We start from the raw sequence: 68,960 nt of genomic DNA on the forward strand, positions 1-68,960 counted from the left end.
AAATAAGAGTCAAATTGACAAAAAATTATAAACATAAAAGTTAAAATTATCATTGTGCCCTTAAAAATATAAAAATCCAAAATAACATACCTTTTTATTTCAAATTAAAAAATATTCGCCATTTTCAATACTAGCTTTAAAATTTTAAAATCAATACGATCCCACAAACCACCAAAATTTTATCGTTTGGAAAAAATATGTATCAAAATCTTTAACGCTTTAATTATAAATATAGAAATTTTCATAAGCGTTAGAAAAATTAGTATTACATATTGTTAGAGATTTTGATATAATTTTAAAATTATATTATTATTTTTTTTCTGAATGGTAGGAGATTTTAGTGTAATTATAATATAAGTTTTTTTTTGGTGAGACTGCAAAACATCTCCGCCTACCAACAAGTTTTAAATTGTGAAACCTGGTTTACCAAAGAAACAGAAGATGGATAAAAAGAGTCGAACAGGAGGAGAAATCTTTGCGTAAATATTTACCCCGGTGTACGCCTGTGATTGTCCCAAAAGAGAAAAGCTTTTTCATCCAAAGCCATTAGAGCATTGGTCCACAGGCCTTTTATTCTCTTCTTTTAATCTGCAAGTTATATTTTTATCTCACCTTTTTTTTAAAAATAAATTCAACTATCTATAAATAGAAAAATAATAATTTTCAAAGTTTAAATCCACGTATTTAAATATTAACAATAACATATATATATGTATTTTTAAATATATGAAAATCTTATTAATTTCCAATTAAATATAGAATAAGCTGAATTGGTATTTATGACACTTTAATTCAAAATTACTCTATGGAATAAACATAGATTATAAATTACATATAATATCTTACTTTTCTTTAACACACTCTATCTCTATATTTCATGATTTCTTAACCTTTTATTTTATGTTTTTTTTTTCTTATTCTAACTAAATATTGCACAACATAAGTTATATTTTATTCATGAAAAAGGTACAAATTTAAAGAAGAATGACTAAAATATTTTTTGCCAATAGGCATGTGATAATGCTGATCTTTTACCTTCGGTCAAGGATCAATTTCTTGTAACATTAAGAAAAAGAATTAAAACGTTTTTTTAATTATGTAATTTATTTTAATTAAAGAGTTTTTTAGATAATTTTTTATATAATTATATCTAAACCTTCAAATGATGAAATGATTTTTTTTCTAATTTCATGGACGGTCAATTTAGTAGTTGTATGTTTTAAAATTTCGAACATTTTAAGTAGGATAAAAAAGTGAATAGATTACTTTAGGCTTGTTTGGATTAAAATTTCAAACATTTTTGGTAGATTTTATTTTATACCTTCAAATAATTAAACTTTTGGTAATGAGATAAACAAGTACAGTTTGATATTTTTGTGTATTATTTTAGTTTCTATTTTTTTTACTTCGATCAATAATTTAAAAAGATGTTTTTTGGGTGACTAAAATAAAAACAAACTAAAATTCAGGTGACCAAAATGAATGTGCAAACATGATGTGGTGTGTACAATTAACCGCGATTAGAGATTTAACGCTTAAGTGACTAAAATAAAATCGTCCTAAAAATTAAATAACCAACTAAGGAGTTTACCCAAACTAAAATGATGAAAGATGAGAATTAAAAAGACTCAAATGTTAGATCAAAATTATATATTTTTTAACTCTATCGAGTAATGAATACAAAACGAATAATTTTATTTCAAATTTTCTATTTTTTTACCAAGCGCAAAGTATTTTTAATATTTTTGTTACATTTTTAAGTTTTTATCTTTTCAAATCTCTTTTCACTCTAATTATCCCTTTTACTTTTCATAATATATTTAAATATAAAAAAAAATAATAACATTTCCCTTTTTAAACTAGATCATAGTGTTTGGAAAAAAAAAAAAACTAGATTCATAGGGCAAACTTTTTTCCATAACCAGTACTTTTGTTTTATGTATTAGTTTTCAACGCATTTTTTTATCATACAAAGTTGGAAAAGAGGAAAAAGGACTAAGAAATCTAATTCATGTCATTTAGGTATCAATAGCAAATTTTAATCCCTACCCTAATTTTCAGAATTTTTTAATACATTCACATATAAAATATTTATGTTTTAGGGAAAATTATTTATTTAATTAATTGTCAGTGTTATTAAAAATAATAAACCCATTAAACCAAGACCCGGCTTTGCGGCCATTTTTAATTCTATTGGTCCATTAATTAAAAAATCTAAATTAAAAAATATATTTTCATATATTTTTTATGGATATTTAGAAAAGTAGGCACTAATAAAAAAAATTCACTCGCCTAATTTAAAATAACTTCCTGCACTGTATAAAATGAAAATACAAAATTCGGTTATTTGGAAATCACGCCCGATAGATATTTATTTAATTTATTTCTCATCTAAATAATTATTACAGAAAACAAAACCGACAGGCGCGTATATAGAAGTACACGAGAAAATTCAATGCGGAAGATTTTTAAAAGCAAAGAAATGAGTCTCTCTATTGTCTCTTCTCTTTCATTGATTCTCATCCAGTCCAGCCATGGCCTACATAACTTGAATCCTTCAATCTTTTAACTTTTCATTGTTCTTTCCTGTCCCAACGCCCTCATCCAATTTGTTTGATAGAGGCGTTTTTTATATTTGAACCAAAAAAAAAAACGATCACTGTTTTTTCTCCTACGCAGAGGAGATATTAAATCACTGTTTCCGAATAATTTGGAGTAAGCTTTTCAAAGAAGAGAAGAAGAATCCAAGTTTTCTCAACGTAAATTCTTTTTCCTCTCTCTTGTTCGATCCCCAATTTTCATTTTGACTTAGTTTCCTTTCCTTCGCTCTACGGTCACTACTTTATTTGTACATCTTGGAGTTCTTTTTATTTGTTTCCTGAAGATATTTCTGTTGGATTCCAGGAAAATGGGGCTTATTTCGGGGATTTTTCTGGGGATAATCTTCGGGATTTCATTGATGGCTGGCTGGCGTCATATGATGAGGTACCGAAGCACCAAGAGAATCGCCAAGGTATGCTACTTTGCCTATCTCTGTTTCTTATTCCTTCAATTTAATGGATCGCAGTTCGTCAAACTTCTTGTTAATTTTGCTAGTTCCGTTAATTGTTCAAATGAGTTTCTAAAAAAAAGAAATCTAAAAAGTTGTTGAAAACTGGTTTGAGTAAATTCATTTTAATTTCCCTTGTATTACAAATCAGCTGTGGCCATGTTTTCAACTGTTCGCTTTGATTCTTTTGTTTTCTAACTGTAGTTTTAATAGTGCACTTAAATTTTGTAGTGTAGGAGGAGGTTGGAATTTAAGAGTCGGCTGAATTGAAAATTGTGCAGAGCATTAAAGCAGTTGCTATATTATCATTTAAGGCCGGTGGAAAGTAGTGAACATCAAATTGAGTCATGCCTAAACCAACATGGCCAGAATAGTGCTGTATTTTGAACTAAAGTTAGGCAATAGCTTTATAGTTGCTTTGCAACTTTTATAAATAGATTAAGTTAGTTGTTGAAGTTTAATTTCGGATGTTCATGAAGGAACCGTGTGTTGGCTGAAGCATCTTCTAGGAGGAGGATTTAAAAATAAAAATAAAAAATACTAATACGCCATTCTCATTTAAAATCTCACTATACCGAGGGGGCACTGGGCAGTAACAAGAAATTTATCATTTTCTGGTGGTTTTACAGTATCTTCTTCAATGCATATTACTGTACAATGTTCTCATGGCTTGTGTTTTAATTTATCATTTGTTTGAATGTTTGATGTGAAAATGTGGGATAAACATATTTCTCTTGCCTTGTCAGTTAGGTAATGGATCTACATTTTAGTTGGCCTTTATGGATGCTGAACTGTTCACCAGGGTTATTTAGTTCTTGTGACTACTTCATCTTTTAACTTTCAGATATTTCAACCTTTTGGATGCCCATTAATCACTATATTTGTCTTCTTTGGCAGGCCGCTGATATAAAAGTTCTTGGAGCTCTCAACAGGGATGATCTTAAGAAAATTTGCGGCGATAATTTTCCTGAATGGATATCTTTTCCTGTCTATGAACAGGTTAGTGTAGTGGTGTCAGATTAATTAGTATTCCTGTTAACATTCTCATAGGCTATTATGTTTTTTAGCGTATATAACGTGAATCTTGTATACACTTGATTCAACCTGAAGAAAACCAAATATCTCTCATTTCACTTGTTAAGTGCAAATTTTTTTCTTCTCACAAAATTTGAAATATTATTTGTTTCTGTTGTATACCTCGAACTTAATAATAACTAATGATTTTATTTTTCTTGAAGAGCAATTATACTTGAAGAAATACCTTAACATTGACTTTTACTGTGGCCGTCTGAAATATGCATCTTTACAGGCTAGATACAAATTTTTAGGGGACAAAAAAAGACTAGATACCTCATTTGTTAGGCATAGAGAAAAAGCACTTATGTTTTTGTTATTAATACATGTGTAATAGTTGCTTACCATCATATGGTATGGTTGGTCCTTTCAGGTGAAGTGGCTGAACAAGCAATTGAGCAAATTATGGCCTTCTGTAGCAGAGGTAAGCTACTTGTTTTTGGCAATTAGAATTATAGGAGCTGTTATTCAAGAAGGCTGAAGAGAGACTAATGGCTGTGCTAGGAAAGCCAAAGAAGCATAGCACTGTAGCTTTTGTGTAACTGAGGGTTTTAACTTGAAGTCTAGAATAAAATTAGATTTAGGCTGCTTATTCAGTTCTTTTGATGTTTTGCGAAGTGAAATAGTTTCACTTGTTTTATATGCAATTATAATTAAACATTTTTGGTAGTAAATAAATATGAACTTACGTTAGGGCATTTCAGATATTCTCAAAAAACCAAATTGAGTTTTCCTGTTTGCAGAATTCTTTGGAAAGGGAGATTCATGAGGCGTGAAGTATCTGCTATAAGTTTAAAATGGCTTCTGTAATGAGTATTCTAGTTATATAAAGTATTGAGCTAACAGGTTTATTGATGTTCAATTTTCAGGCAGCATCAGCAGTCATCAAAGAATCTGTTGAACCACTCTTGGAAGAATATCGACCTCCAGGAATTACTTCACTGAAGTTTAGCAAATTGTCTCTTGGCACTGTTGCTCCCAAGATTGAAGGTATGGCTCAATGAAGAATGTGACTTCATTTTCTTGCTTTTACTTGGTAAAACTGCTTTATCTTGCAGCAAGATTTAATTACAGTTGTCATGGACTTCCTTCAGATAGTGGTGGTTTCCATGTTCACAAGTACTAAGGAGTCCTTACACAAGCTAGATAGACATAATATCTATATGCGTGTCTTCCTAGTTATATTAATCATATACTTAAAGAAACTTTTTAGAGTTTATTGCTCGAGTTGATTTTTTTAGAATTTTATGAACTATTTTGAGATCCTCCTTTTAAGCATTTTCTTCCTCCATGGTTGCTTATTGAATGTAGGTATTCGTGTTCAGAGCCTTAAGAAAGGTCAAATCACAATGGATATTGATTTCCGGTGGGGCGGTGATCCAAGTATAATTTTAGGTGTTGAAGCAGCACTTGTTGCTTCAATACCAATTCAGGTTGGTGCATCAACAACCTTCCACAATTTTCATGTATTTAATTTAAATGTAATTATGTTTGAAACCATACTATACCATATTTCTTTTGCCATCTGTGGACTTGGAATTTTATGAGACGAGATTTGTTTACTATCAGTCTGTTGTTCTGTGATGCAGTTAAAGGATCTTCAAGTTTTTACTGTTATTCGTGTCATCTTCCAGCTCGCTGAAGAGATACCTTGTATTTCTGCTGTAGTCGTTGCTCTCCTTTCTGAGGTATACCATTAGAGTAATTTATGAATTGCAAGTGTACGAGTGTTTATACAGATGTTTTGGTTAATAGAACTGTCCACATGTTTCTAGAAAGAACTGGTTAATTTGCAATGAATGATCCTGTAGCTTGCAATGTTGTAAGATCAGTTAGGGTTTTACAAGTATAGATGATTACAATGCAGTTCACACCATTTAGCACTCTTCTTTTAGATCGTTTAGGGTTTTAACGAGTGTAGATGATTGCATCGCAGCTCGCATCATTTAGCACTCTTCTCTTTTTATATGTGTATTCATTCAGCTTTTGCTATGAAATGATATGTACAAGTGACCGATCAAAACTGCAAAGAATGTTAAGTAGGAAGTTATTTATGGTCATGATGAATCATACCTTCTTACATGGAAATTATTCACTTTTTTTTCCAACAGCCCAAGCCTAGAATTGATTACACTCTGAAGGCTGTTGGTGGAAGCTTAACAGCAATTCCAGGAATTTCAGATATGATTGATGTAAGTTTTTGGTTTTTACTTGAACATGTTCATACACTTTTGATTGTTTTGATATTCTTAGATACACTCGTTAATATTGTAGATTGTTCCACTTTTATCGTATTTTGTAGGATACTGTGAACACAATTGTCACAGACATGCTTCGGTGGCCACATAGAATTGTTGTTCCAATTGGTGGTATACCAGTTGATACAAGGTAAATTTGATACTTTTGTCTCTGTGCTGTTTCACCATTGTGGGAGGTGATACTGCAAATTTATGGGGAGAAGAACGCCCTAGTTTTATTTTGGTTCACTTTGAATGTCGAGATTTTCTCGATAAGCTTATCATTTCTCCTTTTGTTACACAGTGAATTAGAGCTGAAACCGGAGGGAAAGCTGACAGTTACAGTAGTCAAAGCTAATGATTTGAAGAACATGGAAATGATTGGAAAGTCTGATCCTTATGTGGTTGTATACATTCGACCTTTGTTCAAGGTTAAAACAAAAGTCATCGACAACAACCTGAATCCTGTTTGGAATCAAACTTTTGAGTTGATTGCAGAAGATAGAGAGACACAGGCACTAACTGTAGAGGTTTTGAACCACGTTCCCTGTTCATCTTTGCATATGCTGTCATAAACTCATAATCTTGTTTCTACTGAATACCATGCTAAGTTTGAAATTTGAGAAGTTTTTAGTTTTCTGGACAGAATGACATTTTGCCTTGGATTCATGTACATCTTCTATAGTGTGGCCGTGTTCAGAGTCCCCTCTTCCTCCCTTGTTTTGAAAAAAAAATTGTTTGTTTTCTTCATTTTATATTCTAATTTTATGATATATGTACTCGTTATGGTTAGTTTATGCGATGTTTATTTATGGCTTCAAACAGGTTTTTGACCAGGACATTGGGCAAGACAAGAGATTAGGAATTGCAAAATTCCGTTTGATTGAATTGGAACCTGAGACACCAAAGGAGATTATTCTGAATCTTCTATCCTCGCTCGATACACTTAAAGTAAAAGATAGGAAGGACAGAGGAAACTGCACCATTAAGGTACACCTTTTTGTTCTTTTAGGTGCTAGATCTTAATATTATGATAGTTGCTTCTGATGTCATTAAGTCCATGTATATTGCCCTTTGTTTCCATCTTTGTATATTTGATGTCTTATGTGATACCATGGTGAATAGGGATTTAGTTCTTTATCTTTTCTGATTGATATAGTATCCATTTTGTATATGCAGCTTTTGTACCATCAGTTCAACAAGGAGGAACAACTGATTGCTTTAGAGGAAGAAAAGAGGATCCTCGAAGAAAGAAAGAAATTGAAAGAAGCTGGAGTTATAGGAAGCACAATGGATGCACTTGATGGAGCAGCCTCGTTGGTTGGATCTGGAGTTGGAATGGTTGGTACCGGTATCGGTGCTGGAGTTGGACTCGTGGGAAGTGGTGTTGGTGCTGGAGTTGGGATTGTTGGGAGCGGCCTTGGAGCTGTTGGGAGTGGACTGAGCAAAGCTGGAAAATTCATGGGCAGGACCTTTACGGGGCATTCCAGCAAGAGAAGTGGAAGCTCAACTCCGGTGAATAGCATCCATGAAAATGGTGGTGCAAAGCCACTTTAACTTTCCAATGGCGATGCACGTGAATTTGGCCCTTTCAGTGCTTGCAACATGCAATGATTAATTACAAAACCGGTTATACTTGTTCATTACTCTTTGCTTGTGTTCTTTCTAGCAGTATGGAATTCAATTTCATAAATATTAGTTCATTCTCCAACATAGCGTTAGTTGCTTAGCCACTGTACCCGAATCTTTCTTTGTAACTAAATATGTAATAATCGTTTCAATAACTAGATTATTTATCACAAGTAACTTGTGTGTCGCCTCCACTGCAGTTGTGGTCAGATTGCAGTCTGAAATGTTTTACTATTTCCTTGTTTAGTTTGGGTCATGCTTGTTTGAACCAAAACTGGCCAGTTTGATGGAGAACTGGTTGATATACCAGTCTGGACAAAGGAGTTTAATCAATTTTTGAGTGAATTGCTCTGAATTGGTTGAATCACAGATTCATTCTAAAATTCATGATTTGGGTCTAATATAAAAAGTGGTAGAAAAATGTTACCACAATTGTTAATCATGCCGCTGAACTAAAACTTGAAAATTTAGTTATCATGGTATAATTTGATCCTTATTTTAATTAATTTTTATAAATTAATGCAGTGGTACAAGTTTTATACAATTAACACAGATGACTGGCACCACTAAAATCTACTGTTAGTCCACTGACGTCGCGAAGCAGAAAAATAAAAGTTGATTAATGTTGGTGCAGAAGATGAAACAAGGAATGAAGTTATTGTCGAGACGTGATCTTTTTGAGTTTGGATCTGTTGGATAAATTAAAGCGGTTTCAGTTTTAGTTGCTTTGAGACACAAATCAGAATCATTCATACTCTTCCCCAACTCATAAATAGGAGGACAATGCATTTCAATACATGTGAATTTACGTCCTCCTACATTGACAACAATACCCATACTCAATCAAGTTAAGACTTAATTGGTTTTTAATTTGAATTTCTCTTGTTTAAATATGGTATCTAAGGTACGAAAGCAAACTTATCACCCAATCCTATTAATGGACCCAAGAAATCCAAAAATAGTTATTATAGTGGGCTTTGGTTAGACCCATTTTCACTAAGCAGAAAGGATTTCATTAATACACCAGCTGGTGCAATGGCTGTATAAAAAATACAGGGTTGCATGCCCGTGTCTTAAAGCACATTTCTGGTTCTAATTATTGTTTGAAAGAAAGACCCGTCCAAATCTAACCAAATCCGTGAAGAAAAACCACCCTCCTTTTGGTGTCTACAAAGATCTGATTCAACACCCCCTTTCAATCCTTAATGAAAAAGCTTCCGTATCCTACCCAAATCCCTCAGGGAATACTATCACGTTCCAACACATATTTAATTACTTCTAATTGCCAATAAAGTAACTGTTGTTTTGGGTAAACAACAAAGATTTATTAATAATTATTGAACTCGTCGTTTGGAGATCATCATCACATTCACATTTAACATAGCGGCCTGGGAAATATCGCTGACCATCACGGGGGGGTTAGCAGCACAGCACAGCACAGCACAGCACTGCACTGCACCCAGCCAGCCAGCCAGTTAGCCAAAGCGACCCCGACAAGAGTGGGCTCGAACACTTTGTTTGTTAACAAATATAATATAGAGAAAAAGTTGGAGTGGAAGTGGAACTCAACTGGCATGAATGATCTCACTCTCTTCTCCTCTCTTTACTTCAACTATTTTTATTTTTACTTTGTTTTATTCTCTGACCTCATACTTTTCAAACTCTACATTGCAAGCTGTAAACATCTTCTTTTGTTTTACTTTTTATTTACTTTTATCCTTTTTGTACGGTATGAATCCTTTTACCGAGGTGAATTAAAAAAAAGTCAATTACTACTCGCCAAATTTACTAGGATACCCTTTGCCCTTTTTGCTCAACTCTTCCATAAGGATTTTGAAATAAAAATATTGTAATTCAAAATAATGGAATAAGTTAAGAGATATTATTATTATTTTTAAAATTTTTGAATTAAAAATTAAATGGATGTTGATTTGAAGAGAAAAATTAAATCAATTGACACATAAATTACTCAAAATCGATTGAATAACTTATTTAATTAAACTAAATCAACCAATCAAATGCTACTTGGAAAAAACAATTGGTTATTGGGCATTAGAACAAACAATGTTTAAGTTAATGAAAGTAAATTATTTCATTAAAAAATAAAGTTTACAAAAATAGATGGTACTATAAATTTTTTAAAAAAAAAAAAAAAGGAGAAGGAGAAGAGTAGGCAATAGGTCAAAGCCAGTTAAGCCGTAGCCTGTGGTAACGTATGCTGCACACTGTTTTTTAACTAAAAGAAAAATTCAAAATAATTATTATTAAAGAGTTGAAAATCCGAAGAAAACAAACAAATACAAACAAAACAAAACGAGACACAAGACTCCATTCACGTCACGCGACCCCCGATGCGCGTTGCCCATTACAACTTCCTTAACCCGCCATCAATGGCTTTCACAGAAGACAAAAACAAGTTCTGTTTTTGTAGACCTTGATCCCACGTGACACCCCACACTCGCACCATGTTCATCCCAATGGCGCGTTTCATTCACGCTCAATAAAAAAAATTTTCTACCTCCCATCAGTATCGCATCAGTTACCACTAAATTGACAATTAAACCCCCTCACTCAACGGTCACAATTAGATTCGTGACCCTCCAACTATATTCCGACACGTCAACGTTCACATACTATCCGTCACCCAAACACTCCCTCTTTATCCCGAAGCAATAAAAAAAATTAAAAATTAAAAACAAAATTAGAAACATTTTTTTTTTTCTAGTATTCAGTCAGTGGCAGAAAATTCTCCTTCTAAAGTCTAAACGGAGAAGAAAGAGAAAGCTAAATGCAATCTTAACTTCGCTTTGGTTCCTTTCTTATTTACAATCATGCCATCACGGTTTTCGCCTCCAGAATTTGCGGCGCAGACGCCACCGCAGCACCACCGCCACCTACATAGAAACATACACCTGCTCCCCCCACTACTTGCTGCAGCCGTAACCATAACTATAATACTTTTAACGGTCTTAACCATCTTCATCTACCGGAAGCTCTCCCGCAACCGCACAGCTCCATCGGAATCTTCAAGCCATCGTCACTGCCGCCGCTTCTCATACTCCCTCCTCCGCCGCGCCACCTCCTCCTTCTCCCCTTCAAACCGGTTAGGGCACGGCGGATTCGGCTCAGTTTACAAAGGAACTCTCCCCTCGTCCCCCCAGCCGCTCGCAGTCAAAGTTATGAACTCAACAGATTCATTGCAAGGAGAGCGTGAGTTCCACAACGAACTCTCTCTCTCACGCGCCTTGGATTCTCCCTACATTGTTCCTCTCATTGGGTTCTCTTCAGATTCCAGAAGAAGAAGGTTCGTTCTGGTTTACGAATTAATGGAAAATCGGAGCGTGCAAGACGCGCTGCTGGATAGAAAATGCGAAGAGCTAATGGGGTGGAGTAGAAGATTTTGTGTTATAAGCGATGTGGCTAAAGGGCTAGAGTATCTCCATCATTTCTGTGATCCGCCGGTTATTCACGGCGATATTAAGCCAAGTAATATTCTTTTGGATGGAGATTTCAACGCCAAGATTGGTGATTTCGGTCTTGCTAGATTGAAAACGGAGGATCTAATCGAAGGGCTTGAAGAAGGTGAAGTTTTGAGGAAAAAAGATGTTGTAGAAGATAACGGATCGATTTTAGAAGAAACAGAGAGCGTTTTGACGGGTTTCGAAGAAGGGGCGAGTTTGACTCTTGCTGATAGCCATAGATCACCGGAAAGCTGTGTGCTTAGAGTTTTGGACTCTGAGGCGTCGCCGGCTTTGTCACCGGAGGTGGGACTGGAAAAAGGGAGTGTTTTATCTGAAGGACTCTTTGACAAGGTCAGTGTGGAAAGTGGGAGAGATTTAGCTGGTCACAAAAAGGGTGGTTCGAGAAGAGATTGGTGGTGGAAGCAGGATCCTGGGGTTGGGTCTGAATCGGGGAGAGTTAAAGACTATGTAATGGAATGGATTGGGAATGAGATTAAAAAGGAAAGACCCAAAAATGAATGGCTTACTTCTCCAAGCTCAGTCGATAACATTAATGATAGTAAGGTTTCCAGTTCCAGCGTTGAGCATAAAAAGGAAAAGATTCGGAAGAAGGAGAGGAACAGAAAGCCCAGAGAGTGGTGGAAAGAAGAATTTTGTGAAGAACTAACTAAGAAGAAGAAGAAAAAGAAGAAAAGGGGTCTTAGTTCCAGTAACAATGGAGAACTCTGGTGGCAAAGAGATGAAGAAATGGTAGTAAGGAAAAAGAAAAAGAACAGCAGAGGCAGCATTGATTGGTGGTTAGATGGATTTAGTGGTGAATTCAAAATCGGTAGAAGAAATAGCCAAGATTGGGCTAGTGGGGATATACCGAAGAGCGGTGGGATCAGTAGCACGCCGAGTATGAGGGGAACCGTTTGTTATATTGCGCCTGAATACGGTGGTGGTGGTTTACTTTCAGAGAAATGCGATGTTTACAGCTTTGGGGTTCTGGTTTTGGTCATAATATCTGGTCGTAGACCTCTCCAAGTCACGGCCTCGCCGATGTCAGAATTTGAGAGAGCAAATTTGATATCTTGGGCAAGGCAACTGGCCCACAACGGGAGGCTTTTGGAACTTGTTGATCCCTCTATTCATTCATTGGATAAAGATCAAGCATTGCTTTGTATTACCATTGCATTGCTTTGTCTACAAAGATCACCAAGCAAGCGGCCTACCATGAAAGAGATTGTGGATATGCTTTCTGGTGAGGCAGAGCCACCGCATTTGCCTTTCGAGTTTTCGCCTTCGCCGCCATCAAATTTCCTGTTTAAATCCAGGAAGAAAGCGCGGTGAGTGTTGTATTTCTTTGATACTAGCAAGCCTTTTGATTTAACTGTAGAGTTTGTACCTAGCTGTAGGTCATTTTTATTACTTCTTGCTTATGTAGAACAAATAGTTGCCAAAATGGAGAAGAAGAAAAGAAAGCTGCTTACATTATCTCATAAGTGGGTCTCTTTCTTGCTTGGCTTGTTCTTAGAAATGTATTTTTTTTCTCCTTTTCTAAGGTGTTTACTTGAGTCTAAAAGTCTCCTTTTTAACGAATGCTTATCAACATGTATGACTTAGGATTTTAGGATCAACCCCACTCCATTTGACCCTTGCTACCAATAATGCCGAGTTTTAGGAATCCCAGGATTAACGGTAAATGTAAAGCTACAAAGACGTTGTGTTTTAGGATTGAAGGATCAACCCCACTTCATTTGACCCTTGATTAAATTTGCTCTGTTCTTGTGGGCTTAATACACTTTAATCCATACCTAAGGCTTAATTAACTGTTCTTTTTGCCCCTATAGGCCCCAGTGTATATATATGTCCCTTTTCCTTTTGTCATTTACCTTTTAGAAAGTAGCTGATTTTTGTTCCATGGATCATGAAATTCAGTAGCGTGGGACAACTCTTGGACCCGGACTTTATTTTGCATTATGACACATTGATTCAATTTTATAGTAACATTGGTGTCTTAAAATCTTAAAAACATTAGGTCCTGAATTGATAATAATGAAAGATGAAGCTCTATGTGTTAACCAAAAACATTGGTGTCTCTTCTGTTATAAGAAGGTTCTTCATAGTGTTTGTTTATAGTGGTAGAAATTATACCCCCCCGGCCCAAACAAAAAATAAAAATAAATAAAGCATGGAAAAAGTTATCCACATATCAGAATATACGCAGTTTTGTTCCATTGCAAAAAGATTCTCAAACACTCTTAGGTGCCTTTGCTTTGAGTTTTGTAGCATAAATTTGGCTACGAGTTGAGATAGAATCTGAGGTCAGTCAGATTGAGAGAGTTGAACAAAGATTTGATTGCGATAGGAATTGAGATTCTCTGTGTCGTTTTGGATGCCGAGTGACATTTGCTGATATGAAAAGCAATGCCTATTAGGTTTAAGCCTTAAGATGAAAAGTTGAGAGTGATGAGCATTTGAGCTCCTTTGGGCCTTGGGTGTGGGGCGATGAATGTGACTGTGACTGCAATTAACGATTATAATTGCGTTTAATGATCTTGGCATGAAATAAAGTTAGATGTTTCATTCCCAACAAGGGTTCTGTATTATTGGGCTTTTCACAATTTCAAGGTCTCGCTTTGGTTTTTTGCTCAAATGGGCCTTCACCGTTTGAGATGAATCCGGCTTAGTCCTTGGTTCCTCCATGGAATGTGCCTGCAATTCTGTTTGAGAAATAATATTCTTCAACTTTTCACCTCACTCAAATCTAAAATCTGAACCCCTTGTTCTTTTACCATGATTATTTTTCTTTCAACATTGCTTCTTTCATTGACATTTTTGTTATTATTTATGTTTTAAAAATCAGTACTAAGTCAAATTAAGTAAAGGCAAATCCATGGTTAAGGTGGTGAAAAGGAAAAAGCAAATGAACATGCCAGTAAATTGGATCCCTTAGATATTGAAAAAATATCAATCACATGGAGCCACAGCAACCCAAAGCGAACTTTGATCAATTATGTGAATGAGACAGTCGCGAGAAAACCATGAGTTGCAGCATTTATGAAGAGTAAATGCGCTATATTAACTAACCAACAAAACTGGTAGTAGTTGCTCAAATCAATTTATTATTTTTACCTATCTCCACTCCATCTATTCATTACCATCCGGAAAATGAAATGTAGGAATATATGACGACAGCATCTCATTTTTATAATTTCTAGAAATTATAATTTCAAAAGGTTAGAAATCAGATATGTTAAATTGATGGAGTGGGTTTGGAGTTTAATTATACCAACAATCAGAGTATCTATTTTCTAATGCTTTTCCTTGATGAGGAAGTTTTACAATAAAGAATGAAAATGAGACAGGAAGATAATAAGGGGAAGATATTAATCAGGCTTCCTTTTTTTAATTGTATAATGATTTACTAAAAATATTTTTTGTGTTTATATCATAGACAATAACCTGGTCAACAGAAATTTATTAAAAGTAATAAATATTAATATTTTAATAATAAATATTTATTACAATTATAGATATATTAATAATAAATGTTTTGTAGTATAAAGGTTAAAATATACCATAAGTCCATCTACTCTTCACAAATTTAGAATTTAGTCTTTGTATTTTTACTTTTAAGAATAAAGTTAGTCCCTGTACTTTTATTTTCAATAATTTAGTTCCTCTATTTTTCAATTTTGAAAATCAAGTCCAATTGTTAATATTGTTAAATTTCTTTATCAATTTTGTTGATGACGCATTTTCAAATAAAAAAAATACTCACTTAGTAGTCTTGTAACTAAAAGATTATGTTGTATGAATCTGAATTTAACAAAATAATTTTAATATATGTAAAAATAATACAAAATATAAATTTATAGATATAAAATAAACTCAATTAAATAACAAAAAAGATGAGAAAATCTCAAATGTATGTTTGTTTTATTGTAAACAATTTTTATAAAATATTTTTAGGTAATATGTCAAACAATAAAAAATATTTTACACAAGTTCATCCAAACACCAGAAAATATTAATTTTTCCAAAAAAGCAAGTCATTTTCTAAAAATAATTTTCGGGAAGTCATTTTTAATAAAACAAACAGAGCTTGAGAGGAAAGAGATGGTAAGAGAAAGATAACTTCATAGTAAAGGATCATACCTCGTCTTTTTGCTTGGTATGAGTTGTGTTGGTAATGTAAAGTGGATAATCCTATACATTGGTTTAGAAAAGATTATTAAAGGAGTTTAAATATAGCTTTGTCTCTAATTTTTATTGAGTAATTAGGGCTAATGGCTCAACACATGCAAACTATTGCCGTTGTTCGTATCCGTGTTAACACATATCGTGTGTGTTTTTTTAAATAAAATTTTTGTTCCTTTTATCAGAAATATTTTTTAGTTGCAGAAAATATTTTGGTTGTTGCAGAATATTTTAAGTTGAGGAAAATCCTCTACTATTTTTAAAATTTGACATTTCTATTTTACTATTCTGCCCTTCATAGAACAATATCAATAGCAGACTATTTTCTCATTTTACACAACAAGAAGCAAACATCAATTTCTTCTTTGCTTTTCTTAGCTCACTTATTTTCCGTTCAAAAAAAAATTTTCAATCAAATTTCCAACCAAGTTTTCAGCTCTCCAACCTACTTTTTTGAATATTTTTGAGAAAACAATTCCAATTATGTTCCACCTTCTTTATTTAGGTGTATAAATATTGAAATACTTCGTTAATTGAAGGTGATGTCTACTACACAATTACACCGATTACGACAAATTTATTTTTAAGATAATAATCTTTTACAACACATTGATTATTTTATTTATTTATTCTATGAATGGCATCTATTTATTTTTGCAATAGTATATTTCCAATTGGTAGTAGTTGACAATTAACATATTTGTCTTTATATTATGACATAAGATTGTACTATATTATTAGAAATAAAAAGTTTATTTTAAAAATATTAATTATTTATTAGGCACAGTATTAATGATATTTATTCAATTAATAATTGTTGTCATAAGTAGTTATTTAGAGTTTGCTACAACTATTTTTCTTCATAAACCGCATTCTCACTCATCCCATTCGAGCTGTCTGAAAACCATGGAAGATCAATCCTCTACTTCAGCACCATCCATTGATCCCTTCAAGTTACTCAAAATTGTCCAAAATCCAGATGGGTCACTCACTCGACAATCTCTTTTCCCTTCAGTTTCAATTACAGATGAAGAAAGCACCAGTTCCAACACATCTCAACTCGCCTTCTTCAAGGACATCCCTCTGAATCCCCAAAACAAAACCTTCATTCGTCTCTATAGGCCACCAACTCCACCACCAAGCACCAATCATAAGCTCCCTCTCTTAATACACTTTCACGGTGGCGGCTTTATCCTCTTCAGCGCTACTTCTCGTCCTTTCCATGATGCATGCAGTCTCAAGGCAGTTAAACTCCCAGCCGTAGTCCTCTCTCTCGAATACCGTCTGGCACCAGAGCATCGCCTTCCGGCTGCATACGATGATGCCGTTGAAACCATCATGTGGGTCCGGGACCAGGCGATGGACGTCAACGGCTGTGATCCGTGGTTAAAAGAGTATGTAGATTTTTCCAAGTGTTTTCTGATTGGTTCTAGTGCAGGGGGCAACATGGTTTTCCATGCAGCTTTACGTGCGTTGGACATCGATACCTCGCCTGTGAAAATCATAGGGCTGATAATGAATCAGCCCTACTTCAGTGGGGTGGAAAGGACTGAATCGGAAAAGCGATTCGTCAATGACAGGATCTTGCCTTTACCAGCTAATGATCTGATGTGGTCCTTGGCTTTGCCCGAGGGAGCTGACCGGGATCATGAGTTTTGCAACCCGATGGCGGCTGACGGGTTCCTTAAGGAGAAGATGGGACGGCTGACACGGTGCTTAGTGACAGGCCACGGAGGGGATCCACTAATTGACAAGCAGAGGGAGTTGGTGAAAGTGCTGGAGGCGCGTGGGGTGGATGTGGTGGCGGAGTTCGCTGAAGGAGGTTGCCATGGGATTGAAATTTTCGATCCGTTGAAAGCGGAAGCATTGCTTAAGAGCATCAAGGATTTTGTCGACACTTGCTGTCGGTGTGTTAATTCTGAGTCTGCTGCTGCCAAATCAACCCTGTGAGCTAGGCTGCCCGTACTAGCAACAATAACTAATTCTAGTAGAGGGAAATGAAATTTGAGTCAAGTTAAGTTAAATTGGGTGACTGTTAAATTAAAATCTTGTCATAGTATAACTAATTCCCTTGAATCATTAATTAACTTATTTAGTCTCAAAATTATTAATTTTTAAATTTTTTAAAATTTTAACTTTCATTATATATGGTTTAGATTTTTAAAATTTTTAAAATTTTTTTAAAATATAAATTTTAGGGTTTTTATAAATATTTAGAATTTTAAAAATTATTTTGAATTATTTTATAATTTTGTTGTTGAAAGAGAGGTTAATTTGTTTTTTTAAAGATAGGGACTAAAATAATATTTACACTAATCTGTTATTAAAATAGTAAAATTTAACTCGACTCAAACTTAAAACTCAAATTACTTATTCGAGTTGACTCAAATAACTCGATTCGATTAACTAGAAATTTAAATTTTTTTAAATTTTTTTTAATCTAATCAAGTTTTGTTCAGAGGATAATATAATTTAGTACACTCAAATTTATATCATTATATACTAATAATAATACTTATATCAATAAAACTAATACTCAATCCATTACTATAAGCATCATCAACGTCATCCACTTATCCGCCTGTCATCACATTTGTTGTCTAGAGTTGTAGTATATCTCTGGGTTTATCTTTTTTGGTACACTATCTAGATTTATTAAATTGTAACGTTTTTTACTAATAAAAAAACCTGTATAATAATATTTAATTATTTATATGTTTTGGAAAAATTAAAGAATTATAAATGGGGGCTTCTCATTGGTAGGTGAGCTAGAGCCAGTCATGCTGACTCGAGCAAAGGAAAAATACGGCACCAAAATTAACACAATAGTTTTCTTAACCAGATAAGCTGAGAGTTTCCAAGTCTCCTTTTGGCAATTCATCATTCACTCCCTCTTTCCATTATTTGTATCTCAAGTGTAAAACTCCAGAGGAACGGACTTCGATGACCAGCAGTGGAGGGGATGCGTCACCGCCACTGACTGCCAACGGTGGCGAATTTCTCCTTTCTTTACTCCAAAAGCCCCAATCGCATCATCCTCCACAACAATCTCCATTACGCCCTAGAGTGGCTCCCATGACCGTGCCTCAACCGCAAGCTCAATCGCTCGCCATTGATCCTGCCGTTCAAGCAGTGGGGCCCACACTCCCTTTCTCGCCATCTTGGTCACCGAATGGACGCGATCTCCCCAGTTCTTGGCCCCACAATCTCTCTCCGCCCTTCGATCCTAATTTGATAGGGTTTCGCCAAAACCCTTGGTTTTCTCCGGGAAACCAAATTGTCTTTAATCAAGAAGCTTTAGTGGATGACTTGAGAAGGATAGGGCTTTCAAGGATAGACAATAATAACAATCACGTAATCCCGAATCTGACCCAGCTAAAGCATCGAGAACAAAAACTCGTCTTTGGTTCTTTTCCTAGTGATATTCAAACCCTTTCAAAGCCTGATGGCGTGCCTCAAAATTCGAATTTGAAATTTTCAAATCAGCAATCTAACTCGCGGCTTAATTCCAATCCAAATTCGAGCCCATACTTTTTCCAACGTCGAAATTCTGATGAAAGAGGAAAGCAACAGCAGCATGGTGGGAATTGCAGGTCTACCCCTTCTGCTGAAACTCCAAGACAGCCTCCAGGGTTTTCAGGAAAGCCTAGAAGAGGAGGAGGAGGAAGTCGGGATTTCGGAAAAAATGCGAGACATGTTGAGCACAGTGTAAATAAATTAAAAGCGGAATTGGGTCATTTGAGTTATGACAATGAAACGAGACTTCGTGGACAGCTTGATCACCCTGTGCCGCCGGCAGGGAGCAATCCGCCGTCTGTTTCAGTGACTGAGATTGAAGGGCCTCTTTTGGAATTGCATATGGATGGTGGTGCAAATGGGTTTTCAAGGCGTGATAAGCCTAGAAGAGAAGATGGTGGCGAAGTCGATGAAATTGAGGAAAAGTTTGTTGAACCTTTGTTGGTTGAGGATGAATCTGATGATAAGAATGACAAGAAGCGGCATCATCGTGAGAAGGTAGACTTATTTTCTTACTTCTGTTACTTTTTATTGCCTTGAATCAATTGCTATAATCTGTGAAGCTTTGAGAGAACTGAGAGTTAAAAGATTGAGGTGGATGCCTGAATTATAATTGAAATTATATGGTCACAGGTAATTTTGGTAGTGTATGCTTAATACATCTTAAATTTAGTTGGTAATATTGCCCAAAATAATGTTTGGCTGAACACATCATATCAGTGCCCTTGAAGTTTGAGTTTTATCATACACCAAGGACTGTGTCTAGGCAGTCAGAATTTCATACTGAAAATTTTGGACTGTTCATCATTATTACTTAGCGAAAGGCTAGACTATGTTTGAATTCAGGATTACTTGTGGCTTTTTTTTTTTTTTTTTAAATCAGGAATACAGAAAAGATAACAGGGGGCAAAGGCTACTTAGCCAGAGGGAGAGAATGTTAAAAAGGCGGACGGATTGTCGCAGTGATATTCTCAGGTTAAATTCACCTTTACTTGCTATCTATGAGTCACTCATACCTCCTGTGGAAGAAAAAGCTAAGCAGAAACAGTTGTTAGCATTACTTGAGAAACTAGTTTGCAAAGAATGGCCAGAAGCACGGTTATATCTCTATGGATCTTGTGAGAACTCTTTTGGGGTGTCAAAGAGTGACATTGATATTTGCCTTGCATTTAATGAGGACATTCACGACAAGTCTGAAATCTTGCTAAAGTTGGCAGATATTTTGCAGTCAGATAATCTTCAGAATGTGCAGGTTGATACGTGTTACCTTCTCCAAAATTCATTGTAATAAACTACATATGTGGTGTAGCGATAATTGTTTTCCTTTCAAATTGATATATAATGTTTGCTTAGATTTTCAGTTTTGTTTTATTTTAGATGGCAATTTTCTGAATTCGCTTTGTTTCAACTGATTTGTTCTATTTATTGATAGCTGCTTCTTAGGACTTTGGTTTCTTATTTTTTACTTTTAAATAGGCCAATGTTAATGAGCCATGATTACAATTTGTGCACTCTGCAGGTTTGTAATCCTGATTGGTTGATTACAAGTGGCAATTAATGCATTCTTTTTTGTTTGCCTTTGTGGATGAAAATTTAAGATGCGAAAATCTTCTGCCGAAATTTGATTAGTACATGCCCGTTAAGTAGTCTCTATTTTACAACCCCTAAGATTCATCATCTGATTTATATTAGTTTGAGAAGTTGCGGGTTCTGAGCCCCCCCTTCTGTTTCCATTGAACTTTCGTACTTTTTGTTGTCACTTCCAGCTGATATGCTTTCATAATCTGTATAGAGAATTTGCACTTGAATTTCAGACTCATAATGTGTATGGAGAAAATTGCAATTGAAGCTTAGACTGTTTATGGTTAAACTTTACAGTAAAATTGAGTATAACTTGCTGTTGGCCTCATGTACAGGCACTGACTCGTGCCAGGGTCCCCATAGTAAAGCTTATGGATCCAGTGACTGGCATTTCCTGTGACATATGCATAAACAATGTTTTGGCTGTAGTAAATACAAGGCTTCTACGAGATTATGCAAAGATTGATGTAAGATTACGGCAGTTGGCTTTTATTGTGAAACACTGGGCCAAGTCCAGAGGAGTGAATGCAACTTACCAAGGAACTCTATCTAGCTACGCGTGAGTTGTTTGCAACTATAATGCTATTCCCATAGCTAGCAACATCATTCCTGAGCAGCATATTTCAATGGTGTTTGTGGTTAGTCTATTTGGTTTGCTTTGAAATGAATAAAAACATAGATAAAAGTATAAGCTGTGATGATGCCAATTTAGGTAGGATTCATGTATCTAGAGAGAGGGTAGGGCACATTTCAGTTATTGCTTAATTTAACTTGCAGCAATAAAATCACCTGTTCTTCTTATTTATTTATTTATTTTTATCAATTATTATTTTTAGCTAGTATTTTCTTTGCAGGTATGTTTTGATGTGCATTCATTTCTTACAGCAACGTAGACCTGCTATCCTTCCATGCTTGCAGGTGTGTATGCTTTTTGCTTCCTATATCAATTTTTTTTTTAATTAGTATTTGGATTTTGCCCTACCTTTGCTACAACATTGTTGGTAGAAATTTTCTTCTCCTAAATAGTAAAGGTTACATGATAACCTATTTTCTTATATACCATTTTTGGTTTTATTCAGTTATTGTTTATTACTATTTTTTTACATGCCTTGTCTAGTAGACTCTGAAATTTGGCTGTATATTTTAAGGATAAAGGATCAATAAACTGTGTGTTTACCAGTACCTTGTATTGCTTTGGCATGGTAGAAAGAATTGGGTGATATAATGAAAGGGTGGCACACTTAAGAAAGAGAGTTATAAAATGAATGGAAAGATCTGTCCCTGAAAGAAAAGGACATTTTATTATGGGTTTTGATCTTTCACTGGTTAGGAGCTGCAGTCATTTTTTACCTGCCTGGTTTGTGTGTGATTGTTGGTTCTGTTCCCTATAAGCAATTGTATGGTCCGTATTTATATGAAGTTAGTTTCATGTCTCACATATCATGGTCTTTATTCCTTTGCATGAAACATTTCTTGAGAAGATTTTTTTTTTGGCAAAATTACCACGACTAGATGTTTTTGGGTTAGTCAATCAGATTTTTCATTTGCTAATTCTCTTTCAGGGAATGGAGACAACCTTCTCTGTCACTGTGGATGATGTTGAGTGTGCTTACTTTGATAAAGTCGAAAACCTTTGCAATTTTGGATCTTCTAACCAGGAAACTATTGCTCAGCTGGTGTGGGCATTCTTTAACTATTGGGCATATATTCATGATTATGCAAATTCAGTAATATCTGTACGCACAGGAAGCTTGATCAGGTGAGATGCAAACTATTATCTTTCAGGAATGCTAATAAAGTTTGAGGTGAACATATAAAATGTTTTCATAGTTTCTGAACTTATAAGTACAAGTTAAGATGCATGTATCTGGTTTCGTTTTAAATACCTTCTTTGGGTATTAGTTGCATCTTGTGGGGAATGAATTATTTTATTAACAGATCCATTTACTGTAGTAAGTTCTGAGCCAGGGAGAAACATGAGTGCACTCTTTTAGAATGGCTTGCAATTTGCAAATGATCAATAGATGCTATATTTGGTTTTGCATAAACCGAGGACTAAATAGTTGTAGGTGGGGATAAAATAAATGAATTCTACAAAACAAAAACGTTTTTAATTTGATGACTCCATTTGTGCAGTAAGGGAGAAAAAGACTGGACAAGAAGAATTGGCAATGATCGTCATTTAATCTGCATAGAGGATCCGTTTGTGGTATCTCATGACCTTGGTCGAGTGGTGGACAAGTTCAGCATTAAAGTTCTAAGAGAAGAGTTTGAACGAGCGGCTGATGTAATGCAGTATGATCCAAATCCTTGGATAACACTCTTTGAACCTTACGTCCCTGGGTAACAAAACATTGTCCAAGTGTGTTAGAAAATGAATGGTTAAAGCTATTTGGTTGGTTTTCGTAGTCTGTGTGCTTTGCATCCCCCATAATCTTCAATTTTGTCCTTTTGAGTTCACATCCATTTTAAAGAAGTTTAAGCTTATTATATGTAATCAAGAAAAGAAATTTCCAAACATTTTATGGATGGATGTTAAACAAGTTGTAATTAATTGATTGATAGTGTATACAAAATTCCTGTATGATCTAAACATATTCATATCAAATGAGTGTGTTATATCGTATTTGTGTCTTCAAGTGAAATAAACAAAACAGTCTGATTTGACAAGCATTAATAAAACAACTGCTCTGCTTGAAAATAATGCCCTTAAGAAAAGACTACCATAGTTTATACCACCTGCTAGTTAAAAATAACGTCACACATATTCAATTCACCTACCATTAACTTCAATTATTTGACTGTATGTATGTTTCGTAACTGTTCTATCAGCATCTAATAACTCTCTGTTGCTCTCTTTTCTTCTCTCCGAAGCCAAAACAAAAACAATCAAATCACAACTGACATGGTACATTGTATATTAGCCAATGCCTCCACCTGGTGAAAGGTCTAATTTCTTACCTACTTCTGGAACAAAAAACCAACATCAACCTTCAGCTTTAGATGCATCAATCCTTGGATCTGAATCTGATATGCCATCTCAGTTCATATGGCCACACCACGAGAGACCATGCCTGGAATCCCCACAGCTTGTAGTTCCAGCCATTGACTTGGGATTTGTCCTCTCAGGTGCCGATCACCACCATTGTGGATAAGGCACGCAAGAAGCATGGAGATTTTATGTTTGTAAACCATGAGGTGGATCCGGGGCTTGTGGATAGAGCTCATCGGTGCATGGACTTGTTCTTTCGTATGCAACTCTGTGAGAAGCAAAAGGCACAGAGAAAAATAGGAGAAAACTCTGGATATTCGAGTGGCTTCGTTGGCAGGTTTTCCTCCAAGCTGCCATGGAAAGAAACTGTCTTTTCGATATTGCCCTGACAGTCCAAATATCGTGGAACAATATTTCGTCAGTGTAATGGGTCTAAATTTTAGACATTTTGGGTATGTAAAAGCTCACCATTCTATATAGTATCTTAAATAAACCAGACAAATGTAATATAGAATGTCTATGTGTTTCAATGATAGGAAGGTTTACCAGGAATATTGTGAAGCCATGAACAAGCTTTCCATGAAGGTTATGGAGCTGCTGGGAGTAAGTCTGGTACTCGGCCGACCTTACTTGAGAGATTTCTTCCAAGGAATTGACTCAATCTTGAGACTGAATCATTATCCGCCATGCCCAAAACCTGATTTGGCTCTAGGAACCAGTCCTCACGCCGACCCGACTGCCTTGACCATTCTTGATCAGGATCAGGTGGGTGGCCTTCAGGTTTTCGCAGATCATCAATGGCATTCTCTTAACTCCCATCCCAGGAGCATTCGTCGTCAACATTAGCGACACATTCATCTTTAATATTATATCATAAACTCTAAGACTTAGAAAGCAAATTTATTATTACATCGACTTAAAATTTTACAATTTTTACAGAATTCAAAAAATTTACCATTTAAAAGGGGCTAAGGGCTGCCATGACCATAAAACAAGGAAAATTGTACTGTGGGCTCCAAGCTCACACTAAAATTTTTTAGATTGACCAACATTTTAAATATTTTTGTGAAAATTTTGAATATCGATATAAGTTAAAAATTTTGTTAAATTTGAAAATTTTAATAAATCTGAAAAAAAATTATGCACTCGCTATAGAATTTTTACACAATAATCATATATATTGAAGTCTCAATTAAAATTTATATTAAAATCTTAAAAATAATATTTTTGAATGATCGTCATTTCTAAGTCACTCTGGAAACCTTAAAAGTTTTTCAGGCTTTTTTGAAGTTTACCAAGCTGAAAATGATTTTCTAGGTAAAATATTATACAAAACACGGGAAAAAGAGTTTTTTTTAAGGTAATCTACAAAAATAGTCACTTTTATTTGCTGCAGGTTACATTTTAGTTACTTATGTTTGAAATGTTACGTTTTAGTCACTTATGTTATTATTTTATTACGAAGTGATCACTCTACCGTTAAGTTTCGTTATCTCTCTAACGGTAATTTTAGGTGGCAGTCCAACTAGATTTTAGGTGCCAACTTAGATTTCTAAATGAGATGAAAATAGATTTTTAATTAAAAAATTTAATTAATTAAAATTTTTAAACCTAAACCTTAACTAAAAAAACAGTTCATCTCCTCTTTTTTATTTTTCTTTCATCTCTTTTTTCTTTCAATGGTTTTTTTTTCATTTGACTGGAAAAATTATTATTAAGTTCAAAATAGTTGAAATCAAATTGACTACTTCGTAAAGATGGATTTAATGGAAGGTTTAGATATGTCTTCTTTGCATTCCTCTATCTCTTTTATTCAATACTGAAAAATAAAAGATTAGATTTTTTATTGTTTAATTTCAAGAATTTTAATTTAGGGATTTCATTAAACAATAAAAAATTCAAATTTTTTGTTTTTCAGTATTGAATAAAAGAGATAGAGGAATGCAAAGAAGACATGTCTGAACCCTCCATTGAATCTATTTTTATGAAACGGTCAATTTAATTTCAACTATTTTGATCTTAATAATAATTTTTTCAGTCAAATGAAAAAAAAATCATTGAAAAAAGAAGAGATAGAAAAAAATAAAAAAAAAAGAGGAGATGAATAGTTTTTTTAGTTAAGGTTTAGGTTTAAAAATTTTAATTAATTAAAATTTTTAATTAAAAATTTATTTTCATCCCATTTAGAAATCCAAGTTGGCACTTAAAATCTAGTTGGACTGCCATTACCGTTAGAGAAATAACAGGAGTTAACGGTAGAGTGATCACTTCGTAACAAAATAATAATATAAGTAACTAAAACGTAAGATTTCGAACATAAATAACTAAAATGTAACTTGTGCAAACAAAAATAACTATTTTTTATAGATTACCTTCTTTTTAAGAAAATGTCTTACCCTTTTGAATTGGGTAAGACATTTTCCGGAAAATGGCACCTTCTTCTCCCATTTCCCCTTCCCCTTCCCCTTCCCCTTCCGGTTGTTTGGTCAAGGACCTTTTCCGGTTGCTCCTTCATCCATGTAAGGCTCATTCTCCTTCTTCCGTTCTTCATTTCTTTTCCTTCTTCCGTTCTTCATCTTCTCTTCCAGGTAAAAGTCCGTCTCATATCTTCTCTTCTCAACATATTCTGTTTCGTTTCCTCTCTTTCTCTGTTTCTGAGGCAAAACTACCATGAATTCTTCACTGGGTCTTAACTTAAGCCGATGATCGTTCTTTGATTTCTAACATTTTTATTTTAATGAATTATGCTGGTTGTCATCAAATTGAGAGAAAGTGTGTAGCCAATGAAGATTACAGATTATCTATTGGGCTATTCGCCTCCTATTTGGGCAACTTTTGTTGCTGGAGTTTTATCAATCATAACAATTTCCCTTTCATTGTTTCTTATTTTCGAGCACCTTTCTTCATACAAGAATCCTGAGGTAAGTTTTTGTGTTTTTCTTTTTTTTTTCTAATTGAAATTTTCATTTTTTTTCCTTATTTGGTTTTGCATTTTTTTAAAAAATTCTGTGTTCTTGGATTGACAGGAGCAAAAGTTCTTGATCGGAGTTGTTCTTATGGTTCCTTGCTATTCTGTAGAATCGGTGAGTTTGTTTGTATTAGTTGAATGGAAGCATTTGAATCTAATATAGATACATATTTTATGTAATTCAGATCGTGACCCTCCTAGTGTTTTGCATTAATTTCTTCTATATTGTTTGATTAAAATAAGAGTCTCTAATAATGTAAGGCTAAAATCATTATAATTTAAAAATTTTTACAATGCTTGAAATTGTTGTTTATTGTTGCTCCATTTTATGGATCGTTAGGTGATAGTTGGTCCTTTGGCGATATAATAAAATGCACGTCTGAGTGAATTAACTAGCTAAATGTTTTATGATCAATGCTCGAAACTTTTGCTTCTAAAGATGCTTGCAGTGGAAATTTTTGTTGTTAGATGACTCTTCAACAGTCTGATTTGATATTGCTAACATGTTAATTTGAAGCTATAAAGTTAATCTACATTGAAAGGTATGGTTGTTAGTTGGATATGTTTGTTCATAAAAAAAATTGACCTATATTCAACTTAGGTTACTATTTAAGTTTTGAGTATAGTTTTGGCACAACATGCAACATGTTAATTTTGCACCATGCATCTAGTGTAATTATATGTTATTTTCAGTCTTACTAACTTGGATTATTTTAACAGTTTGTATCATTGGTGCATCCATCAGTTAGTGTTGATTGTTCGATACTACATGATTGCTATGAATCATTTGCAGTTGCTTTGGAAGATACCTTGTTGCTTGCTTGAGTATGTTCATTTCAAAGACCTTTAACTTCAAATAAAGATTTTATATCTTATCTCAGGATCAGCCTTGCACGATATTTCATTTAGTTTATAGTTTTTGTGGTGACATTGTCTTTGTTATTTGCTTTGCTTATGCCCTTGGATCTGAATTTTGGACACCCAAATATTATTTTCAAAGTCATTGAATAGTCATTTCAACACTCTGTTTTTTTCATATCTTTACTTTTTAAGAATATATAGGTTCTTCTGATGTATAACATACCATAATCATAATTCCCCTTAATGCACTAAAAGTAATATGCACTACTTTGTTAGTAAGCAAGGTACAGGATGTTGTTGAACTTTGGCCTGCAATGCAACAGGAAACCAGCAGCAAACCAGTATGCAGACCAACATCCAAGCTGAACCAGAGAAGCAGCAACATTTTGTTTATTTTGTTCATTTGTAACTATAGTTGTTGATTTATGTTTGATGTTACAGTTGGTATGTCAGCTACATTTTGTGTGTAATTCTAGCTAAGCTTTAGTCATGTATTAGTGGGAGCAGTTATATATTAGGTAACTGTCATATTTCATTGTAACATAAATGCTTCTCAAGTCAATGAAAAATATCTGATTTTTGGAGATCAAATTCAGTTTTCTTCTTGTTCAAACTTCTTTGCTTTTGTTTTTCTTTTTCTCCTTAGTTTTTTGCTAAAAAAACCAATACATGTAATCCGGACTACTTATGTATATGGCATATTGCTTATTCAAGTAATGAAGTTAATCTTTACATCATCCGGGTTACTTGCTTCTGTTTTCTTCCTCTGCTGTCAAAACCCCAACAGATGTGATTTGCAGCTCTTCCCTTTAGCATTGATGACCAGCTCAAGGCCCAACATTGCACCTTCTACATGGTGGCCATAGGCTGTTTCAGTTACTAGCCAACGGCTGGTTTTAGTTTTAAAGTTATTTGGTGCTAGCAATGCTTGCATTGAGTTACTGATTATAAACATTTGAAATAACATGCATTAAGACGCACAGACATTGAGAAAAATGGTATTGTAAATATTTCATTAAAGAGATTTGAAAGAAGAATGGATAGTTCTGTACTTATGTCAAACTTATTTATACATGCTTTTTTTCTCTTCATGTATTTGGCATTATGGATCTGTTTGTCAGAATTCATAAATTAAAGCTCGTCCAAGATATATGAATTTATAGTTTATGGAATTTTCAAAGCTCTGTCTTACAGGACACGCGTCGAAGTGCAGTATAATTTTTTGTACTTTGACAGCACAGGTTAATTTTAAATATTTCACATTTTGCATTGTTCTTCTCCCTTTTATTTTCTAATGTATATTCTAGCTTAATAATTGAGTATTATTATATATTTAATTTAATTTAATTATTTGTAAATAAATCATTGCAATATATGTAAAAACAATTTAAAATATAAATTTATTAATATATGTAAAAACAACTTTTTCGGAAAATATTTTCAGGAAATCTACCAAACAATAGAAAATATTTTATACAAATTTATCCAAACACCAGAAAAGTAAATAATTTTTCAGAAATTATTTTTCGAAAAATATTTTACTGGCAAACAAACGAGGCTAAATGAAAATTTTGTATCACAATACTTTCTTAAGTAAAGATAATTGATTTTTATGGCCCATCATATGTAAATTATTATATATATATAAATATATATATGATATTTTAATGATTGAATTAAACAACTTTAGTAAAAGAATGTATATTTGTATATGGATTGGTTTGATGTAAATCAAGATGAAAATTAAATTATACAATATATTGAATAATACAACAGGGGCAATTCATATGGTATAGGGTGTAGAAAGCTGCAAAAATGAGGACAATTCACACTATAGTTAGAGCCGAGAATGTTTAAAGTAATAGTTTGAGGAGGCTGGCATTATGTCCTCATAATTACTTCTCTATAGGGTTCAATCTTAGGTCCAACTTAAAATATGACTTAGATATAGTATCCTTAAAAGGCTGGCAAGCTTTAAACCAACTTAAAATATGGGTTAGATGTAGTATTCTTAAAAGGCTGACAAGCTTAAAAAGTTAAAATCATTAAATATAATTGGATTTGATATGACGTATTAGTAAAATTTATTCTAAAACAAGTTTAATGGCTACTAATACAATTCATTGCATATAAATGATGAATTTGAATACTTTTGATGGAGTTTTTGTCTATTGTTTAAATGTTTAAAGCAACGAGGATATTTAAAAAAATACTACCTATATGAACATAAATTGTGTTGCTTCAATAGGCATAATTAGGTTTTTTTTTTGTGAATATTTATTATGAATAAGAAAAGTATCTCATCATAAAAATGTTAAAAGTGAGAAACTTGATACTCAGAGAAATATAAATGAATTATGAGTGGTGTATTTCCAATATAATATTTAGAGTTTTGGTTGAATCTTTGAATGCCAATAATTTCATTAGAATTAATATTGATTGATACCATCTTATATGCATAAATTTGTTTATTGTTTATGTTAAAGACGATGATGAAAGTTATACCAACATTCTAAATCAATGTATATATTTTCAGCTTAATTTTGACATGAGACAAAAATTGTGATATTTCAGGCTCTATCAAACTGCGTTTACAAAAGTTGCTTGCATAGAGCAGTGGTAAATAATGAAAGAGCAAGAAGATCTATTGCTTTATTTGTGTGTACCGAGATGAACGAAACGGTAACACCAGCTACTGCTTTAGCGAATGTCGAAAACCCTAGGATATATCCAGACTTTAAATGGGCAGCTTTTCTTGAATTTACTCAGAAAGATAACAAAGTTAACATGAAAACTCTTGAAGCATTCTCCAATTGGCTTCAAAAATAAGAAAAATATCTTCAACATTAATTCCACGGATGAAGATTGTTAATGTTTATATGGTGATGGATCTGAGTTTAGAGATAGACTATGTAGAGAATTAAATTGAGTTTAGATCCATCACCATATAAACATTAAAAGGTATGGTACAGTACAGGTTCAAGCAGTCATCCAAAAAGAAACAAAGCAAGAAATTTAAGTCTTTATAAAGATATAAATTTAAATCTAGAAAGGGGAGCCGTTGTTCAAAAAATACATTCATATAAGATTCCACCTATTCTGTTGTCTAAATGTAAAAAATCATAGGGTGTCTTCAAAGGTCAACATTGCATACAATTCGTTAACTCGTTCCAACGGGTGAGCACTAAAGGAATGAATTTAATGAAATACAAAGAAGAATAAACAATGTGGGGATAGAGAGAAGAAAAGCAAAAAACCAAAATGCCACACTTAATTCACCTTCATTCACTAAGGTTGCAACTGCGAAGGTAGTGATGATCATACTTGACATACTTGGTCCAATATGGTCTATATTTTGTCATAGCCAAGTCCAGCCATGGTTTCATGTTGCCATTGTAGTGGATAACTGCTGCATGTTCGATTTCTTTCTTGTCTACACTTGGATTGTAGCCCAGACCAAGTACATGCCATGACTTCTCAAGTGGATGTGTTAGACCATAGAATGTGATCAACCCCGGGGGAAGTGTCCCAAGCTTCCACAATGCCCTATCTTCATTCTGATAAACATTGAAAAAAAGGGAACATGCATCAATCAGCACAATTCAGCATCCAAGCAATAATGATAATTAACTATAATACAATCACTTGGCATATATAACTTAGCTACATGTCCACTAGAACTTGTATATGATGATTGATAAACTGAGAATTTGACCCATCAATCAGAAAACAATTTCTGTATGAATGCATGAAGGGGTGTCTGTGTGAAGCAGAAAATAATAATATGATAACAGATAGATAGTCATTCATAGACTCACCATATTTTGCCACTTGTGGTATATGCCAGTGATATCCTTCTTTTTCCACACCTTGAGATCAAACATATTCATTCCATACGCCCATCCACAAGCATTAGGATCAAAGTTTTGTGAAATATGGTGATTTGAGAAGTTAAGATACTTGTCAAAACGATGAAAGCTTTGACCACAAGTTTCTACAGCACCATTCACTTTTCCATGCAGATCCACAGACCATAATCCAGTCAAGTCTTTCTGGACAACAATGTCATCATCAAGAAACAGTATCTTATCTAAGTTGGGGTAGACCTGTGGAAGATAGAACCGCAAGTGATTAAGCATTGAGAGATACTTCGGGTTTCGATACTTCATGTTTGAAGATCCAGATACAGTTGGATGATCCGCCTTGAAATAATACTCCTTCATCGAAGCAGTCTCAAGTTGACGTAGGACAGGGGAATAGGATGAATTAAGCCACTTGAATTCATCAACATTTTCAACATGAATGGTGGCTTTTCCAGGGGGATTCAACAGAAACCACATGTTCATTGCTCCAAAATTAAGTTTATTGGTAACGAGATGAAAAACATGTTTTGAAGGATCCTGCATATACCACCAAGAAAAGAACAGTCCAGAAAGCACCTAAGGCTCAATTCTTAAAAAAGTCTATAGATCACTTTCTACTCTAGACAGTTAAACAAGATAAGGCAGCTTATATCACCTTGGCATTCATGGTGGTTGAGTTGACAACAACTGATGCAGCCAAGACATTATCAGAGAAGAGGGCATAATGGTAGAGATTTGGATTTTCCAAATTCTCACTTCTAGGGAACTTTCTCTTCTCTTGGGGAAGGAGGTAGTATTGTATGGTCAAACGCAATGACAAGCAATGGATTGAATAGGGAATTGTTTTAGCAGCTAATTGACTCAGGAACATGCTCTGTTTTTTCAATCTCCTAACTTGTTCTTCCGATGTCTGAAGCATTGCTCTCAGCTTTCCAGTAACCAACTTGCAATCAAACAATTGTTCTCTTGCTTTGGATAGAACTTTACCCATTTCTTTAATTTTCTCAGATGCACTAAACAAAGTTGCATGAGAACACAAAAAAAGGAACTGCCAGAATCAATAAGAGCAAAAACAGAGGTAACATAGACCACATAGCCAATGAGATTCAGGATTGAGTATCCTTTACCTGTGAGGTAGACCGGAATCAGCCGTTGACTCTCCTAAGGCCTGCTGAATCTCTTTCAGCCTAATTTGCAATTCTTTTTGCAAGTCAAGCTTATTTTTTGACTTAGCTATACTGACATAAACCTTTGCCATTATAATTTGATCCCTCATCAAGCGCACTGTGGAATCAGAGTTAACATTCTCATTTTCTCTCCTCCATAGATTGTATTTGCCCAAAACAGCAGAGTCTACAGCTTTGGATCGTTCAATGGCAGCATTTTCAAGTTTCACGGTAACTTTCTCATCTTGTCTCACCAATTCAGTGGCCCACTTCTCACGTCTATTATCTCTAAGTTGCTGCAAGGTAAATAAAATGCCATTTATTATAAAATTCTATATGACACTAAAGCAAACAGTGCATCAAAAGAAGGTAATTACCCTTCGAAGTATTTTAGCAGGTGTATCATGTGAATGATCATCTGCATGGAACAGGCAGGTTAGCATGAGTGAAATTTTACAAAGAGCATTATGCATACATTTAACAAAGAAATAAATTACCATCTAGAAACTTTCCCTCTTTATCCTGAGATGTTTCTTGTTTCAAATCTGTAGCCTTTTGGTTTGACTTTGAACATGTGAGGATCCAGCAAATATCAGTCAATCAGAAACTAAAATCGGAAAAATAGTTCCAGCAAAGGGATTGAGAAAAATGGGAAGTGCCAATACAAGCGACTGGTCTATTATTCAAACCTTTGAAATAGCATTATCCTGAACCGAAGTCTCTACCCCAACAACTTTCCATGACGCAGACAAATTGCCTTTTCTAAAAGAATCAAGATTTAGTGGCCCCAAATCAGCCGTGCTTGTAGTTACAAAATCAACAACCTAAAATTGATCAAGTGTGGCATCATATAATTGACAGTTAAAATCCAACACTTGTCAGAGCAAGAAACATGATTAGCTTGTACGGAATATTCTACAAGATGCATTTACCTCCTTAGTGAAAAGGTTTTTGATAGATTGCAGAGCCAACCTTTCTCTCCAATCAACATTCTGCAAAAGGCAACCGTTTGAAAATCATAGAGAACAAAGAAGTCATCAAGTTTGTAACCTAAGACAACCAATGTAAACGGAAAAGCTTTAGAGTAGGCAACCTGTTTGCTAAAATCACTTTGAATACTATTTTGATCTGCACAAGAAACAGAAATCGGAACAAAGGTCAAGTACAATCAAGTAGAAAAGACCAAAATGTTTGAAACATTGAAAAGAAAAGAAATCAAAATGGATAAGAACACAATTGACCTGATATCTCAATTTAGGAATCACAAAGCAATTCAACAAACTTTAGTTAGGTGAAGTGGAGAAACAAGTTAAAATTGAAACTTCCAAGGAACACCACAATTACCGACAAATGTAATGTAACTGAAGTCAAGTAATTTGAACTTTTAAAATTTTCTAATCGGATCAGATGCCAAGAATGTTTGTATGGATCACTAACCAAAGCTCATAATCAATTAAAATGTAAGGTACTTTCCAAATTTTATAAGAGAGAAAAGACAAACACATATATATAAATCAAATATCAAAATCAAAGACGACGAGAGATCTGCTAATTGCAACTTAGAAATGTGAGTAAAAATAACAAACCAGAAATATAAAGCCCTCGACCGACAAAGAAAACAAGTGGGGCGAGAACTGAGAAGAAAACAAGAATGGCAATAGGCAATCGAGATCCAGAACTTCTGTTGCTTAGTACACGCACACTTAATAGTCCCCGCTTCAACGCCATTGGCTATCAAAGCCTAAGGAACAACAAGAAAATCACTCAGAAAAGGGGAAAAAGAAAAAAAGATACAGTGGAAATCCCAGAATAAAAAAAAGAAAAAAGAAAAAAGAAAAGTGAACGGATAATTACGAGTTAAAAAGTGAGGAGATCTCGTGAAACAGAGAGCAGCAGATCCGAAGCAAAAGCTAGTAGTAATGGAAATCCATTGAAAGCTAAGTGTTACTCAAATACTATCATTAGTTAAAAGAAAAAAAAAAGGATTAGTGTTACTTGGCGTGTAGAGAAAGGGAAGTGTGAACTGGTAGTGGAGGCTTTAACAAAATTATATATCTCAACAGTGAGGAATTAAAATTTGGATAAGAATGTGTTAATCTGGTTGCCCTAGGCAAGCAACAGAATGAATTTGGGGATAAAATCACCGCCCAGGTTTTCGATTTTCCTTTTTCTTTTATCCTTTTTCACTTCACATATCATCTCTTTCCCTTCCCAAAGATAGAGATGATATTTCATATTTGGGGATAATTGTTGTAAATTTAATAAATTATCTTCCGTTTAATAACTTTTTTCTAGCCAACACGTACGGTGTCGTTTTCCTAAAGAGTCTGGCCGGGGCCGCCTGATTTTAATATAGCCAATATATGTACGACACGTGGCTGGCCTAAACTTATAACTACGCCAACTACGTAATTTGTATTTTCACTTTTAAACATTTGATTGCACCAAGAAGATTAATTGTAAACCAATTAAATTAGTGAATTATGAGCGTAATGGAGTCAACTTACTAGTAAGTAATTTGAGTTTGAGTCCATCACCACTCCACTTTCACTTTCATCTATTTATTTTTTGGTTTTGTTTGATTTTTTTTTTATTCTATAATACTTCACAAGCAAAAATAAAAATTACTAAATGTCGTCTGTGATTTTTTATTTATTTTATTTTCAATGTGAGTGAATTTATTAATAATTATATTTTAGGCTGATGGTATGATTTAGCTTTTAAATTATATTTATTTTTTTATTTTAATAAAAACATTTATCTCATTTTAATACATTTTAAATTATCATTTTCATCTCCGTTGACCTAAAAATAAAAATATACGATATGGCAAATTCTTATTGGATAACAAATAATTTTGGGATAAATTGAGATGAAAATGATAATTCAAATACTGAAATGAGATAATAAAAAAAATTGGATATTGAAATGTAAAAAAAAAAAGTGTATAATTCAAGTGTCAAATTGTGACTTAAACCTTTAATTTAATACATAATTCTACAGCTTCATAAATCCGATTGTAATTTTAAAATATATTTTAACATAATGAATATAATATAAATAAGATTTTATTAATGCTTTTTGATATAATGTTTGGGTGAAGATAAATATCACCCGGTTTAAACTCATGTCAATTAGGTATCTGATAAAAACATTAATTACTATCAATGAAATTGGGTTAAGTTGACAAACTGAAGCCAAATTTTAAACAAATCTCAAAAGGCCACCTTTAAATTGCACTGAAGTTTCCATACGGTTAAAAATGCTACCCAAAAATCTCAAGCTACATTACTAGATCCATCTTACAAAGGATTAACAAGTCAAGGACCATTAAAGGTTCCCTACAAGGATCACTACCTCTCAAACATTTTACAAAGTTCAATCACACAATACTTGCATCTTCTTGATGATTTCCTTAACATAGTAGGATAAACTCGTGGGAAATGCATTGCAGCACCTCCCGATCCAAGTCACTTATCGGACAGAAGAAAGCTCTGCTGACATAATAGCCACATCCAAGTAATCTCCAATCTGCATATGTCAACAAAAAGATCAATGGCACAGCTTGAGCAGATGTAAGAGACTAAACAATGCTGTTTCACGGGAGATCCAGCCTACCTCAAAGCTAAGTTCACCCAAGGTTTTGCTGTCATCTAATCTCCTCACATTACCGTAAGAAAAGGTCTTTCCCACCTGACAAAGCAATAACTTACATCATTAATCGCGCAAACTTTCTCATAGGAACAATTCATGTATCAGCTACACAATACATGCATTAATATACACCATAAAGGTGTCTTATCTATGTGGAAATTCCAGTCATTATCATCATAAGTTCATAAACTTTACTACATAATGCATACATATCATCACTAATGTGTTACCAACGTGACAGAGTTTAGCCTCACAAGGTTCCCCCCCAACCCTCGCGGGGAACTATCAGCCTCACAAGGTTATTAAAGCCATAGTAAAAGTTAATCTCAATAAGTCATCATAGGAACAACAACATACTGAACTCAGCTTTCGAAGTTATATGGATACACAAGGATGAAAAGTTATGCAGGCAAGAGAGAAAAAAAAATCTAACCTCTCTCACCACAAAACGTCCATTCTTGTCAGGATATACAAATGCAAAGGACAGCCTTGCATCTCTTCTCCTTGCTGCTGGAGCTACCTCTTTCACCTGTAAAAGAAGTAGAATGTTATGTACCAGTAAAGTTTAAAACAGTACTGACAATTGAACAAACTACACTAAACTATTAACATACCAGATCAGTCAACTCACGAAGCGTAGCATCCTTCCATGTATAAATCTGAACCTCATCCTTGGGTTCCTTGCCTCTCACTGCAAAATCTTCTTTAGAATGATGACCACCAATCTGTGGCTTTAACAACAAATTGTCAAAAGCTTGAAGAACTTCTCCATGTATAAGAAACAGGAAAAAGACAAATATTCCACTTCCACGAATTATTGTCTTTTCTTGAAAGTATCCCTAACAACAATTAACAGATGCTAACCGTTGGACACTGCAAACTTTCACCATGACAGTACCACTTAAAAGAGTATGGACAAATTGACTGCGAACTAACCTTTTGCTCACAGGGACTTATTCATCTTACCCGAAAGACCAAGGTTCTCTAATGGGTGTATGAACTTAAAGCGTTTAGCCATTGGAAAATATAAAGGGAATAAACTTATGCCTAAATCTATTGATACTACAAGTCTTGCCAATCACCTTTTCCAAGTGTCCTGGACATCAGTTGACTCTGTAAATGTGATTTTGAAGTTCCTAAGTAAAAATTTTAAATATCCCCTAAACCATGGAAAAGGAACTTCACCAACAATGTAGGTTTCTATGGCTCAAGGCACAACTAAAGTGATCGGAGAGTTCAAAATCATCTGCACGGATCAAAAAAAGCATCTCCAGAACAAAGCAGCTGGAACAAGGCAAGCTCATATTAAACTAGGAAAAATGAGGTCAGAGCTCTGAGAAATGAACATTACCTTAGTGAAAACGCGAAGCAATAGAGGACAAGTCTGCATTACAGAAGAAAAAGAAAAAGAAAATCATAACCCAAAGGATAGAGCTTTGAAACCCTAAAAAGATTAAAGCAGATACGAATAAAAACTAAGCATTAAAAGACAACTAAGTTCCTCTAGTAGAAACCCTACGCAACATTACAGATTAGCGATTCTAATTCAAGAATACGTAGATTAAGAGCCTTGAAACCCTAGAATTTCAAATATATAGGGGGTACATGAACAGAAAAAACAGGGAAGGGGGTACCTTTTCGCGATCAACAGGTTCAAAGCGAGGGCGAGGAGGAGGAGGCGGACCTCTCGCCGATGGTGGGAACGGTCTCCCGCTCTGGCGTTTTTGTGGTTCAGCTGCTCCCGCCATGTTTTCCCCCACAGAAGTTTGTAATCGCAGTTTGGGCTTGCTGGTTCTTGCTTCAATTATGGAAAAGCTTAGCACAGCCGCGCTCATAGATCATTTCGCCATCTTTCAGCTGATGATATATACAGCTATCTGAATCTGTAAAGTAAGTAATTTTTGGGCCCTATTGGAATAAACTTTTAAGTCTTAAATCCTTAACTCACGTTACGGTTGCTAGGATTTCGGTCCAACCCTGTATTGGCTTACTAGCCCATTGCCGAATTACAACTGCCCAACAAAGAAGATACCTTGCCACCCATCTAGCTAGCTAGAATTAGGGATGAACAAAAATATGATTCAATTCGAAAATTTTTTATAAAAAATTTAAATTTTGTATTGAGTAGTTTAATTTATTTGAATTAATTAGGTTATTCGAATCAAATTAAATAAAAATTTAAAATCTTCGATTTTAATTTGAATATAAATTACACAATTTAAGTTATCTAAAAATCTGAATAAAAAAGATAAAATTACACCGTTTTGATAAATGTTTATATTTTCTAAAGTTAAAAAGTAAAACCATTGTGTTGTTTATATAGTTAAATAATCTTGTACTTAATCTACTAGTTAAATAATCAGTTCATGTAAACGCAACATTGAGTATAATTAATAAGATTCATTAACTCAACTTAACTTAACTTGAAAATTTTTTACTTGATTCGACTCGAATAAATTAAATAGTCACCCATAACTAGGATTACACCTAAATAAGTCAGCTTTTTGGTTATTTGGTTAGCAGTACAGTGTCTTTTTATTCATAACCCTCCCAATATATTTTAATTAATAAATACTAAAACTCATATTCTGATTACCATATCCCTACCCAATACTCATATCAAACCAACCCAATTAATCTAAGCCCTAACAATACCCAACCCAAATTTTAAAACTGAAAAAAAAAAAGCCTCTAAGAACTAAATAGGCAAATTTTATAAATATTAACATCGAATCAATCCGATGCACATCCTAATATTTTATCTCCAGGTTTCAAGCTTTCTTTCCGTATTATTTATAGATTACAAAACTCTTTCACAAATTATTAGCATGCTTGTCACACAATCACATATTTATTGGAGTTTAATTTCAATCTTAGGCATTTTGATCTTATTTTCTCATAATTTAAAAATATTTATTTGATAAAAGAAAGAAAATCCAAAGTGGAAGATAAGTGTTAACTTTGATTTATGCAAATGCAATTCAGTGGTGTAGAGAGCAAAGGCTTGAGAGAGGCACCCACACCCTGTACTGGATGTAGGCTAGGACAGTGATGTGCAGCAAATTGCAGTCTGTGCTAAGCTTTTGTTTACCACCCATCTATCTTGGGGAACTTATTTGTTAAGCAGTTAAAACTTTAGCCACAAAGGTGTAGAACACCACTTCACAAACAAGACAAGCTCGAAAACAAGTAAGTTTACTAGGGGACAAATTTGAAAAACACAACCCCGACATGCCATGCATCAATAATTCCATCTTGTCCTTGAGAGAGCTCTAATTTAAATCCCATTTGAATTGATTTGACGATATAATTGTTATGCTTACTATGAAATTCGTACTCTATTACCTACGAAAAGCATGAAAAATAAAAAGAACTTTAGATAGAGCGTACCTTAATCATCTTTATTCCATACTCTAGTTACTTTTCACTTAGTACTTTGCTTATACATAATATTTTATTAATTAAAGGACTTGCAAATATGTTCATACATTGAAACTCTTCTGATTTACTTTATTAATAAGTGTTAGATTTTTTGTTTTTGTTTTTGCATGAATCATATGTGGGGTTTTATTTGGTCCATATTAATCACATTGTCACCTATCTATAAGGTTATAATGCTTCTTAAGTAATCAATTATTACAAGATAAGTGTAGATTAAGTGTTTAGACCTAAAGGCAAGAGATGATCATCTTTGCTTATAAATATCTATACTTGGCCTTTGGAGGGATATTATTCCCTAACTCACTGCCTCTCATGCTTTATACATATGTCTTCTTCTCCTTTAACGACTCTTAGCACCTCACCACCGTGTGAACCACCACCTTTCAACTCTTTCCACTTTTGCTCTTTAAGATTTGGTAAGTTGAGTACAATTTGAATACTTAATCATGAAATTGGCCAAAATGATGTTAGTTACTTTCTACATGAAGACCAAGTTCCCAACTCCTATGGGCATGGGTACATGGATTCAAATCTGTAAATTTGTTGGATAATTTCAATATCCCTACAATTGACACAAGCCAAACAAATCGACCTAAGGGGACAAATTTGGGCAAACTAATCCAAAAATGTACTAATAACAAGACTTAGGGTAAAGAGATGACCACCTTCACATATAAATACTTATCTTTGACTTTAAGAGAGATATTTTTCCCCAACTTTCCTCCTCTCATGCTTTATATACTCTTTTCCTTCTCCTCCAATGGCTCCTAACACCTATGAATTGTCATCTTTTATCTCTTTCCACTTTAATTCCTCAACAAAGGGAAATTTTGAAGTTAATATACCATTTGATACTTGACTCCAATAATTAACATGGATCCAAACTTTTTTGTTTTTCTATTTAAGTACCTCAAGATTGGATGACATGAAGCTTATATTGAAAACATGGTTTGATAAATAATAAAAGGGTAAACGAAATCAAGAGACTTTTTGGAACATTTTGGGACAGGGGATCTTTGCCGTGGACGGAAGCTTGCGAATTTTGAGATCGGTACGAGGGTTCTTAGAGAATTTAGCTGCTCCGTTTTCAAACAAAATGATTTTGGTTCGATTTCCGTGATCAAATATCAGCATGTTTACCAGTTTCTAGATCAGTGTTGTAGAATCCACATTGCCTAAGACGGTGACTTTCTTGCTCTTCTGCATCTTATGTTTATTTGGTATACACTTTCAAGATTTGCATCTCACATCCCAATAGATCATGAACGGTTTTAAATTAATGCCATTAAGCCGTTAACGCTAGGATACCATTTTATGTAACTCAAATCAAACTTGAGTACCTAATTGGAAAAACCACACTCACACTATGAAATGATATATTATCCCAAAAAAATTGGGAAAGAATAGTGCTTATTGGACTGTGTGCTAGCTGTTCCATCTAGAGCCCCAAAGGATGATGAGACACAGCATGATTTAGCGTTAAGAGCTGAAAGTTGAGCTGATGGTGAAGGCAGGGCGTAGCAAGAAATGGAAATATGTGCTTTAAAAAAAGCTTGGCCCTTCCATCAAAGCTTTCTTAAAATGGTAAGCTTTTCTAACCACTACCATCACCCTCCTATTCTTGTATTAGTGAACCCATTCAATGGATAATGTCACTGTCTTTGGGGGCAGTTGGACCCACTAAAAGCAAAATTATCCTCAACCTTCACTCTTCAGTGTTCATTCCCTTTTAACCCATTGTTCTTTTTAGTTAAAGTATGCTTTTTAAGTCATTTTAGAATTTAGTTTTTTTTCAAATAATTTAATTTTTTATTTTTTGAATTTAATAATTTAAATTTAATTGTTAATACTGTTAATTTTTTTGTTGAATTTAAATTTATTTTAATGTTACTTTTTTTTATTACATGACTATTAAGTTATTATTATTTTTTATTTTAAAATGTTACACCAATGAATATAGCAAAATAACTTCAAAAGCATTATAAATTGAATTTAGGGATAAATATTAATTTTATACATGAACTTTGTTTTCTTGTATAATTTGATACGTAAAGCTTGGATTGCGGTTTGTATGTATAAATAAAATTTTAATTTTGATTTATTTGTACACATTTAGAAAAAAAATAAAACATATTTTTGTTTTCATATTGGATTAATATAATAGTTTGTTATGCAATATATTAACGTAAAACAATGTTAATTTGATCATATTATTAGTAATTTCTAAAAATTTAATCAAATCAAAATTTAATGTATAAAATCACATAAAATCAAAATCCATGTATAACGTTACACATTAAATCAAAGTTCGTGTATAGTTTTAATATTTATCTCTTAAATTTAAATTTTAAAAGATGAAGAAAAATAAAGGAATTAACATTCAAATGTATAAAAATAAATAAATTTGAATCATATTTTAACATTATTTTATATATATTCTTATTTAATCCCTTTTATGTAAGATGGGCATACCATTTTATTAAAAGTAATTTAGCAATTTTTGGTTGAACCATGTGCTACCCTCATAGAGTACAAAGTTGTAGAAAAGGAATGTTTAACATGCTAATTTTGAATTAATAGAACTTTGGACAACCGAGAGTTCTGGACTAAATTACCAAATCGTTTTGCCTTTAAGCCATTGGTGTGGGTTTAAGCACGTACTCTACAATCCCAAATTATACTAATTTACCTTTCCCTCTCTTTTTTCTGAAAGGAAAAAAATTAAAAATAAAATGGGATGTTTTTTGTAAGAAAAATAAAAAATTGAAAGAAATTAATTATTATTTTATAGACCCAATTTTTTAGAGTAAAGTGAATGAAATTTTTGAAAAGTCAATAAATTTATATCTCTCATTTTCTCTCTTCCTATATTCAAATTTGAAATGATTTTTTTTATACATTATAATGAAAATTAATCCTAATTTCATTTTATCTATTGTTCACTTTTTCACTCCCTGAATCCTCTTTTTCATTCAACTAATCACACTCTAAGAAAACTTAATAAATTTAATATGCAAATTTCAATATTGATACCTTATTCCATTGGTTTTAATATCCAAATTTCAATATTGATTCTATTATACTTTATTCCTTATATATTTTATGCCTATGCGTGACACTAGAATTCGACGAAACTCAACCTCGCGACCTAGCCAAAAGCTTAGTCTCAGACTCACTAAATATTGTGTTATTAAGGTGCGTCAATACAATCCCCATAAGATATATAAAGAAGAGCATCTGTCAGTACCCATCAATCCATCACATCCCAAGCTTGACGTTGTTTTGTCTAGTCATCTAAAACCGACTCCAACAATTTTCGAACTTGACATCTCACCATTGTTGTCTACACTTATAGAATAGAGTGTTTAATAACTTGGATCCACACTAAGCCAACTTCCCTCCAACATCAAATAAGAGAGACAAAAGAATTCAATCACTTATAATAAAAACACTATATATGCAATCACTCTCTATCTCTCTCTTAACTATCAAATATAATTTAAACATCCCTTAATAATAGCTCTTCACAATCCGTATCATATACAGTTTGAAACTTTAAATCACCTTAAACACACAAATTTTGAGTCAAGAGTTAGACTTGAAAATTCAAAGTCAATTTTATTGATAATTTCAAAAGAGTTACAATCTTCAAGTTCATCGTCTTCTTGAGATATTTCTAAAGAGATCTTCTAAGTTTATTGAACTATGTAGCATGGCTTAGGTAATCCCTTTTGATAGTGTCAGTTACTTGAATAAAAGAAAGTTTAGGTGAAATTTAACTGTTTCATTTGATTGTTCTATGAAAATTTAAATTATTTTATTTATTAATTATAATAATCACTTAATATTATCACTTAAATTAATGATAATATAAATTTTATTATTATTTCTTAATTAATTTAAATTAATTAATAAAAATTAATTATGACACAGATTCCATCATTTTCACTCGTGATAAATTTGGCTTAACCAACAATAATTTCAATTTAAGAAGTGTTACTTTGTAATTGACCTGTAAGTTTTCTTCATCTACACACCTCCATAATCCCTCCCTCCCTACGTTCTGTAAAACTTAATTGTCATACTAATTTTGATATTTTTATAAGGGAGATTTCCTTCCAAACACAGTTCACCCTTCGAGACCAATTTGCTAATCCGACGGCAAAGGGTGTTCCGTTATTTTCGAGTGTCATAATCTTCATTAAGGCCAAGCTGCCGTACTAAAATGCACAAATATGATGATGCGATTCGAATGCTAATTAATGGTAGGTTTGGATGAAATAATGTTAGATGAGATACAAATTAGATATTTAAATTCTCGTTATTGCACAACAGGTAACTAAATCTTGCATTTTTAGTCACATCTAACAGAGAGGACAAAGACCCATGTTTAGCTATAAATGACAAAATCAGTAGTTTTAGTATTAATCAATTCATGTAATGATAGGCTTAACCAGCTTTATCTCAAATTTCGTTTAAATTAAGATTTATTGCTTATCAGACAAGATATAGATATTTCAAGACAATCTAGTTTGTTTTGTCACGTGTAAAATCGAATTGCTTCTTTTACATACAACTCACTAAATAATTATCAGATTAAGATTTTAATCATCCCTTTTAGTTTCTTGCACGCTTTCGCCTTCTTTAAGGGTTTTTATAGGAATTTACTTATCATATTTTATATATTTTTTAATTTTTTATACGATTAATATTTTAATAATTTAACTGTTAAATTTATTAAAACATTTTTACTTATTATACATGTAAAATTTAGATTAAATTTGATATCTCTATTATATTAATCTAATATATTGTATATTATGAAATTCGAATGTCGATAATGACAATGAATCACAAAGAAAGAGAGAAAAATAGAACACACAGATTTTACGTGAAAACTCTTTCGGAAAAACCACGAGAAGAAGAAAAATTCACTAACTATTGAATTTGAGTAATACAAAAGGAAAGACAACTATGTCTATTTATAGGTTTAAAAACCTTATTCTGATCAAAGTCTAATAGAAGAAAATACAGTAAGGTTAAAATAGAAAAAGTGTACTTCTATATATATTCCACTTGTGCACTTTATACCAGGTGACCCGATCAATTAAAAAATCTATGGATGAGCTACATGAATAGAATATAATACATGATAATTAAATGATTAAAGTATTAATCGTATAAAAAATTAAATATAAAATCACTTTAATTTTATATCAATGTGTGAATTCTTCCCATATTGCTCCTATAATGTTTCATCTGTCCATTGCATTTTGCTTATTATTATCATCCGCGTGTTTAGGCCCATAATCACGCTCTTGTTGCCAAATAATTATAGTTCTTTTTCGACAAGTAATGTTTGCAAATCCAATCACCGAAACTGATGAAAGAAAAACAAAGAGAAGCTTTTCAAATCCGAACAGCGTTTTGACATGAAACGCAGCAACAACAATATTTATACAACGATATATAAAACGAAGAACCTAAGGTCTTCCTTACATGACACATGTTCAACGTTTTTCCTTATTTCTAGACATGGCAAGATAATGATTATATTTCAGTTTTAATCCCTGTAATTTTTATAGTTAAATTTTAATTTTGATTTATATATTTCACTCAAATTTCTTTTTTTTTTCTTTTATATAAGAAGATAATGCCTAAATTTTAATTCTAATACCCCTAATTTTTATGACTAAATTTCAGTTTTGGTTAGTATATTTCACTCAAATCTGCTCTAACATGCCCAATGTTTTCTCTTTCTATATTTTTTTACATGGCTAGTTAATGGTTAAATTTTAATTCTAATTCCTCTAACTTTTATGGGTAAATTTTAGTTTTGATTCCTATATTTCACTCAAATTTTAGATTTAATCTCTATACTTTAATTTTAGCATAATTTTGTACTTCACCTTTTACAATGTCATTAGTTAGTCTAAATATTTTATTATGATTAAATGCTTATGTAAATTTTAAAAATTGTTAACACTTTTAAATTAAATTCGAGTCAATTACAATGTTATTTTTTTGTTACATGGATATTAAGTGAGTTTTTTTTTCTAATTTTAAAATGTCACATCAATAAATTTAATAGAATAATTTTAATAGGGTTTACAAATGAACCTTAATTTTTAAATTTGAAAAATAGAGGACTAAAATTCCAAAAATAAAGGTATGGATATCAAATTCTAAATATATGAAGAGTACAAGAACTTTGAGCATATTGTAATAATTAAAATTTTACTCTATAATTTAACAAAAATATAAATAATTAACTCAACCCGCAATGTGAGTGAAAATCATACAAATATTTATGGTTTTGCTAATATTTTGTTTTTATCATTGCGAGGAACCATCCCATTTTTTAATTAATCGTTAATATTAAAAGTGAAGAGGTCAGTTCAATGTAAAATATCAAAATTTGTTAAGAAACTTTTAATTTTAATTGATAAATAAAAACGTGTCGAAATAATAATTTGAAAATTCAAAAGGAATTTTTAATATTTATTGTATCATTTTATTTATTTAATTAGATCTAGAGATTTTTTAATTTGTGTTTTCTTAAAAGATAATTCCTTTATTATAATTAAACTAACTAGATGCAAATAAAATTCAACAAAACAAAAAAGGATTCTTTTATCATGTATGATTTTTATGAATAATAATTATTATAATAGAATTAATTTTTTTTACAAGCGAAAAAGGATAAAGTATTTTTAAATTGTATTAAGAATAATTATTAATTACAGAATAATACATTATAGCTTTTTATTCATTTACTAGACTTGGTAATCTAACCTAAATTCAAATTTTTTATTTAATTAATTTAATTTTTCATAACAAAATCAATAACACAAATTTATTTAACCCAAATTAAATCAATTAAAACACATAATAACTTGAATAATAAATACCAAATTTAAAATGATCTAAATTCGAAACGAAACTCAATTAAAACTCATGGTATATAAAATCAACCCAAACCATAATACTAAGAATATAGAGCTGCAAAAATTGAACTTGTTTGAAATAAAAAATAACGTGAAATTGTTATACATGGGAATCCACATGATTTAAATGATATAGCAGCCTTTTAGGACAAAAGTTTGAAACATATCACCAAACCTCGGAATAACGAGCCTTGAATGTGTTCCAGAATCTAGATAGCAAGAGCAGACAAGGGAGTCCAGTTATTTTTCATATTATTACAACATTTACAAGGTATAATTACGATAAAGTAGGGAAATAAATGAGATAAAATTTGAAGGCCAATCTAATTGACTTATATAATAAAATTAAAGTTTAATCTTCAATGTCCTTAATTTTTTATTATAACACCCTTATACTCAGTTCGAATTGAGAAACTTAATATAGAAATATTATATTTAGTGTCAATGTGATTTTGGCTAATCACAAATATATTTAAATAATAAAAATAAATAAATTTATATAACTTATATTTTAGTCCCTACTACTTGGAACACACTTGATCTTCCTAGGTATGTGCTATTCTATTTAAAATTTTGAAACTACCCTCTTGGCACTTGGAGATGTGATGAGATGGATGCTTACAACCTCAATTACAACTCTTCAAAATCATTGTACCTAATCTGCACACGGAAAACAAAACCGCACACTGAATAAAAACTCGGTAGTATTTCTATAATCCGAATATTTAAAGATAAGAAATTACAAATATACAATTGAAATATAAACATATATTAATATTTAATTATTACAACAATCATATCATATTTCATTTGTTTCATAAATGTCTCAATTCTCAATACTTGCTATTTAAATAACTTTTCACAATATATTTCACATTTCATTATACAATTGCATTATCCATTCCATATTCATTTCATGAGTATATAACTCGTATATTCCATATATTTACAACATATTTCACATTCTATTTTCAATTCACTATTTCACTTTCATTCCTCATACCATGCCATTTCAATATCAATTATAAAATTTTATTATTCATTTACCCCTATTAATACGACTCGGACTCGAACGGATACACGGATCACCCAAACACACTAGTTTGGCACCCAGTATCTCATCAGATAATTCAACGTAATAAATTGACACTCAATGTCTCATCGAATAAATTCAAAGTAGTAAATTGACACCAAGTGTCTCATCAGTTAAACCGAAATAAATTGATACCCAATGGCTCATTGACTCGAAGTCGAAGAAATCATTAAACTCTTCCAATCCTGTGACATGCCATTTATATCCGACTCAGCCCGATATAGTTAATAAGGTTTAATTTCAAATTTCAAAAACAATCAATATCCTGTATCAAATTATATATATATAATCACTTATACACATGAATTCAATTCAATTCAAATAATTAATACAATCATAATATATATACCAATTCAATCAATTTCCATCAACTTTAATTCAATTCAATATCAAAATGCCAAATACTTACCTCAACCACTTATCATAAACATTAAATTAAAATACAACAATTAGTAACTAGGTTCTGATTATAGAAATACAAAATAGAAATTCTGAGCTATTCGATGTCAACTTTATTTTTCCCCGTTTTAGTCGAGGATTCCGGTACGACATTAGCTACGAAATTAAAATAATTAAAATTTATCAATACAACACAATTCAATCTCATAATTAATATTTCAATTTTTATTCCATATTTATCTCAATTTCATTTTAGTCCCTAAACCGATACTAATTTTTATTCTTCATAATTAATCTTATATTTTCATACAAATTCCATTTTAAACTAAATTTAACTCTCTATTTTCACTTAAATTCCTAAATTTTGAATTTTTCACAATTTAGTCTCTATTACTTAAAATTTATAATTTATTCTACAATTTAATCCTTTTTCATTTCTAACTTAAAAATCTATCAATTTAACCCCTAATAATAAAATTATTCAACATTGAAAACTTAAAAACTCAATAATTTCTAAAATTTTGATATGATTCGGGTAGTATTTAACATTGAAATTCCAAAATCATAAATATTTAAAAAAAAAAAAAAGAAGACTAAATTAACTAACCAATTGAACTTGGAAACTTGAAACCCCTAGCCTTGTCTTTCTTCTTTCTTTCTTTCTCTTTTTCTTTTCTGTTTCGTTTTTGCTTTGTCTCTTTTTCGATTTCTTTTTCTTTCATTTATTTGTTTTATTATAATATTAATTTATAATATAATGTATATACTTAACACTTAAGGATTATTTTATAATACACATACATAATAAATTCACAAAAAAAATCAACCTTATGCCGCCTCATATTAAGACATTGGCATAATTCTTCTTTAATCCCTTTAACTTTTCTTTAATTTATAATTCAACTTTCATCCATTATGCAATTTAGTTTTTATACCTAATTACTCTTAATTCATATAAATTTACCTAACCAAAACCTAATTAACTACACAACTAGCTTCGTAAATATTTTAATAAATATTCACGAGTCCAATCTATAGTAACGGAGTCTCGGAAATATACTTTCTAACACTCCTGACTATCGGATCGTTACAGTTATTCTAAGTTTGAATTTGAATTTCCTCTTAAATTATTAATTGTATTTATTATATTATACGTCGATAATAGCAATAGGAATGATCGCAAAACAATAAGAAAGAAAAATAAGAACACACAGATTTTACGTGAAAAATCCTTATCGGGAAAAAATCACGAGTAAAAAAAGAGAAATTCACTAAGGTTAAAAAACAACAATACAAGAGTTTTGCAATAATGTGTAGATTTTAGGCTTAGTTTAACATTACTTCTCAAAAGTACTTTTGGGCCAAAAAACACAAAATCACTTGTGAGCAAAAATTAAACTTTTCTACTTTTATTTTATGCTTTTGGCTAAAAAAGTGTTTTTACAAAGCATTTTTTTCGTCCCAAAAAACTTTTGAAAAGCTTAAAAACATTTTATTTAGTAATGTTTTTATCTCAAAAGTGTTTTTTAAAAACAATATTAAACTGACCCTTAAAGCGTTAAACAATCCATCTAATAGAAGAAGTATAGTTCTTGAACTTTTACCTCACAGATCTCTAATTTTATTTCTTCATTTTATTTTTTTAAAAAGTGAGTTACATCTCAAACCTTTCAGATCAAATCAAATAGAATTCAGATCACAAAACTCTAATAACATTATTAAACCAAGCTAGTCCACGAAGACTTTGTGGCAGGCTAAGGGTTGTGTAAGAAAGAAAAACAAGTTAGTTTAAGTGGTATAAAATGGGAAATTTTCAACTGTGTTTATTAATGCGGGTTGAAAATATAGGCCTGCACCATTAAGGAAGAAGAAACTATTGAGTTGATACTATGGTGAATGAAGTTAAGAACAATATTTAATATGAGGTTCCGGCAAAGACCATCAAAGGTCCAAAGGGAAGAAACAAAGTTTGGACCCCTAAAAAAATGTAAGTGGCATTTTATTTAATGGTTGTGCATTGCAGCGAATAATGTAGACTATATTATTATTAACAGCTACAGTGCAACAGAAGAGGAATATGGGTTCTCTCAGTCTGTCATTGTCTCTACTTCCTAAAAAGCATATTTCCGTTTTCAAACTCATACAGAGTGTATGATGCAACAGCAAACTTAGTGGGAAAACAAGCAAAAAAGGGGATAACAAAACTACTCCATTGCCACCCCATATATTTTAACTTTTAAACCTCTTAGCTTCAATTATTTCCCAATCAAAGAAACAGCAATAATGGAATTTACCATATTATGCCAACTGCTAGTGCTATATGGTTTTCCATTTTTAATCACATCATCAACCATATCTTGTGTTTGTTTAATCATCCATCTAATTTTTTTGTATTGAGTGATCAAACTTTTTTCTTTTTTGAAAAACGGTATTGCTTTTTCTTGGAGGGAAAGTGTTTAATCAGTCCCCTAATTAACTCACCTCCTATGGGTAAATTTCAAGGATATGCCAATTTTAAATAATATTTAAGGTTTTAAGCACCTTTTTTTATATTTATTATTTTATTTATATATATAAAAAATTTAAAACAATATGAAATAAAAAAATGTAAATATGTGTAATAAAGAATTTGAACTCGAGATTCAAGAACAAAACTACTAACATTTAACTAAAAAATTGATATGTTAAATTAGTAATGGAAACGCTTTTTCAGACAAGTCAACAAAAAAGGCTTATTGCAAGACGTATTTTCTATTTTTCTCTTCAAAATCGATCTATTTTTTAAAATATTATTTAAAATTGGCATAAACTTCAAATTTACCCCACTTCCTAGCTAGACTTTTTTTTTTCAAAAAATAAATTAATGGGATTGTTGCTGGTAAAAGTACCATGATAGTCCCTGTACAATGAGTTAGATTGTATTTTGTCTCTTTTATTCAAAAAATGTGTAAATTAATCTTTGTGCAATATATCATAGAGCACACTGGTCCTTTGTTAAAAAATTCACCCATTTTTGTTGTTAAAAACTAGGAATACCATTTACCACTACTTTACCAGTTTTTAACAGTATAAATTATCAAATTGCTCTTTGATTTAAACGCATAGAGATTATTTTTTCTTTTTTTTGAGTAGTAAAAGACAAACTGCAATCTGGGTCTTAATAAAAAGGCCTCCATAATACTTTTACCGATTATTGCTAAAAAGTAATTAAAGATAGAAATGGTGTAATATTAACTGTGACTTTGAACTCAAAAACAGGAATTAGGAAGACAAAATGGAATCACTAACAAATCTTCTCTTCTTCATTTTTTCCCAAGAAATACATAAGTCGAAATAGTAGAGTGTCCCATACATTCCTAAATGTCTTGAATATTATTTAATATTTTAGGCTTGTAATCTCATTTTTGTTATGTTGCTTGGTTGTTTTCAATTAATTAAATTTGGTTTTGTATGTTGTTAATTGAATAATGGAATGTGAGGGTTATGTTCTCTGATTTGGGTTTATTCTAAATATGCAATGCAAGGGGACAATATATATAATTACTAGGAAAAGGCAATGTCCAGTACTAATTACAAATTCTTCGTTTTGGGTATGATATTTTCAGCAGTGTGATATATAGCGTACTAATGATTGGGGAGTGAAAATGAGTGGTCTTTCAAGTAACCAAATTTTAAGATTGGACAAAGGAATTTTTAAACCCAAAGGCTAAATGTTAATGTCAACAAATTCATCTCACTCTTAGAATTTTAATTTAATTGACATTGATATACTTCTTTTAGTATAGTTCGAGATTGTTTAAATATGTTTTATTCTCTCAATTAAGGGCTCTCTTAATTTTAGACATTTTATGTATATAAACTATCAGATAAAAGGGCATATATAAAAATATATCATTTCTATTTTTAGTACACTTTGTCTCTTAAATTGATAATTCAATTTCAACATTGTGATGTAGGTCTTGTTTGATAGACCATTGAAAATTATTTAATTCATTTGAAATTAATATTTTTAATGATTTAATTTTTTTACACATAGTAATCTAAAATAAAACAATTAAATTTTTTTATTATAAAAAATATGAAAAATAATAAGTAATGGAGAATATTTTCAATTAATTCAATTTTATTTTATTTATTTTAATATTATATTACCCTATAAAAACTTTACATTTAAATTTTGATTTGAGTTTAGAATAAGGTAAAATGTTTAAAAATTAAAGATAAAATATAGAATATATATATATTTGTAATTTAAAATTTATATTCATTAAAAATTTAATTATATTCAATAATTAATTTTAAGTAATATATCAAATAAATTTATAAGTAGTTAAAATTTTAATACTTAATGTTCTACTTTACTTAATAAATTCTAATGAGAAAATGGGTTTTTGAAATACAGCTTTTAATATGAGTCCCTCAAATTTTTTAAAATTTTATTTAAGTCTCTTAATAAGAAAAAATTTAAAGTATAGAGTTTAGGGTGATAAATTTTTAGTGGAGTAGGACATTAAAATTTTGCTCATAATTATTTCCAGCAAAACTATTTTTGTACAATCATCATGAAATTTATTGATGTAATTTGGGGCAAGGTTCACGTGTACACGCGAAACATCCAATTACTTGAAATGCCGCAACTACTCATTTTTCTCAATTATTCCTATAACATTAATCTTTTTCTTTTTCTCAGCTAAAATAAGAAAAATTATTAAAAACATTAGTGCTTTTTTTTTCTTCATATAAATAAACATTCGATTTGCTAAGTACAGCAGTAAAAGTTGAGGATTTGAGTTGGGAATCCAATTTTCAAGGCATTAGAACTGTATGTTTCCTAACATTCGTCAATTTAATTATATATTCTAATAATTATTTAGATTTATTTATAATTCTAATTTTAGTTATATTTTTTATTTTTTAAATAATTCGATAATTATTAGAAAATAACATTAAATTCATCTTGTTGTCTAACCATACCTATTATTCCAAAAAATATATTTATATTTTTATAATTGAATTTAAATAAAAATCCATATATAAATTGGATTCACTTCACTAGAATAATCCTAATTAAGAGAAAACAAGACACATTTGATAAATTTTAATCTTTATTAATAAATAGAGAGGATTGCTAAAAATTAAAACTGAAAAGAGAATAAAGAGAAAAGAAGAGATACAATGGGATTTCCATTTTATTGCAAAAGAAGATCCAGTAAGCTTCCCGCTGCACATTTCTATATTTGCATAATTTATATAGCCTTTTAAAACTTTCACTTCTCTCTCAGACCAAGCAATTATTTAGTACACTCCTTAGTTTTATCTTCTTCATCACCATTTTTGTATAACACCAAAACCCCACCTCTCAGACACCACAGCCATTGTTCTAAAACCAAAAAAAAATGGGGAGAGGAAGAGTGGAGCTGAAGAGGATAGAAAACAAGATCAACAGACAAGTGACCTTCTCTAAGAGAAGAAATGGTTTGCTTAAGAAAGCTTATGAGCTTTCTGTTCTTTGTGATGCTGAGGTTGCTCTTATCATCTTCTCTAGTCGTGGCAAGCTCTACGAGTTTGGCAGTTCAGGGTAGGGAGTACATATATGTATGTATGTATGTTACTGTATAACCAAATGATGTTTCTTAATTAGCTGATTCTTCTTCTTCTTCTTCCTTCATTTTCTCTGTGGGTTTTTTAATTTTTGCTTTCTTCCATCTTTCTCTATTCTTTAGCTTTATATACTGGCATATTACTAGTGTTTTTCTTTTACCGTTAATTAAGATTAATGGGTCATTTACATACACTTTAGTTATTTGTTATCTCTGACTTAACTGCAAACATGACCAAAATCTGGGCCTTGTCATGAATTTCCTTGGCTTTTACGAGATCATTCATGGGAAAACCTGAATTTACCAGTGACCGGTCGACACGTTTCATCTCATATCCGAAACAATAAAAGAACTTCTTTTTATTTCTAACTCTTAACCGGGTCTTCAGCTGCCTTGTGAAGTGTTTTTAGTTTTTCACTCATTAGTGTTGGAACACTAGTACCAAAACTGACTCTTTCCTTCCACTTGAAAGCTGAAAGAAGGATAAACAGAAAAAGAAAAAGAAAACCCAGTATGAATTATGATGACTTTTCTCAGAATCCAATCAAAAGACTAGGTTTTTGCTTTATGACCTCTTAGGCTCTGTGCAAGATCTAGGGTTTTGCTTCTTTTCCCTTTACATTCTCCAGATAAAACAAACAAACAAACAAAAAAGAAGCAGCAGCATGAACTAGTACTGAGTAGTCGGTGGAGAAATCAGGATGGTTCTTTTGGCTTCACGTCTTTTAATCCTTCGATCTTCTGGTTTAACCATTGCTTCTACTTTCTACTTTTCCAGTATTTTTCACCACCAATAATATCAATGTTGCGGTGGTTGTAGGGGCTTAGAAAATCAAACACCCCCACTTAGATATTCGGCTTTCGCTTGATTCTGGGGGATTTTTAAGGATTATTTTGCGCTTCAACCCTTTTTTTTTTTTACTACGAATTCTTGCCTTGTTTTATGTATCGTCCTCTTAGACTGTTTGTTTTCATCACCCTCTCTTTCTCTCTTGTTTTACGCTTCACCCAATATATCTGGATTCTGCTTACCATTAACTAAAATACACACTAGTTTAGGCCACGCTTCTGTTTCATTCTCCGTAGTTCCTTTTTTTTTTTTTCGTTTGAGCCCTTTTACAAGGTGTAATGTCAAATTTGCAGCTTGAGATCTAGGTTTTACTGTTAGAAAATAATGGTGCTACATGGTGTCTTGTCCAGCTTTAACACAATTCTTACATTTAATAGGTTTATATATGGAGAGATGATATGGTAACTTTGTAGTTCCTTTTTTTGCAGTATGAGCAAGACCCTTGAGCGATACCAGCGTTGCTGCTTTACTCCTCAAGACAACAGCCTTGAACGCGAAACACAGGTTTTTTTGGTCACTACATTTTTTCGAGTCTTGTAGTGATTCCAGTATTCCAATTATTACGTAATAAGGTTATCTGTTATCTGTAAATAAATATACTGCCATTATTAGTGATGAGCTTGACTTTGTCTTCTTGCATATCGATACAGAATTGGTACCAAGAGGTAACCAAGTTAAAGGCAAAATATGAAGCACTGCAACGCACTCAAAGGTTATATGTTGTTTTCAAAGCAAAACCATATTATTTGTCAAAAAAAATAAAAATAAAAAAAGGTTTTATTGACTTGTTGAATATAAGTAATGATCTCTATTCATTTTATATATGTTTATATCAGGCATTTGCTTGGAGAAGATCTTGGACCATTGAATGTTAAGGAGCTGCAAAACCTTGAGAAACAGCTTGAAGGAGCTCTTGCACTGGCTAGACAAAGGAAGGTACTTTCTTGCATGTCTTTATAAACAAGCCCTACTAAGTTTTTTTTGCTACTTTCACAAGGTTTATATTATATAATATATATTAAGCTATTCCTAGTAATTTTATTCACTTACATGCATGTGAATTTTCTGGCATTCATTTTTCTTAACTGCAGACACAGATCATGATAGAACAAATGGAAGACCTCCGTAAAAAGGTACTTAAGCAAGTAGTAATATATTATTATTATTATTATTATTATTTCCCAGTAACAATACAATTTTACCAAGATATCATTCCAATGGTGCTGAAATGTTGATAAACTTTCATCTTATTTACCCATTTCCTCACAAACAAGGATCATGCTTAACTTCTTTTGCTTTGCACCCAAGGTTTGGCTTCATGAACTCATATCTAACAGCTGCTTTTCATATTTTGGCAGGAGCGTGAGCTTGGAGACCTTAACAAACAGCTGAAAATCAAGGTTAAACTTGATTAGCAAACATCCCTTTTTCACTTAAACTTTCATCTTATGTACACTACCGCCAGTAAATGAAAAATGTTAATTGATTCCACATTTGCACTTTGGACACTATATATAAAGCTAATGTTTTCCCTGTATTTTCGGAGTTTCAGCTAGAGGCAGAAGGACAAAACCTCAAAACAATCCAAGGTTTATGGAGTAGTGGTGCAGCAGCTGAAACTAGCAACTTTCCTCTGCATCCTTCTCACCCACATCCTATGGATTGTGATCATGAACCTGTTCTGCAAATAGGGTAACCATTGTTATATACACAAACAAATAATTTGAACCTGTTTGGATGGTTTGAATCCAGAAGTGCACAATTTCAATAGACAGTCGGTATCCCTCAAAACATAGTCTATATATCAAGCTCTACAAACCAAGAGGCAACCCCTCTTCAATGCATAACAACAGGAACTAGATGTTACGAGGAATATGACCATGTGAAAGAAAACCATGACATTGGATATTATTGAATGTTAAAAGCTCATCACAATTTTTTTGTTCTTTTTTTTCTTTTTCATATTATTTATTTTAGAAAACTAGTGAGTTCTGACCAACTTCTGCGTGTTGCATCAGGTACCATCACTTTGTTCAGGCTGAAGGATCTTCAGTCCCAAAAAGCATGGCCGGTGAGACCAACTTCATCCACGGATGGGTCATTTGAGCCCTCTCCTAAAAGCAACACAGCTACATATATAATATTTTTGTGATTTTTGTCTCTTGTTTTTTGTTTGGGATTTGTAATATTGCCATCATATATATATATAGAGACAGCTTGTTCAAGTGTACAACATAAGAAAACATGCATGGATCTTAAGGAGCATTTCTCCTCTATTGTGATATATACTGTTGCCTATATATATACAGCTTTTTACTGTTATATTTCAATTTCAGGCACTATTACCATTTGAGCCTTCAAAATTGTTTCTGTTGATAAGGTTAAGTGTGCGGTATTCAATCAACCGAAACATCATGAGAAAAAGAAAATGTCCAATAATTGAGTATTCATAGCCATTCAAATTGGATTTAAAGAAAGGAAAAGCAAGTTGGAACAGTGGGTTGAATGTCTCTAGTCCCAAAAGTGGGTTGAGCCAGCAAAGCCCAATATTAATATGTGGATTACAGCCCATATACTCCCACCAGATTTTTTTGCCTTTCATGTTCAAACGAAGTTTCACTCTTCACCAATCTTATAGCAATCGTACCGTCTTAGAGCATCGATTTTTCGTTCAACTTAATGAATCCTTGGCTCATGCAAAAATTTTAAAATTTTAATTTATAAAAATCTATAAATATATTCGATTGTTTTTAATCAATTCAACTTGTTTTTATATATTAAACTATTCATTAATTTTAAAGTAATGATTAAATTGTAGATTTTTATTTCAATTAATCAATCTAATCTAATTCTGACAATTATGTTTTTACTTCTCGAGTTGACATATAAAAATAAAAAAAAGTAACTGATAACTTAGAAGTCCCTCAAGTCTTTTTCCTCTATTTATTTTAAGGTAAATTATTAAAATAATCACTTTTGTTTATCTCAAGTTACATTTTAGTCTGTTAATGTGTTGTAACATTTTAGTCATTAAGCTGTTAATTGTCATTAACGGTGTAACAGTAAGTTGCCATGGCACATTAAATCATCATTTCATACAAAAATTTAGGTTAAATTATACAATTGGTAATCATATTTTTTTGGGAGCAATTTTTTTTTCTTTATGTTCTTTTTAACTTTTTTTTCTTCTTCTTTTTCCAATCTCTTCTGCTTATCCCTTGTTTTCCTCCTTTCTCCATCTCTTTTGTTGGAAAAATTGTAATTTATGGGAATTTTGAGGCATATTCTCAATTGATAAAGATGAAGAGTTGAATCATAAAATTATGGTTTCATATTCTACTCCATGAGACCTTTACAACGGTATATCAAATGCTCAAAATGGTTGAGTGATGAATGAGAAATTGATGCTCAAAGTAAGCTACTTGAAAATATTTGTTGAGGAAAATAAAAGTTTAGATCTCACATTGGTTAAATACTAAGTGTGAGATGTATATATATATGCGAACCCACTTAAAGAGTAATTGAATGATTAAGTTTGAAATTTTGCAAACGTGGTTGGGGTTCAACTCTATATAAAATTTTATTTAAAAGGACATATTTTGATTTTAATTTATTCTAATCAATTTGATTTAATTGCCCTTTCAATGCAACTTTTCTCTCCAAAATTCTTCTATTTTTCTCTTCATATTTTCCAACGGTTCGATGATAGAAAAATGCATTGTTTGTTCGTTGATCACTACAGAGGTGCTATACTTCGATCATCATGTTGTTGTATCCTGAGAGACATTCGACCAACGTTTCTCCAAGTACCATAGGAGTGGCTAAATTTGTCTTAAGGAAATTATGTAAAACATGCCTCAACATCTAGTAAAACTCATTTCTTCTTTTTGATTTCTAATTTTGTTATGTTATTTATTGATTTTTCATAACCGATAATCTAAATATAAATTATTCATTTATTTTATTTTATATACATAAATGTTTGTTTATATTTATATATTTTTGTTCGGTAGCGTGTTTTCTCCAATACTTTTAACGTAGCTTTTCTATATTTTACATTTGTTAAAACTAAAGGGATAGAAGAAAAGGAAAATAAAGAAAGAAAAAGAAAAAATTAAATTGTTAAAAAATTAGAGTATAAAGACTAGTTTTAACAAATGAAAAATATAGAAAAACTATGTTAAAAGAGATGGAGAAGGGAGGAAGAGAGAAAGAAACAAAAGAGAAGGAGAAACAACGAAAAAAAAAGAAAGTTAAAAAGAATATAAAAGAAAAAAATTAAATTGCTCAAAACAAAAAATACAATGACCAATTGTATAATTCAACTTAAAAATTTTTGTTTGAAATGATAATTTAATATGCCACGTTAACTTACTATTACACCGTTAACGACAATTAATGATTTAGCGATTAAAATATTACAACATTAAAATATAACTGAGGTAAACAAAAGTTACCCTTTATTTTAAATATATAAGTTTTAGATTTAGGATTTTATGATTTTAGGAGGTAAATTTTATAAAAAAATATATATTTATTTTAAAAATTACATTAACAAAAAATGCAAATGATAAATGAAAAAGTACCAATACTAACAAGTTGTTTTAGAGAGTCCTTAATTTACTCTATTGGGTTTATGGAATTGGAAAAGCTTAAACCTTGAATTTTAGACTTAATAGCATGCAAAATCAAATTGTGCCATCTAAAATGTAAATCCGAGATTTTGGCCTTTTGTTCGTTCGACACTATCACCATACCCGCCCTTCTAAGGCTACGCCCGACTCTCAAAGCTAGCTAGGAAGGACTAACCCTCCTATCTCCAGCCATCCACCCTCAAAACGTCACCACTTTGCTCTCTCGCTTCTCCATCTTGACCACTGGAGATTCCGAATGATGGGCCTTGAACGAAAGCTCGAGTTTTTTGAGGTTGCTCATGGCAGTCGACGGTTTGGCCGTTGAGTAGCCGATTGCCACTCCCTTCGCCATATCCTATTCACTTCCATGTTGCCGGCGATCGACCATTTTCCAACAGGAAAGGCACGATATTTCGAAATAATAACTTCTTGGCCAGGCGTGTAGCCTTGATTTCGCCTTACGGAGTGATAGCTTTCACGAAATGAAATATTGTATAATAATAATAAACCTTAAGAATTTCAAAGGAAAAAATATCATTTGCTGATCAACTAAATCATTAGACACTGAACCAACTTTCTTAATTAATATCTGCACAAATATATAGAGGTTAATACAGATGTGGGATCGTTTCAATGCCATCGTCTAAATATAAGGATATAGCAAATCTTCGGCCATTCATGCTCGTTAGAGTTTTTCAATGAGCATTTTCACTTGCCATGACGTTGCTGATATGAACTTTTATTGGATGCTAATGCAACAAAAAAGGCTGCTTCCTTAATAAATGAACTTTTTAGCATGCATGGGATAAGTTGGCAATGCCATCAATCTGTTGAGTTGGGTTGCACGATCCGTTTAGCTCTCCCTTCTGGTAGTCCGATGAATAGTTCAGTCTCCACGTCGGAGCTCGGATTGCTTTCATCATTTGCTTCTTCATTCTCATTCACCTCCTTTGATCCTTTCCCTGGCAACAGACCGTACTGACAAACACGGCATTGTAGTTGATATCAATGGCATGGATACATGAGACAATGTGCTTGCAATCAAATCCCAATTACTTATGGGCTTATTGCAAACCTAAGGCTTACCTTTTCACAAAGCTTTGCATTTTCAGCGGCTAGGACTTCCTCCTGCGATTTGGCCAAAAACATTGACACAGTTGTTAGCAAACAGCTCGTCACTCATTCAAGGAAACTTGTATTTATATATTTTAGTATGTAGAGATCTTATATCATGTTATACAGAATGCTCAACACCGAGGCATTACCTTTTCTTTCAATTTCTCTATTTGGTCCTTGAAAACTTTGGCCTGGAAAGTAGAGAAAGGGTTAATAACAAGTTTAAGCTTTCAAATTTGTAGGATGTTGGTTGGTATTGTTAAATGTTAACCTTTCTGGCTCTGACGCGGGTTACGCTCCTTTCCAATTGTTGTTCAATCTGTTGTAGTTCTTCTAGTGTGCATGAACCCAAATTCTCTCCCAGCAGCTTCCTGAGGCAAATTCACACTCAAGTCTCCCTTCAGTCTTTCAATGTATTACACATCACTAACCACAAAATTTAAGAAAGGAGAGGGCGGGGGGACTAGGTCTAATACCGTCTTGAAACTTCAAGAAGCTCTATTTTCTTCAGCATCTTTTCTGCTTCAGTCTTCAGATGCTGCCACTTCAGTCAATGTGCATGGAAAAAAAAACAACTAAACCCCGATCAGTATGATACTATTATATGCCGTGTTATAACAGACAATACTCCTCATGACCAATCCAAACTGGCACGTCTTATGGTCTACGCTGTGGCAATTGAGGGCAATAACTAGCCAATGGATGTACACTCACATATATTACTTTGGATTAATTCGAATGTATGTGTTAAATTAAAATCAGGTATGTTAAATATTTTTTAAGTTATATATATATATTAAAAAACATCACTGTTCAAATATATATCAAACACGAAAAAAGTGTAAATTTTTTTTTTAAAAGTGACTATACATAATATATAGAAAAAAGAGACATGCATAGAATTTTACTAGGTGAAAAGGTTAGGGTTTCACCTAAGGTGTTGACATGTTCCTCGCTCATAATTAACGAAAACTTACGCATGGAATATATTTCGATTAAAAAGTAAATAAAAGGGGTAGAGGAACCTTAACCTGCATGCTTTGTTCAGTTGGCTTGACTCGATTATCCTTGGTATGCCTCAAGTAACGTGCTATTGTCTCCTGCATGCTAAAGAATGAAATCCAATGCCGACCCCAATCAATGAAAATCTCTTGTTTCAGAAAATAAGAAACACCACTCCAAGTATTAAAAGCTTCAAATAAGAACATAGGAACCATGCAATAAAAATATAGACCAACAGTTCCCAGAATAGCATATGGTCTTGTATGTTGACTCGAAAGGTAACCAGCAGGTAAACTATGGTTCCCCTCAATTTACATTAGTTGAAAGAGCCATCATTGGCTTAAACTATGTCATGCGGAGACAAAGTTAAAATGATGACCTACTTAGTATTCCCTGCTAATTATGCTAGAAAATTGCGTGACTGTAAGTCAATTATTGCATGTGCTTCTCAAATAGGACTCTGGATGGATATGCCAATTGCCAAGAGATTGGTTGGTTACTACAATAGTCCTTTGCACTTTCAAAAAATAAATAAAAGGATAAAGCAATCAACTTTAGCTATATAATGGTTTTCTTTATCCATTATAGATCATATCATCTTCATGCAATAGTGAGTTAGTGACAGCCACAAGTAAATTTTAGGCCCCTATTTATATACAAACATGCAATGGTGATTGCAAACAGTACTGAAGACAAAGTTTTAACTATTTTCATGGTGGGTTTGGATGGTTGAAGATGTGACTCCCAAAATAGTATGATAGAAACAAAGATATCTACTAATAGCACAAGCATTGTTTCCCACATCAAAAGTCAAAATAAGTCACCCTTCCACTTTAGGAAAGGGTAGATTGTCTAAAGTTACAACTCTTTCGTCCCTACCTACTTACCAGTCTTGAAATTGAAATAGTGTTATGCTTATACACAAGAATTTCTTTATATTACCCTAAAGTTAATAACAATGCCTGATAGGTCAACAAAAGTTGTATCTATTTTTCTTGGGTAAAACATTATGGTTTTGGAGAAGGAATAGGTTAGATTTCACTTCGTCATAGCTCACAAGCTAGCAATTGAGTTACTAAAAGAACTGACATTTCTTAATTGTTCTTACAATTAATCTTATGTTAAAACAGCATCAAATATAGTTTGACTTGGTTCTTGGAAACCCCACATGAATTACCAACATTAATCTTGACAGGCATTCACACATCAACTCAAACCTGTATCGTATGAAATATTGAAGGATACTTTAAAACAGTTTTTGTTAGATCAAACAACCCTAGGTTGCAAATCCTGCATATAAACTAATATTGTATTATATATACACACATATATGTAATTGATAATTTATTAAATGGGGGGAGGGGGGGGATTGTCAAATTAACTAGAGAAATGGTAAACACAAATTAGCGGGATGTTTTAGATGCAAAGGTAATCGTACCTAGAGCTTGCAAATTCATAGGGCTTGCCTCTGGGAGAGAAAATTATAAGAGCAACCTCAACATCACAAAGAACTGATAGCTCAAACGCCTTCTTTAGCAAACCATTTCGACGCTTAGAGAAGGTCACTTGCCTGCTTGTAGGGTTCTCTATGCGCTTCATTTGAGTCTTTCCCCTCACCATCTTCACTATAGACAGAAACAGAAAAATTAACAAAACATGAAACATAGCAAGAATGTTAGAAGAAATCCAACCCGATAAAACCCTGAAAACCTTTTTTTTTTCCCTTTTTGGTTCTCTTTTAATGTTGTTAGAAGAAAAACAAGCCAAGTAAACTGAGAAATAATAGAGATTTGTATGGTAATACGAGGGTGAGGAAACTGAGGGATAAGTTGGTGGTTTCATTGCTTCAATGAAAACAACACACAAAAAAACAGAATGTTCTTTGGTGTAAACTGTACTGGAAAAAAAACCCCAAAATTTGTGGGAAAAAAATATCCCCATAGGCCATAGTCCATGATAAAATGAGAGCAAAAAGAAGAAAACCTTACCGGAAAAGCAAGGCAAGAACTTCCAACTTCTTCTATGTTCTTCTGAAGAAAAAAAAGAAAGAAAACTGATGAATAAGAACAAAGGAGATGAGGGAACAAAAGCTATAAAATTCAACAAACATTTTGAAGAAATTTAAAGGTGTATGAATTATGATCTGATCCCTTCAAAGTTCAAACATAGCTTTGAAGAAGTAAACGTGAAAAAAAGAGCTCATCAAACTAAAAAAACTTACATACCAAAGAAACAAAAAAAAATGGGAAAGAAGAAACCCAGAAAGCCTAGAAAAGAAAAAAAGACCAAATCCAGGAAAAAAACCAAAATAATAAAGAAAACTTCTTGTTTATGAAGATCACTCAGAAGACCCAAGATTAGAAATTATTATTTTGATTGGTTTATAAGGACAGTCCCTTTTGTTAGTAACCAAAAAAAATAATAATAAAAAACCCAAAACCACAAACATCAACCTTTTATTATTCATCTATCCTTTAGCTTTTATCTTGCTTCCTCTATCACTGTAGAGCAAAGAGCATATACTTGTATATATAGTAAATTAAAAATAAAATATCTTTTTGTCTGAAACCTAATATGTTACTTATTTTGGTAAACTCATAATACAAACCCAAAAGATAGAACATACATAAAAATGGAAAATTTTACTAAAAGAATGTAAAGAAATGGTTTAAAGAGACAGAAACGGAAACCAACTTGCTGGAAAAGCAAAAGTCCAAGCTATTTATAATAATCAAACAAACAGACTTACATTGTGTAGCGTAAGAATAGCTGAATTGGGATTTTCCTTTATGCTATCCCTTGCGGTTGAAGTTAAAAGAAAGAAAGCAGCTCGGAGTTAAAAATGGGAATTGCAATAATACAATATTAGAAAACAGGTCGATGTGGTTCGTACAATTCCGTACTTCGGGCCAATGAGGTTTCGAAAGCTCACAAAAGGTTATTTTCACTTTTTATTTGTATTCAGCCAAATACCTTGAAAACAAGTTAAACACAAAAACAAAGAGCTGAAGGAGGACCACTCCTCAACCATCCTTTTTTTCTGGTAAAGGGTAAAGCATTTAGGTTGATTAAAAACCCACTTTTATTTATTAAATCGTTTTTTAAGAAAAAAATAATTTTACCCTTTATTAATTACAATTCTGTTTATTACTCTATATTTGTGCACGTGTATCTTAATGGATGTGCCTGGACCTCTTAAAATAAAAATTATTTTATTTAAATTTTTTATAATTTATAAAATTTTAAATAATTAATAATAAAATTATATTTTCACCCTCTCAAAAATAATAAAAAAATATTAATTTAATCTTTTAAAAATTATAAAAATATAAACTATTAAAATTATGAATTTATATTTTTGTTATCGTAAAAACATACAATTTAATTTCAGCCCCTACAAAAAAATTTCTACCTACATCATTGTGTATCTTCTATTTTGTGAATGAAAGTTTATTACCTTTCGGAATTAATCTAATAACTATCATCAAAATTAATTATCATTGGATTGTTGAATTGTATTTTTGTCTATCTACTAAAAATGAGTAAATTCGCTTTGTATGTTAGATGAGTGAGTAAGACTGCCTTGCTAAAATTTGGTGTATATATAAGATATAATAATAATTTTAGTCTTCAACTTTTACACATTTATTCAACTTGACACCTATTCTTTTTATTGGAAGTAAATTAGAAAAATTTTAAACTAATAAATTTAAAGAATCGTAGAGGTCTTAATAAAAAAATTTTAAAAAATCAATTAAGCCCTTTTAAAATTTTAAAATTATTTAAAAGATGTAAATAAAAGTTATAAAAATGTTAAAATTCTTATTAAAAAATAACAATACCGGCCCAACTCTTGGGTTGATATTTATATTTTTTAAGAAAAATGTTATAACTTTTGTTTATTTTTAATGATTTTTAAATAATTTTAAATTTTAAAAGAGTTTAATTGATTTTTTTTTAAATTTGTTACTGCTAATGCCTTTTTTACCCTTTAGCCCTATCAGTTTCAAAAATTTCTAATTTACTTTCATTAAAAGAGTAGGGGTCAAATTGAATAAATATTTAAAATTTGAGGGCTAATTTTTTATTATACATTGTATATAAACACCAAAACAAACATTTAACAGTTCAAGTTTAACAGAGAAGTTTTTTTACTTACTCATCTAATTTACTCCGTTTTTTCAATAAAGTGGCTAAAATACAATCCAGAGTAATAGTACAAGGGGTTTTGTGGTATTTTTAACTATCTATATTTCCTTTATTTATTTATGTTCATATCTCAATCATTTTTTTTCATTAAAAGCTTCTAAATAATGGTCACTTTTAAATAAAATTATTTTAATAAAATCATCTCAAGATTAATATATCACTAAATTAAAAATTTATTTTAATTAAATTTAATTATATTTTAATAAAAAAGTAAAATATGTTTAATTTTATACCACTTCAATAATTAAATTCTCATTATTTTGTGATTAAAAGAGGGAAAATGAATAAACAAGATAGAAAAAACATAAATAAGTAATAACAATAGTATAATTATCTTTTTATTTAAAACTTAATTAATATATATATAAAGCGAATTTATGAAATTTTCTTCGAACTGGGCTGAGTAAGTGAGTACGCATTCTTGAAACATAGGGCATAAGTGTCTTTTAACGAACTTTTTTTTATCCATTTTTTTAGAATTTTTAAAAAAAAAAATATGTTATGAAATATATAAATATATATATATTTGATCTAATAATTTTGAACAAAATAAAATGGATTAAGTTCTATATTACTCTTCAAATTTTAAAACATTCTAATAACTTTTCAAACAATAAAAGATTGTATGAAATTGTGATTTTATGTCATTTTTATCCTTTTTCCAATTGAAGAATAACAAATTAAATTTTTCTTCTTGATTTGTAGTATTTTTAGTTGGATTTAAATTTTTTTCAAGAGAAAAAAGGTCAAAATCAAAAGAAAAATGTAATTTGTTATTCTCCTATTGAAAAAAAATAAGGGTAACATAAAATTATAATTTCATACCATCTTTTATCATATGGTTCCAATAATGCCTTTTTGTTAAACATTATCTTAACTTCTTTATTAAATGGAAAATAATGACATATGTTTCCATACAATATTGTTATCTCCAGGGCTTGATTACAACTTTAATCCCCATCACGGGGACATATGATGGAATTAATCTTATAATGTTGTAGGAGAAATAATAAATATAAGATATATAGGCTAAATTACTAAAAAAATCCTTCAAAAATTAATTGGGTTTTTGGAAAGTGCAATTGATTGGACTCTTAATTTAAAAATAATAATAAACCAAGCCTTCTGAATTGTCATTTCCGTTATGGCCTTTGACGAACCATTAAGTGCTAACATTGTGGGTGATGTAGCAGTTGAGATGACATGAAGGGCTTAATTGATTATTATTATTATTATTATTATTTTACGAGGGCTTAATTGAGTTAATTAAAAAAAAATCAAATAAGCCCTCCATGTCAACGTTTTTCTATGTCACTCGCCATGTCAGTAGCCACGTTATCAAAATTTTTATGTCAATCACCACATCACCCATCAAATCAGTACTTAATAATCTAACAGGAACCTTAACGAAAATAACGGTTCAAAAGATCCAATTAATTATTATTTTTAAATTAAAAGTCTAATTAATTACAATTTTTAAAAAACCAATTTGATTTTTAAATAGCGTAAGCACAAAAAATATATCAATATTTCATCCTAGAAAATTAATTAAAATATGATAAAAAAAAGTTATATCAGTGAGAACTTATTCAATCTTGTGTTTACTTGTTATCGAGGCAACGTTATATCTGATCATATTTATTTATTTCGTATACAGAAACATATAACAGAATACATGTACAAATAAAAGAATGATAAAGAAAATAAGATTTTAGTGGTAATATATAAATTGTAGGCTTCAAGTGGGTACTGGGCTAGGTTTCTTTAGTCGATGAGCGAAGGCTCGAAGCCCCCACTCCCCGTCTCTGCAAAAAGATTATATCCAATAAAATAGATTTTTAAAAAAATATTAAGCTGTTTAAACGAGTTTGATTTGACCTAAATTTTTTTAAGTTTATAATATTTTATATTATGTTATTTTTATATGTTATGTATTATACTACATACTATTACAATATAAACATTAATAATGCTAACATAACTATAAATAAAAATGTTAAATATTAAACTAAAAATAATATAAAATGAACTTGGATTAAATATTTACAAAATAGAGTAGAATTTTATACTAATATTTTGATTCAAGCTAATCTTAAGTAAATATAAAATATCTTAATATTATACCTGAATATAATCTGACTATAAATACCTCTAGAACTACACCTACGTTTACGCATTAAGCATAAAGTTGATAAAATTATGTAATTTTTCATGTTTCAAAAGGGCTAGGCTCCGATGTCTAGATTTTTTTCACATTGTTAATCCATATTATTTGTACTTCTGTCCCTACCTTTTTTTTTAGGGGCAGATTTCTCCAAGAGTCGGTCTGGTAAGCTTAGTTTGATTTCGATTAGGTTTAAATAAATAAATAAATTGCATTTTGGCTCAGCTTGATTCTACCTAATCTGAATTTAATTTAAATAATAAAATGTATTTTTAAATTAAAATTTAATTATAAAAAATGTATAAAACAGCAACTAAAAAGTATGTTTTTAATATTTTATTGATTTTTAAATAATAAAACAAGATTTTTAGATGACCCAGTCCAGTCTGAAAATAAATTTAGATTTGAAAAATATTTGGAAACTAAACCTCCGACCAAACTAATCCAACCCATAAAAATACCTCTAGAGGAGATCCCATCTATATTAACCGTCTAATTTTTTTAGTGGTTTGTTTAGATATAACTTCTTTGAAAACTTGACATATCAGTACTATGGCACATTCTAATGTGAAAACCCTTGAAATATACATAAGATAGATTTTGTAAGAATAAGAGCAACTTTTGAAGGAAGTGATGGTCTTTTAAGAGTAGGAATCTTTTGTTAAGATATGGAAAATGTTTTATAAAATAATAAATAAGAATCAAATAACATAATTAGTTATATACAAGTATTTGATTCATAAAGCACTAAGTTTTTTGACCAATTGAACATCAAACTCAACCATAAATATACCATTCAGGATGATATGGTATGATTTTGCAATATCCTCAGCTTCAGCCAATAGAAGCTACCAGTTTTATCCAAATCTTATGGGTTGAAATATCAACTCTAATGCACAGCCTCTGCTGTTATCCTTCCATCCCAAGAAGGCGTTGCCTTCTTCAGGCCCCCAAATATCCATCAAAACCAAGGAATTTTTAAAGGAGGAAAATTAAGTACCAACGCATTTATTTAAAGATAGCATGTATTAGGACCATGTAAGCAACGTACAGAACAAGTTAAACAACATACTAGTACACAAAAATCTTATCAAGTCAACTGCATCAGCATGGCTCATCCACCCCATCAAACAATATCATCCAACATCTTATCGCCAGCTTTTGACAAGTTTTTACGCAGCAACCTGGGTGAGAAAATTGCTATCACCAATGGGTTCTTCCTAAGGCAGTAAAAGAAATCATCTCTGCTAATTCTCCCATCGTTGTCCG

At 31.9% G+C, this 68,960-nt stretch overlaps 10 protein-coding genes and 1 pseudogene across 45 annotated transcripts in view; 7 read left to right on the forward strand and 4 right to left on the reverse strand.

The window, feature by feature from the left end:
- Positions 1 to 2,406: 2,406 nt before the first annotated feature.
- Positions 2,407 to 8,162, forward strand: LOC107957294 (calcium-dependent lipid-binding protein). 2 transcript variants are annotated; one of them, XM_016892797.2, is made up of 12 exons: positions 2,407 to 2,759; positions 2,905 to 3,013; positions 3,947 to 4,048; positions 4,497 to 4,547; positions 4,993 to 5,113; positions 5,435 to 5,556; positions 5,713 to 5,811; positions 6,235 to 6,315; positions 6,426 to 6,511; positions 6,665 to 6,890; positions 7,186 to 7,350; positions 7,540 to 8,162. In XM_016892797.2, the coding sequence occupies exons 2-12, from the start codon at positions 2,909 to 2,911 to the stop codon at positions 7,915 to 7,917; spliced, it is 1,536 nt and encodes a 511-aa protein (XP_016748286.2). In that variant the 5' UTR covers positions 2,407 to 2,759; positions 2,905 to 2,908; the 3' UTR covers positions 7,918 to 8,162. The 2 variants fall into 2 exon arrangements, with proteins under 2 accessions (XP_016748286.2, XP_040936831.1); XM_041080897.1 differs by lacking the exons at positions 2,407 to 2,759; positions 2,905 to 3,013 and having other exon boundaries at positions 4,867 to 5,113.
- A 2,067-nt stretch (positions 8,163 to 10,229) lies between these two features.
- LOC107957293 (receptor-like serine/threonine-protein kinase At2g45590) lies at positions 10,230 to 13,004 on the forward strand. The gene has a single exon (XM_016892796.2). The coding sequence runs from the start codon at positions 10,821 to 10,823 to the stop codon at positions 12,780 to 12,782; it is 1,962 nt and encodes a 653-aa protein (XP_016748285.2). The 5' UTR covers positions 10,230 to 10,820; the 3' UTR covers positions 12,783 to 13,004.
- Positions 13,005 to 16,420: 3,416 nt separating this feature from the next.
- On the forward strand, positions 16,421 to 23,340 carry LOC107957287 (UTP:RNA uridylyltransferase 1). 7 transcript variants are annotated; one of them, XM_016892786.2, is made up of 6 exons: positions 16,421 to 19,649; positions 20,035 to 20,403; positions 21,068 to 21,291; positions 21,587 to 21,650; positions 22,295 to 22,491; positions 22,869 to 23,340. In XM_016892786.2, exons 1-6 carry the CDS (start codon positions 18,579 to 18,581, stop codon positions 23,077 to 23,079), a joined length of 2,136 nt encoding a protein of 711 aa, XP_016748275.2. In that variant the 5' UTR covers positions 16,421 to 18,578; the 3' UTR covers positions 23,080 to 23,340. The 7 variants fall into 7 exon arrangements, with proteins under 7 accessions (XP_016748275.2, XP_040936832.1, XP_016748276.2 ...); XM_041080898.1 differs by having other exon boundaries at positions 21,618 to 21,654; XM_016892787.2 differs by lacking the exon at positions 22,295 to 22,491 and having other exon boundaries at positions 21,618 to 21,650.
- Positions 16,428 to 17,659, forward strand: LOC107957292 (probable carboxylesterase 8). Its single transcript, XM_016892795.2, has one exon. It carries the CDS (start codon positions 16,428 to 16,430, stop codon positions 17,583 to 17,585), a length of 1,158 nt encoding a protein of 385 aa, XP_016748284.2. The 3' UTR covers positions 17,586 to 17,659.
- Positions 23,341 to 23,659: 319 nt separating the features above from the next.
- LOC107957290 (gibberellin 20 oxidase 1-B-like) lies at positions 23,660 to 24,776 on the forward strand (annotated as a pseudogene).
- A 1,339-nt stretch (positions 24,777 to 26,115) lies between these two features.
- LOC107957291 (protein LAZ1-like) lies at positions 26,116 to 28,644 on the forward strand. 3 transcript variants are annotated; one of them, XM_041080902.1, is made up of 4 exons: positions 26,116 to 26,645; positions 26,751 to 26,807; positions 27,413 to 27,517; positions 27,830 to 28,644. In XM_041080902.1, exons 1-3 carry the CDS (start codon positions 26,508 to 26,510, stop codon positions 27,515 to 27,517), a joined length of 300 nt encoding a protein of 99 aa, XP_040936836.1. In that variant the 5' UTR covers positions 26,116 to 26,507; the 3' UTR covers positions 27,830 to 28,644. The 3 variants fall into 3 exon arrangements, with proteins under 3 accessions (XP_040936836.1, XP_016748283.1, XP_016748282.1); XM_016892793.2 differs by having other exon boundaries at positions 26,117 to 26,645; positions 27,877 to 28,644; XM_016892794.2 differs by lacking the exon at positions 27,413 to 27,517 and having other exon boundaries at positions 27,877 to 28,644.
- A 1,923-nt stretch (positions 28,645 to 30,567) lies between these two features.
- Positions 30,568 to 34,831, reverse strand: LOC107957289 (polygalacturonate 4-alpha-galacturonosyltransferase). The gene is made up of 11 exons (XM_016892791.2): positions 34,437 to 34,831; positions 34,169 to 34,323; positions 33,676 to 33,710; positions 33,515 to 33,574; positions 33,272 to 33,406; positions 33,080 to 33,146; positions 32,960 to 33,000; positions 32,544 to 32,878; positions 32,072 to 32,429; positions 31,372 to 31,953; positions 30,568 to 31,110 (listed from the first exon to the last, which is right to left on the reverse strand). Exons 2-11 carry the CDS (start codon positions 34,308 to 34,310, stop codon positions 30,835 to 30,837), a joined length of 2,031 nt encoding a protein of 676 aa, XP_016748280.2. The 5' UTR covers positions 34,311 to 34,323; positions 34,437 to 34,831; the 3' UTR covers positions 30,568 to 30,834.
- A 953-nt stretch (positions 34,832 to 35,784) lies between these two features.
- On the reverse strand, positions 35,785 to 38,306 carry LOC107957286 (histone deacetylase complex subunit SAP18). Of its 2 annotated transcripts, none has more exons than XM_016892785.2 (6): positions 37,871 to 38,306; positions 37,588 to 37,620; positions 36,851 to 36,961; positions 36,670 to 36,765; positions 36,201 to 36,275; positions 35,785 to 36,113 (listed from the first exon to the last, which is right to left on the reverse strand). In XM_016892785.2, the coding sequence occupies exons 1-6, from the start codon at positions 38,069 to 38,071 to the stop codon at positions 36,057 to 36,059; spliced, it is 573 nt and encodes a 190-aa protein (XP_016748274.1). In that variant the 5' UTR covers positions 38,072 to 38,306; the 3' UTR covers positions 35,785 to 36,056. The 2 variants fall into 2 exon arrangements, with proteins under 2 accessions (XP_016748274.1, XP_016748273.1); XM_016892784.2 differs by having other exon boundaries at positions 36,851 to 36,967; positions 37,871 to 38,140.
- A 15,134-nt stretch (positions 38,307 to 53,440) lies between these two features.
- On the forward strand, positions 53,441 to 56,923 carry LOC107957285 (agamous-like MADS-box protein AGL6). The gene is made up of 8 exons (NM_001327655.2): positions 53,441 to 53,694; positions 54,995 to 55,070; positions 55,217 to 55,278; positions 55,403 to 55,502; positions 55,658 to 55,699; positions 55,925 to 55,966; positions 56,119 to 56,258; positions 56,585 to 56,923. The coding sequence occupies exons 1-8, from the start codon at positions 53,513 to 53,515 to the stop codon at positions 56,670 to 56,672; spliced, it is 732 nt and encodes a 243-aa protein (NP_001314584.1). The 5' UTR covers positions 53,441 to 53,512; the 3' UTR covers positions 56,673 to 56,923.
- A 2,834-nt stretch (positions 56,924 to 59,757) lies between these two features.
- On the reverse strand, positions 59,758 to 64,276 carry LOC107957281 (MADS-box protein SOC1-like). 25 transcript variants are annotated; one of them, XM_016892782.2, is made up of 9 exons: positions 64,068 to 64,276; positions 63,307 to 63,348; positions 62,757 to 62,943; positions 61,348 to 61,423; positions 60,793 to 60,854; positions 60,588 to 60,687; positions 60,466 to 60,507; positions 60,287 to 60,328; positions 59,758 to 60,178 (listed from the first exon to the last, which is right to left on the reverse strand). In XM_016892782.2, the coding sequence occupies exons 3-9, from the start codon at positions 62,936 to 62,938 to the stop codon at positions 60,023 to 60,025; spliced, it is 660 nt and encodes a 219-aa protein (XP_016748271.1). In that variant the 5' UTR covers positions 62,939 to 62,943; positions 63,307 to 63,348; positions 64,068 to 64,276; the 3' UTR covers positions 59,758 to 60,022. The 25 variants fall into 25 exon arrangements, with proteins under 25 accessions (XP_016748271.1, XP_016748262.1, XP_016748270.1 ...); XM_016892773.2 differs by having other exon boundaries at positions 60,793 to 60,860; positions 64,068 to 64,270; XM_016892781.2 differs by having other exon boundaries at positions 60,793 to 60,860; positions 62,757 to 62,938; positions 63,307 to 63,345; positions 64,068 to 64,235.
- Positions 64,277 to 68,698: 4,422 nt separating this feature from the next.
- LOC107957280 (lysophospholipid acyltransferase LPEAT2) overlaps positions 68,699 to 68,960 on the reverse strand; it is a 4,792-nt gene continuing 4,530 nt past the window's right edge. For both annotated transcript variants that reach the window (XM_016892772.2, XM_016892771.2), the window contains one exon: positions 68,699 to 68,960. This exon is cut by the window's right edge and continues 28 nt beyond it. In XM_016892772.2, coding sequence (XP_016748261.1) covers positions 68,818 to 68,960 — 143 coding nt within the window. In that variant the 3' untranslated portion in view covers positions 68,699 to 68,817.

The sequence above is a fragment of the Gossypium hirsutum genome, chromosome A11, assembly GCF_007990345.1.
Source record: "Gossypium hirsutum isolate 1008001.06 chromosome A11, Gossypium_hirsutum_v2.1, whole genome shotgun sequence".
In the NCBI taxonomy this organism is placed as follows: domain Eukaryota; kingdom Viridiplantae; phylum Streptophyta; class Magnoliopsida; order Malvales; family Malvaceae; genus Gossypium; species Gossypium hirsutum.

Coding starts and splice junctions, on each gene's coding strand:
- LOC107957287 (XM_016892786.2), top strand. CDS start 18,579: ATGACCAGCAGTGGAGGGGATGCGTCACCGCCACTGACTGCCAACGGT. Junction 21,292..21,586: donor GGAACTCTATCTAGCTACGC/GTGAGTTGTTTG, acceptor TTTTCTTTGCAG/GTATGTTTTGATGTGCATTC. Junction 21,651..22,294: donor CTATCCTTCCATGCTTGCAG/GTGTGTATGCTT, acceptor ATTCTCTTTCAG/GGAATGGAGACAACCTTCTC.
- LOC107957281 (XM_016892773.2), bottom strand. CDS start 62,938: ATGGTGAGGGGAAAGACTCAAATGAAGCGCATAGAGAACCCTACAAGC. Junction 60,688..60,792: donor CTTCTTGAAGTTTCAAGACG/GTATTAGACCTA, acceptor AATTTGCCTCAG/GAAGCTGCTGGGAGAGAATT. Junction 60,179..60,286: donor ATGCAAAGCTTTGTGAAAAG/GTAAGCCTTAGG, acceptor CGTGTTTGTCAG/TACGGTCTGTTGCCAGGGAA.
- LOC107957292 (XM_016892795.2), top strand. CDS start 16,428: ATGATATTTATTCAATTAATAATTGTTGTCATAAGTAGTTATTTAGAG.
- LOC107957286 (XM_016892784.2), bottom strand. CDS start 38,071: ATGAGCGCGGCTGTGCTAAGCTTTTCCATAATTGAAGCAAGAACCAGC. Junction 36,968..37,587: donor TGCTTCGCGTTTTCACTAAG/GTAATGTTCATT, acceptor TTGTTGTTAAAG/CCACAGATTGGTGGTCATCA. Junction 36,114..36,200: donor TGGGTGAACTTAGCTTTGAG/GTAGGCTGGATC, acceptor TGACATATGCAG/ATTGGAGATTACTTGGATGT.
- LOC107957293 (XM_016892796.2), top strand. CDS start 10,821: ATGCCATCACGGTTTTCGCCTCCAGAATTTGCGGCGCAGACGCCACCG.
- LOC107957291 (XM_041080902.1), top strand. CDS start 26,508: ATGAAGATTACAGATTATCTATTGGGCTATTCGCCTCCTATTTGGGCA. Junction 26,646..26,750: donor CTTCATACAAGAATCCTGAG/GTAAGTTTTTGT, acceptor TTGGATTGACAG/GAGCAAAAGTTCTTGATCGG. Junction 26,808..27,412: donor CTTGCTATTCTGTAGAATCG/GTGAGTTTGTTT, acceptor TTATTTTAACAG/TTTGTATCATTGGTGCATCC.
- LOC107957294 (XM_016892797.2), top strand. CDS start 2,909: ATGGGGCTTATTTCGGGGATTTTTCTGGGGATAATCTTCGGGATTTCA. Junction 5,812..6,234: donor TCGTTGCTCTCCTTTCTGAG/GTATACCATTAG, acceptor TTTTTCCAACAG/CCCAAGCCTAGAATTGATTA. Junction 6,316..6,425: donor GAATTTCAGATATGATTGAT/GTAAGTTTTTGG, acceptor CGTATTTTGTAG/GATACTGTGAACACAATTGT.
- LOC107957289 (XM_016892791.2), bottom strand. CDS start 34,310: ATGGCGTTGAAGCGGGGACTATTAAGTGTGCGTGTACTAAGCAACAGA. Junction 31,954..32,071: donor CAACCACCATGAATGCCAAG/GTGATATAAGCT, acceptor TGGTATATGCAG/GATCCTTCAAAACATGTTTT. Junction 31,111..31,371: donor ACCACAAGTGGCAAAATATG/GTGAGTCTATGA, acceptor AATGTTTATCAG/AATGAAGATAGGGCATTGTG.
- LOC107957285 (NM_001327655.2), top strand. CDS start 53,513: ATGGGGAGAGGAAGAGTGGAGCTGAAGAGGATAGAAAACAAGATCAAC. Junction 55,700..55,924: donor TGGAAGACCTCCGTAAAAAG/GTACTTAAGCAA, acceptor ATATTTTGGCAG/GAGCGTGAGCTTGGAGACCT. Junction 55,967..56,118: donor ACAAACAGCTGAAAATCAAG/GTTAAACTTGAT, acceptor TCGGAGTTTCAG/CTAGAGGCAGAAGGACAAAA.